The sequence below is a fragment of the Metopolophium dirhodum genome, chromosome 9, assembly GCF_019925205.1.
Source record: "Metopolophium dirhodum isolate CAU chromosome 9, ASM1992520v1, whole genome shotgun sequence".
NCBI classification, from domain to species: domain Eukaryota; kingdom Metazoa; phylum Arthropoda; class Insecta; order Hemiptera; family Aphididae; genus Metopolophium; species Metopolophium dirhodum.
Genome location: NC_083568.1, coordinates 20,179,274 through 20,251,362, shown reverse-complemented (window position 1 = coordinate 20,251,362; position 72,089 = coordinate 20,179,274). Strand labels below are relative to the sequence as shown.

The 72,089-nt window shown below is 29.3% G+C and overlaps 2 long non-coding RNA genes across 2 annotated transcripts; both read right to left on the bottom strand.

Annotated features, from left to right (window-relative positions):
- Positions 1-43,697: 43,697 nt before the first annotated feature.
- On the bottom strand, positions 43,698-50,306 carry LOC132951848 (uncharacterized). Its single transcript, XR_009665422.1, has 3 exons — positions 50,195-50,306; positions 45,482-45,609; positions 43,698-43,814 (listed from the first exon to the last, which is right to left on the bottom strand). It is a non-coding gene; the product is annotated as an uncharacterized LOC132951848 (long non-coding RNA).
- A 2,710-nt stretch (positions 50,307-53,016) lies between these two features.
- Positions 53,017-56,910, bottom strand: LOC132953078 (uncharacterized). Its single transcript, XR_009665548.1, has 3 exons — positions 56,761-56,910; positions 53,327-53,619; positions 53,017-53,230 (listed from the first exon to the last, which is right to left on the bottom strand). It is a non-coding gene; the product is annotated as an uncharacterized LOC132953078 (long non-coding RNA).
- Between the last annotated feature and the right edge of the window lie 15,179 nt (positions 56,911-72,089).

Here is a 72,089-nt window from a genome sequence, read left to right as displayed (position 1 = left end):
CCGTTCTTTATATTGTTGTTGTTGTAGTTGATGATCATAGATGATATTCATAATACGTGTAATTTTTCAAACCGAATTTTTTTCCCATTATTTAATCGTGAATGTATAGGTATATAATATTACGTCATATATTATATTATGTATTATACAAATAAGAATGGTAAAGTTCAAACGCACGTATTTTGTTTGAAACTTTTTGAGATCAATATTTTCATGCAGGATGTATATGGATGGCGTTCAGTAGGTACGTACTTACATTAAGGCTTGTATAGTTGATACTTAGTTGATACCCTACAAACTTAGTCAATGAGGCAACGAGCTGACTACCATGGCCGATTTTTGTTCTTATGTTTAGGGAATTTTTAATAAGAACAATTTCGATTATTATATATTTTATAATAGTACCTAATCAAACGGATACAAATCAAAATTCAATGAAATATGAATTGAAAAATGATCGGAAACGTTTTGATTTTCGTTATCCCGACTCAATCGTTCTTTTATATTTTTCACCCCCGAGCGATCAGTTTATTTGCTTATAGCAGTGCAAATGGCTCGTGGCGTGTTTCATCTTACATAAATATTATAATATATATACATACAATATATATACACACACAATATGTACTGACAGTTATATATTTTATGCGAATAAATAAATAAAACTCATATCCAACGCGAAGCTCTCTGTAAGAGACGCTTAGTGTTTTGGCATTAAAACGGAGGTTTATGGACGCGCAAGAATTTAAAAAAAAAAATTATATGAAAACCTCACCAGTATAAGAATATTGTGTTGTATAGTAGTTGTACCAGCTTTTTATATACTGTCAAAATGAACATACCATAACTGCACGTGTAGGTATGGTATTATTTGCACACTTCACTGTATACGCAACTCCTTATCTCTGTATTTTATTAGTCGTCGTACAATATTATATGTATATTTCGAAATGAAAAGTAAATGAAAAGTACCTGTGTTCAACATATATAATGCGGTCGAATGAGCGCGATAAACTTAACATTTTATCTATGAAGAGAAAAAAAAACACTCGTCGCTTTAAGAACAAACCGAACGCTTCATTAAATGGCGCACGGTACCCGTGGTCCGTTTTTTTTTTTACTTCCCGGAGAGTGTATATTATAATATTATAGTATATTATTGTTAAACTGTGCACACGATGTACAAATTAAAATACTACACGAGTTTTTTTTACCTACACCACGCCAGCTGTACATCATCGTGCACAAACAATTTACATCAAGGTCACAAAAAGTAACATCACACGCGTAATTTAATTAAAATATTTTCGAACCCTCGGGTATTGTTTCTCGCAGTACATCGTATTTTTACCAGATCGATCCTTCGGCGTATCGAATAAAAAAAAACTGTCATAGAAAATTAATCAACAGTATATTACAATTTAATAAGTAAAATACGGATCTTTATACAATAATAACCATCGTACACGTCATTGAGTGCCTGTTATATAGAAATATACAAGAAAGTATGTTTTACAATTCGACGTGCCTAATATTATAATCATTATATTATATTATATTATTAAAAGAGTTTTTTTTGTAGTTTTTTGTCACATAAGGCTACCTTTGTAATATATTATATTTTATTCATAGCGGTCGGCTGACGTAAATATCATATAGTATTACATTACACAGTTAGTTCATAGTTTTTAAAATTTTCTCAAAAACTACTGGAAAATTCCAGATCCATCCTCTCAACAAATTAAGTGCCACCAGTATTCAATTAGCAATCAATAGAGAAATTGTGTGAAAGTTTTTGAGCACTCTTTCAACTAAAAAAATATTTGCCTTTCACATAGAAAAACATATTGTTCCAAAACCAATAAGTAGTTATTTGTTTCCTTGTCAGCTAAAAATCCAAATTACACGAATAATATAATGAATCGACACTATACACATTAAATGGCGTTTATATTTTGTACAAATAAATATTATTCTATTTTATGAGCGAAATTCTCCCAGGGATTGATATTTTTGATCGGATAAATTAATTCTTAACGTTAGCAGATACCTAGTTGTTATTTATTTAATTTGGGTAATAAAGCAAATATAATTATTTAAAATAAAACTCCCTTTCATTAAATGACATTGAAAATTAAGTCAAAACAACTATTTATAAAATTCGAAAAAAATTATAATATATTATTTAAAACACTCATGTTTTTTTGATGGGATAGAAAATAGTATAATATTATATGTATATAAAATGCACAGCTTTACCTAATTGTATTTATTACTTATGATTTATCTTTACTTTACAAACTGCTTTTACTGTTGCAAATTCTACTGTACTTATTTTTTGTAAATAAATACTCCTTAATAACTTAATAGTTAACAGGTTATATTAGGTCATGATTTATATGAATGAATATAAATTATTGATTCAAAAAGAAAAATGGATGATTTTGAGGACAAAATACTACATTTTGAACAGCAAGAATCAACATTCAAAAGCAACTTGACTTATACTCTTAACCACATAATCTGTATAGTTCACGTGCTTCATCGTTCTATTAGTTGTCCCAAAAGCGTAGAAATATATAGGTTCAAAATAAATGTTTGAAATAAAAGAATAAAATGTACTTATAACATAAACGAAAACCACTCGAAAAATTAAATGAAATACGTCCAAACTTAGAAACGCTTTTTTTTTTATAAAACCACTGTTCTTATACTAGGTCATCTCATTCTGAAATATACTGAACTCAATAATTATAATAGCGTCTGAAATGTTTATTAAATTTACTTCGCAAAGAACATGTAATATTTATTTTTACTTCGTAGTTACCTACAATAATAATTTATAGAGCTGTTGGAATATCGAAAGTAATATTATAATAATATATTATAACAAAATAATATATTTATATTTATACAAATAATGAATATTAAAAGTTAGTTAAACATAATATATTTAATGTTAAAATATTATTTTATCGGACAGCAATCGATGAAATTAAATCAAACACGGTTAATCTAATTTATTCGTTGATTATTTTTCAATATATATTTATATATATACGTATTATGTTCCACATCATTTACAACATTATTATTTGTTTTTCTGGTAAATCAATTATTTTAAATCTAGTAGTTGGGTATACTAAGCTATTATTTGATATTCCAATCGACAAACAATATGGTGAAATCTATCAGCAGGGTTTTAAAATAAAAACTAATCAAAAAGGATTAAACACTTCTTCTTATTTACTTTTCATATATTCCAATTCTTTAGCAAAAAACTTTTTGACGTGAAACTTTTTCGATTTACCTCTCACACTATAATAATGTAAATATGTTCTCATTTAAAGCGAGTGAATCATATACATACAAGATATACCTGTATTAGTAAATCTTGTAAGACAAAACTTCAAAACTAAATCAAATTTAAATGTATACTTGTGTTTTAGCTTTCGTAGTTGATAAAACCAAGTTTGAATTATAACTTAATTTATTTAACCAAAATAAACTTTAACAGTGCCATTATTTTTCTAATTTATTGTATATTTTTCATAATATTAGAATTAGAAATAAGAAATTTCTTCTACCAAAATATCTATATTTTAATATACCCAGGTAATCCTGAATCTGAAATATTAAATTATAACACAATGTTTATAGGGTTTAAAATCGTGAATCAAAGTTAAAACGTTTATTTAAAAATACGTTTATTATTATTATTATTACCTATATCACCAAAACTTGTAGCCGTACAACTTACTTAACGGTACAAAAAGTCAGCTATCCATTATAAATTCAAAACGAATTCATAAAAATGGTACGTTTCAACTCAAATACTATACATTTGGGCGGTAACGTCGTAACTACAACCACTATTACTCAAAATAGTTTTTATACTGCTACTTAAATAAGAGATCAATCAATGTAAAAATGTTTATCCTTTGTCAAAATTGATAAGAAATGATGAGGAATGAAAAGGAACCGTGTCCGTATAATAAATACGAAAATAGTCGATAGAAACATCATAATAATTCATATTTTCTTTTTTACAAAATTCTAAGAAACGTAATATTGTCGGCTTCCTACCAAAACTCGATAACGGAAAAATAGTAATTGTTCAATAAACGACTTTGAAGTTTTTAAAAAAGTACACTTTTGGTCTCAACCCCAAAAAATCTTTAATTTTTAAGATATTTACATAGTTTTTTTTTTAATAAAATCTACTTGTATTACTGCATTAAAATATTTTGGATTTTTTTCGAAATATTTAATATAACACTGTTTTTTTTATTGGTAAAGTATTGTATGTAAATATTTTAACCGTTAATGAGTTTTACTGAATATGAAAATGATTTTTACTATTTGTTTTGGCTGGAAGAAATCTATATTGGTTTAATATTAAATATTTTGCTTATTGGATATAGTCAGATTATCATCATTAGATTGTACTTTTGTCAATTATCAAGTTATTTGCAAGTTATTTGTGTGATTTTTTTTATTATTAACATCATTATTGTTGTGTTTATCATGATAAATAAAAATAAAATAAATTTTTAATAGATATGTTTTATCTTAAAACTATTGTCATAATAACATTACTCATAAATTAGAAAAAATACAAAATACAAAATTATATAAAAAGAAAATAACAAATACATTTATGTAAGTGATTTACAACTTTAAAGAAATTGCAACTTATGTATAAAATAATTATAAAAATAATTTGCAAGACCTTTTAATAACTTTAATGTACGACTTTAAACATAATGACATCATTACTCAATAGTGAAAATAATTATTAGTAGTTTATAATATAAAATAATAATAATATTACTCTAACAAAAGTACCTAACAAATTTAAGTGCAAACCAGGAAGTGCAATCTTTTATTTATGGTGCAAACCATTAAATCAAACTGAATTCTGATAGAATTGAAAATAGAATGGTAGGTAATAATAATAAGAATATTATTATCAGTTTATCACAATCATATTGGGAGGTTTAATCATAGACTTAAAAGGTCCGTATAAGGGTTTAACAGTTCTATACCAGTATACCACACTACCACAGTCATTCTGTGATTTTACCTTTTTATTTTTACCGATAGTGAATTTTGGTTCTCAATATTTCATTGATCTTGTCTATGCCAAAACTCACTAAACCATTAATGACTTTTAATTCTTTATATTTATGTCCTTCACCGTTAGTGAAAATAAGAAACTGTAAGTTTTTGACAGGTTAGAGTAGGAATTTCACTTAAGACGCCTCTTTCAAATCGTTTGAAAATAATGTTTAACACTAGATAGCACCATTATCTCAAAATAGTGAAATATGCCGTTACCTAGTTTTAGCAGGAAGCCGACGATATGCAAATTAAATAAATAATAGTAAATCGACAGAAGGAAGTTTTATCAAATACGATGAGACGAGTTTCATATTGAGCGAAAAAAAACACTCTTCGTCGGACCCGACAAAAATTATTATTAATATTTCAATTATATTCCATAACGAATGTAAATAAATACTGCAAAAGGTAGAGAATTTGATTTATTTTTCGAAATATTGTTTATTAAATATTTTGAATTTATATTGCAATCGTTTGCAAATTACCGAATGAAAAAAAAGGTGCGAGCAAAACAATATTTAAATCGTGGGTAAAGACTCGCCATTGTGTCGAAAATAGTATAAAATAAAAAATATATTTATACAAACATTATATATGTACCAGGTACCTCTATATACACTACAGCAGCAGATGGATTGGTTTAGAATATTACTTTAGTTTTATTTCCCAACGTAACTCGGTTTCAAAGACCAGTAATTTTCCGAGTGAAAAAAATAACTATATTATTATACATTTTTCAAAGGTTTTCTCTTTCGATTTTCGCATCAAGAAACACGTCTCGGTTGAATTGGGCTAATTTTTTTTTCCTACGCCCCATCCAAACGCTGTACGCCACGCACACAAAACGTTTTCATATCGATTTTGTCTCGGGGGGGGGGGGGGGGGACTGAATCCCTGATAATTGAAAAACGACGAACAGGAGAAGTCCAGCGATGGCCCGGTGTCGGGGCCAAGTAGACCGTGTAATTGACTGGATGAACAGCGCGGTGCGAGGAAAAGCGTAGTGACTACCCTCCATCTACCCTCCGCAGCCACGATAAAGGAAGATCCGCCCAAAACGGATTTGAATTCTCAGAATATCCCTCACTGCCACCACCGCAACCAAACTCTACCTCCCCAAACCACTATTACTATACGCTGCCGATCGTAGAACGAAAAACCTCGTCCCCCCTTCCACCCTCCATCTACCCTCCGCAGCCACGATAAAGGAAGATCCGCCCAAAACGGATTTGAATTCTCAGAATATCCCTCACTGCCACCACCGCAACCAAACTCTACCTCCCCAAACCACTATTACTATACGCTGCCGATCGTAGAACGAAAAACCTCGTCCCCCCTTCCACCCTCATCGAGCAACCGCTGACCGCTACCCCACCGGCTGTAATATACCAACAACACGAGTGGTGATAATAATTCTTATCTGTCCGGTGGTATTTTTTTCCTCTGCCTTCTCTTGCACCACAATTGTCACCGCCGACCTCCCTAACTCAGCACGAGATGAGCTTTTAGATATATTTTATGGACCACCACCACCACTACTCACGTTGACCGTATGTGTATTATTACGTGTGTGTGTGTGTGTGTGTGTGTGTATACGTATGTGCTCAACGGTAGTTTTTGTCTTTATCGTCGGCAGATGTATATTATACAGTAGGGGTAGTAAAATATATATATGTGTGTGTGTAGGTGTACAATATATATGTGTGTGTAAAAAATAAAGAAAAAAAAGGTCTTACAAAATTAATGACACGACACCACCCCCACTCGGTCCACCTCTAAGAGGCGTCCCCGCGTGTCGGCTTTAGGTTTTTACAAATCCGCCGACTATAATATATAGATATATGTATGCCGAATACGAGTGCGACAGTAAGTTGTAGTCGACGACGGAAATGAAGTAGTGGTGGTGGTGGTGGTGGTGGTGGTGGTGGTGGTGGTGGTGGTGGTGGTTAGAAACTATGGTTCTTTTATTATTATTTTTTTTTTTTTTATCCGTTCGTAGGTTTTTAGAATTCATTGAAACGTCACAATGAAAACTCTTTCCCTGCTCAACTTGCGTTCATACATATTGTACCGGAAGAACTTAATTTGGGTAAATTCAGAACTAACGTGTATGTAGGTAGGCGCAAAGCGAAATCTCAATTATATTATAATTATTATTTAGACTTTTAAAATAAAAAGAACCATTAGACAGGGTATTGTATACGCGTTGTTAAGCTTTTCATCGCAACCGTTCGAGATTATAATATAATAATATCATGAAATCGTATAGGTATGTACTTGAACATAGTATTATAATATTATAATATAATATGCTTCGACTGAAATCAAAACAAATTTTGACGTATTGTATTATAGCACAGACGTGAATAAATTAGAAAAATGTCAACCAATAATTAAATTAATTTGAGCGAGAGACGATCATTAAATAAAATTGAGTTATAATTTGTTATCATCGTATTAATTTAGTATAAATTATGTAAATATGTATATTTTTATATAAACGATCATATTAAATTATGAGCAGTTTATATCTATTTCATATGATTGTATGCAATATTTTATTACTACACCTTTTTTTAAACCTTTCTCCGATTTTCATTGTACAGAACATAAATTATGCATCTACAGTTATTATTACGATTGTTATTTTTTATATTGCAAAATACGTAGATAATTTCTTTTTGATTGGCAAAATAATTTCAAAAAGACTCATATCAAGCTTATAGCAATTGGAGGTACATTCAAATCTATATCGAATAGGTGCCATTGCTTTTCATTTGTATTATACACCATTGTCTTAAGCCGAATGGAAATTCAAAGTCAGATGAATGCACATAACACTCATATTATTCTAATACAATGCATAAACCACGTAGCAGTGCACGTGTCCTATCCGTTCAACAGCGTCAAGTACCTACCACGGCACAACGTATAGGCAATTTAGGCACATAGCTGTGTAGAATTCCATATTTTTTTAAATCACTAGTGGACGTGTGGCAACAACCTATTAGTGTAATCCGAAAACGCGTTGTCACATCACGTTTAAATATAAAATATAATCAATCAATTATAATACAAAATTTCGTTTTAATTTATTTCTTCTGTTCATAATATCGTACTTAGGTTTTCACAATTTATTATTTATTTATTATTAATTATTGCAGTGTTTAAGTACCATAAGGAAAGATAAAGTCGTATAATCTTATTATATCCGATGGTACCTAAAATTATTATTATTTGGCAATGTAAAACATATAAGTCCGTGACGGCCAATATCGTCTTCCCAGAAATTCGTGATTTATCTGACTGACCAACAACAGTTCTGAAAAATGCACCGGCCGTCGGGTAACCGATGTGTTGGAGTCTATACCTAGTATTGGTTTTCCATTGTATAACCGTGTAAGACTTTCGACCAAAGACGTAATTCACATTTTTCGTTCTGCACAAAAAAAAAACACCGAGTAAAACGAGAAACCATTTTTTTGTACTTTTGTTTGATTATATTATATTATATTATTATTGAATATACGCAGTAAGGTATTGTTTTTCCAAACACTATGAATTCTCAGTATTGATACATCATATTATATCATGCCGTTTTTTGTACGCATACCTAGTATATTATAATAATATTATAATTTTAAAATATAACTTCAATATTGTATTACAAGCTCCTAGACGAAGGTTTTTTCAAATGTTGAGTATTAGAACTTGTCGTTGATATTGCATTTATTTTTAGTTTTGGCAGCTGTTTTAATTGAATTTATTTATATTAAATATTACAATGCTGTATGTAACCCTATATGATGACCGTTTAATTGTCGATTCTAACACTGATAAGATTGCAGTATAGGCGTAAGTAATATAATATAACGAACAAATACAATTGTTTAACTTTGAAAATAAATAGCTCTGAGGAAGTTATATATATAGGTAAATAAATGTACTGTTGAATTGTCAGTAATTACTCTGGGGTGTGGTTTATACAGCTGTAAATCGATTCTAAGAACAATTAAACGATCCAATATAGTTGTTTACAATTCCATTTATCTCTTTAAATAGGCTGTTTCCGTTCCCGAGCTATTTATCCGTTCGGGACTCCAATTTGTAATGTTTTTCTTCCCCATTTTCGATTAATTTGTTCTGTATAATATATGTTACTAATAAATCAACAATTGTATTTGTACTTCGCATTCTTCTGTACATTTTTGTTTTTTTTTTTTGTTTTAATTTTCAATTAGACTTTATTACTTTCAGAAGTATTAGCATCGATACCGTTCATGAGAAAGAATATTAAAGAATCAAAAATGATCATAATGATTATTCAGCTGCTGATAATTAATTATATTAATAAAACAATGGTCAAATATTTATCCCTGTAATTTAGAAGGTTCAGTAAATAAAACTTCCAAACTATTATTAATTTTTATTTGCTTAATTTATATAATATTTTTTATGTATGTTTAAGTCTTTCGATTGTATTAAGTAGGATAGTTACAATTTTTACAAGATTTTAATTATAATATGATAGCGAAATTAATATTATAATAAACTGTAGCAGCAGGTGTTATTAAATTATTGATTTTATCATGAAAATCGCTTTAGCACCGAATCAAAGAATAAAATTAATTGTGAAACACATATTTTCATAATTACGTTTTAAAATATGTACATAAATAATAATTATAATAATTGACTTTGACTGCTAGCTGTATATAAAATAATAATTAAAATAAATATTATATGACTTTGAAAACTCTAAATATCGACTCAATAACAGCTTTATTGTTATCGCTATAGTATAAACTACGACATGCGAAACGAACACAAATATTTGTTGCGACGATAAAAATTCATTATAATATTAAACACGAGGTACCTACAAAACGGAATAAAATAATATACAGTATCGTACATAGGAGGCTGTTTCACACATATTATATAATACAGTCCAGTCGTGATAACTCGAATATCGAGGGATTTAAAAATGAATTCTACTTGTATGTTTTTCGAGTAATATACCTAAAACACAGCATAAAAACACTTTGAGGGTCTAGAAAAAAATTTGAGTTATCGAGACTCGACTGTATAATAATGTTATGAATGTCATAATATTCCCATGTATGAGTACCAAAATGAGAAATTACAAAGTGAGAATAACATAAATTCTGACAATACTACGCATATCAGGGATTCGTTCAGACATAATATTAGGTATTTTGTGTAACTCTAAAACATTCAGTCAAACATGTGGGTTGTTGATCTGTATATTATGTGCAGAGGTGCATCGAATCGCAGTCACGCTCAACACTTCTTTTAAATAAACCCTCAAAAAAGCCCTGCTACTAAAATATAATATAATATATTATATAGGTAATATTTGGATCATGTTATTGTTTTAATGTTCATAATAATATAGTTATTGTACGACGTCGTGTGAAATCAACCGGAATATCGTAGGTATCCGCTACCCGCCAGGCGCCGATAACCGATTTCGTACATATTAATATTATATATTATTATTGTTGCATAATATTTTGGTCGGTCGCAAGCCATATTATACCGACCATACAATACGGAACTAAAGGTACAATAGGTAGGTACATAGATTATATTATAATATTGTAATAACAACCGCGCTTGTAATCTACCCACGGAACGACATCGCGTTGTGAACGTTACAACGACATAAATTCCACCGGAACCGTGGTATACGATCCGGATCAGTCATATATTCCATTCGGCGCATTGTGGTCACTATATGGTCGTAACATCGGGACTTGATAATCCGATCGGTTCGAAAACCTCAAATGTCGTAGGGCACGAAATAATATAATATTACAATACACCATCTGTATTCACGCAATCGTACCGCTGTATTATATTTTTTAATATTTAACGTAATTATATTTCGATCAAAATATATAGCTGCAGCGTTTTATACTTCAAATCAGCCTGCAGTATATCGTACATGAATGGTTGTCAAAAGTCAGTACCGCAAATACACACATTTTGTAGGTATCGTACAAATACTAGGTACGAACATACCGTAGGAAATCATTTCAGTAAACAGACGTATTAAGACGTTGTAGTCAAGAAGCGAATGCCCAGGACGTAACTTTTTTAAATGGCTATATTTTTGTAATATTAATTAATAATTATAACAATAATTTACATCCATTTTAACATATTATACAATTATTATTCAACTTTATCGCGATCCAAGCCTTTTTGTAATCATTATTAATTAATTTTCACTGTATTATTCACCTATTGAAAATTAAATATATTTATATTTTATCATTTATCATTTATCTTTATTTCTTATGTTATGTATCTATTTATATTTCAGATCGTAGTTTTTGTAAGCAACCGTTAATTTATTCTTCTTTCTCGGAAATGTTGCCTGTTGTATATCATTATATGGCATACAATTATAGGTATAAATACAATTTTCGTAATCTAAACCCACAGATTATATTTTAATATAAAGCCATCGAAACTGAATCGAAATAATATTATTAGATAGAAAATACCACTTACTCGTATTTAAACACACTGCGATATGCATATTAAATATTAATACCGCATTAAGTAAACGGTATACAGTATGTATAGAATTTTATATAATTATAGATATATCCCGATAACTATAAAATATTATTAATATGATCTCTGATAATTGTATGCAACCCTCGCAAGTCGCAGCCTGTTGGGGGGTCGGAGTACACTTTGGAAATTGTTGTATATTATTGTTTGTATATTTATTGTAGACGTGTTTTCTGCTCTCACGCTTTAAATGGCTTAAGCATGTAGATAAAATGTTTCGTCGAACAAAGTGAATAAATTCACACATAACGTTGAGTTAAGCATTTAATATTGTACCTACTTACAGTATCTGCGAGCCCGCCGTCAATAAATAATAACTGTTTAAGTCTCGCGCCCAACAACACTGATCTGAGTGCAATGCAGATATCGTCTACAGTATCCTTAGATATATATTATGGACCGTGGCCAAGAGTTACATCGCCCGATCAACCCTTTGCTCGTTAAAACATATATAGTTATTATGTTTTAATTCTTAAAAGAAACTTTACATTTGTGTGAGCTTGTATACCAACCAGTATAATAGAATCACCGCCAAACACATCTTAAATAAATGTATTTATTAATAAATGCAACAGTTGCCGTTTTCACGTAGTATGTGTTTTTAATGACTTTTATGAAGATAAACAACACTAGTTTTTAATATTTTTCAATGCATTTCTTGCACTCAGCCATAATGTTTTCGTGTAAGTTCCGTTAGAGAACTAACAGGGAAACAATTTTTTTTTACACTCCAAAACAAGTTAATGAAATTCTTGATAAGTAAATAAATCTTGTATTTTGCTCTCACGATTATGTATTAGTAATTATTATTGTTATATAACATTATAACATTATATGATACAAATTTGGTTTTAGCGCATGTACATTTTTTGGATGATAAATAATTTAAAATTAATTGCTTATGTCTGAAAATTCCAAAAAAGGAATAAATTAAGTTATTACGTTCCAAATATGAATTTACTTCATAAAAATAAAGATATTTTAAAAAATGTTAAAAAATAAACTACTCGACTTAATAAATAGGTGTATTTACCCTCAAAGTTTTTTTTTAAATTATATATTTAAACATTTTCACTATCAGTTTTAAAAATAAAAATTGTTATAGGTACTATATTGCTAGAATAAAATGCGTCTATAAATTGCTTATAAAAAAAATTGTTTTAAATAAATATTCTTTGAACAAATTAAGTTATTAGTTTAATTTGTCAGGCCATTCTGATACACCTTGTATATAGTAGAGCTAAAATGTGTGTATTATATCGTATAAGTGTACAACAATAAGACGAGTGTATATATATATATTACATTATTATGACCTAACCAGCTACATATATAAATACTCCAACCTAAACGTTTTCAATTATATTCGACAAAAGGATGAGCAAGCACTATGAATCATTCCGCTTTATATACTTGTCGGCAATACATAATTCAGGTGCTTAAGTAAATCCTTAAGATACCTGCGTTGTACACGAGCGGCATGTTGGCCGTCAAGTGAAGTTGAATGATTCATAGTAGTATTAGGTACCTATATAATACATGGTACGCTGCTGCATGCATCCCTGCGTTAAGTATAACTTAAAACGATTATTTATAAATATCGTAACTACTACAACTCGATATTTATAATTTCTTAGTCCCTTTGTAATATTTAAGACATATATTGTTTAATCGTTTTTTTACGACATTTCGACAAGGTGACTCGTTTTTGTTACGATTTAATTTGGGTGTGTAGGTACCCATAATGTGCGCCCTTATGATAGTTTGTACAAATTATTAAATAATATAATACATTTTTGTAATAAAAGCTTAGACTATAATTGCTATACTGCAGGCTTATATCCGAACCATAGTTTTGAAAACATTGAAATGTATTTCTTTTTCGATTTCGAATAGCATAAAAGTCATTTTTGAGATACTGCCGGTAATATAATATGCGCTTTATTCCCATTTCAAGTTATTCGCGACCCTCTCGCGATTGTATTACCGTTTATACTACTTTATTCTAAACAACAATAAAAACAATAATATAATATTCTATACCTACATCTAATATTTCAACGTTCATACATTTTATTATACATTTATTACTCTTATAGAATTATTGCTCAACATTTATCCATGTTTTTGTCCCATCGTCTACATAAATAAATATTACTACAAAACATATACGTCCATTGTCCATAATATAAGATATAAAAATATATTTCATCAGTTAATTTTTAATCGAATACTTTTAAATTATGAATGATCTGGACAGCGAAGTTAAAGTTTTAACTTAAAACATTTTTAACGGTTTACAAATATATTTATTTCTCTAGTGTGCGCAATCTGATGAAAACCAACACACCAATTGGGGACTTAGTAAATTAATTTATTATTTATCAGAGTTTTGCGCAGTATAAGTGCATACGTACAATTATCCTAATTGAAATTATAAAAATATATTAAAGATTTACGATTTAGCGAATTGCACTCAGTAGAATTTAGAAGTGTTACAAATTTACAATACAACTTTTTGTGCACACAACACATAACAATAAAATTCACAGACAGGAACCTACACTCATCCGATTAATACGTAAAACTACAAAAGTAGTCATTTCATAATATGACGTGAGTACGCGACCTCGTAAAGATCATGAGACTGTCTTTTTAGAAGTATAACCGGTTTTTTTCCGTATAAAGTTAGAGTCTAAGACCTTTTTTATTATGTTGTGAACAATATTAATAAAAACACAACATTTACTTAGGTACTTCAACGAGTTAAATAAAGTAAAATTATTAAAACAACAATATGCGCAATTAAATAAGTATGAACATACAAATATTTTTAGTTTTTATTATTGCTAATATTATGCAAAACGCTCAATAAATGAGTGCAACGAACATACATTTTTGATTTGATAAACCCACAGCTGTAAATTGTAATACAGTTTAGTCGTTAAATCATGAAATAATGTCCTTACAATAATAAGAATAACGCTGTCGGAGTTAGTTATAATTGACTATGTTTAATGTTGATGCACTATTGATGTTTTATTTTAATCATATACCAAATATGTAGGTAAATTATAAATTTAGCGGACAATATTTCACGTTCGAAAACGGTATCCAGACATTTCCCCCCCGGACATTTTCCCGCCAGCTGTTTTCGGTGTAGTAGGACATTTTTCCCCGATACATTTTTGGATGCGGACATTTTCCCCCCGTTTTGTTTTTTTTTTCTATTATTTACCTTCGAATATAAAATTATTATCTTTAACTAAAAAGTCTCTAATCTTAATTTCAATAAAAAATAATGAATAATATTTAAAACAAGTTAAGTAAAAATATAATTTTGAATAGATTGTCTAAATAATATAATATTGTACAATACAACTGGCCAAAAAATCCGACATAAAAATAAAAAAAGATTGTATAAACAATACTTAATTAGTAACTAAAAATCCGACACAATTATTCGATTGGTATTGTTTTCATTATCAAATAATAAAAACGGCTTTGGTTCGGGCCCTCCCGTAGTAGTCCAAATACCATTTATTTTTAATTCCGATGAAGGATACTTTTTATTTCGAATTCTTCTTAGTGATCTTTTGACCGATTTTTCTTCTGTTAATAAAATCATTGCTTCGTTTGATAAATTGGACGTTTCTACTGCGAAAAGTCTGGAAGGAGTATCAAAATTGTCTTGGGCTTTAGTATTCATATTCAACAGGACTTTTATTACTTCTACTTGTGCTGGAGACGGTGGATGGTTCTCGTGTTCAATATTTTTTAATACATTGACAATCATTTGATCAGTTGTTACACTACCTTTACATTTTTTCTTTTTCTTTTCCACACACTCCCATCTAATTTTGTTATTGGCAAGATTTTTTTGTTTTGTATACATATAGTCTTTAAAAACAATTTTTAAACCTCCTCTGTTTGTTTTAAGAATTTGTATTTTATCCATGATCACAAAACAAAAATGTACAACAATAATTTTTATTTTAAAACGTATATAACCACTATAACCACTAAACCACTACTAAACTGATTTGAACAGTTTTAATATAAAATATTGACTCAATCCTCATAACGATGTAAGATTGTATAGAATGTTATCTTAATAGTCTTAGTAATTGACTGGGGTTTGGACACAATTTTAGATTTCAATGTTAACCATCTAATTCAATATTAGTATACTACTATTTTACTTTTATTTAAAATTATATTTTTACTTAATTTGTTTTAAATATTATTTATTTATTATTTTTTTTATTGAAATTAAGATTAAAGACTTTTTAGTTAACGTACAGTTTTTACAAAAATAAAAATAATAAATATGAACAAAAGCTAAAAAATATATGTTAAAGATAATAATTTTATATTCAAAGGTAAATAATTAAAAATAAGAAAAATAAAAAAACACGGGAGGGAAATGTCCGCATCCAAAAATGTATTGGGGGGGGGGGGGGGGTTTGGAAATGTCCTACTACGCCGAAAACAGCCAGGGGGGAAATGTCCGGGGGGAAAATGTTCGCCATTCTTCGAAAACATAGTTAATTTATGGCATTTTTGGGTGCACAGTTTCTTATACCTACCCATAATATTGTTAAATAACTATTTTATCCAAAGACATACATACTATAACATTAGTCAAAAGGAGACAATGAGACACATTCTACCGTCATGAAAACCACACTGATTGACATTGATCGTGGCTTTGGTTATTTTCAACAGCAAATGCCAAAAAAGCAATTATTTTGTCAATTGGTTGCTTGGCTGCTACAAGCTGTACAAATAACCCTGTACTTAAGCTTCGAGTATTAATCATTGAGATAATGGCGAATAAATGTACAGTATCCTTAAAAGCCGTATCTTTGTAACTCGTAAATAGAACCATTTGGGAATTGACAGTCCATTAGAAACGTCTCTCTATATATACACATTATACATATAAATCATTTTAACTCAATACACGTCGATTTCATTCTATAATGTCATGTCGTGTTGGTTGTATGCACTTTTGTTTAAGCCCGTATTCAATTATCGAAATTAAACTTAAAATAAATCGTCCCCTAGCCGCAGATAGGAATATTATTTTTTTAATTTTCCTTTAAATTAAATTAAATATCATTGCGTGTACATATATTAATAACAGATAATTAATGATAATTGATTCAGAACAAAAAATAGATACGTTATACGCAATATCATACATATAAAAGTACTAAATATTTTACCCAGCAAAGTTTAAAAAAAGTTTAAAAAAATTTTACTTACTGATTATAGTCAAACTCATTTTATAGATAACTGATTTTCGTAGAATCTGGGTGTTATAAATAAAATTACACTAATAACTTACTATAATAGCCATAATAACAGTTTAACAAATCACAGAAATGGGGACGGAGTGGCCGAGTGGACTAAGGCGTCGGTTGTGACGCACACCGACGTTGGTTCAAACCTCGGTTCATGGGCGGCATTTTTCTTCGGGCAAGCCACGGTGTCCGGAGATAAGTGCCACCATCCCCCACCCGGGCATGGCAGATACCCACGGGTGCCCACTAAAAAATCTGCCAAAACTGCACACACGTGTTATACCTACAGTTCCCTCCCCTACAAACAAAAACAAACAGCTAATGTCCATAGTTGCCGGGCTTCACGATCAATAAAAAAAAAAAATCACAGAATTTCTTGTACCTACTACAGATATATAGTTATTATTTATGAACATCAGATAATTATTATTTAGGTAATATAATAGACTAATGTATATTATGTACCTATATACATTATACCTGAATACCTGATACATATTATATTATTACATTTTATTTTTCGTTGTTATAAAAATATATATAGGTACCTACTTAATATAATAGAGGTATGGACGGTCGTTTGCTAAAGTACTGCTTTCAATGATGGATGACTCTAACTTCTAAGTGATTCAAATATAGGTACGTTACATGTTTTAGCATTTGATAACGGTTAGATGATTGTTTGGGCGTAGCCCGTTTTGCCCAAATTTTGTTTCTATATGATGCCCGTTTCACCCATATAGTTGTAGTTTAGATCAATTTAAAATTAAGTTGGCAATGATTATAATATTTTAATATTTGAGTATCATTTAGCGTTATCCAGAAGGCGATACTCTGTTTTCCAAAAAAAATTTTTTTTTACAAAAGAAATAAATTTAACAAATTTAAAATTTAGTCCACAATGTTTATGAAAACGTTTTATTAAAAAATCAAATTTACCTCACAATAAAAATGGATTTTCCCGCTATGAGTTTATTAAAAATATGTGTAGTGATTTTCAAAATAAAGTGTAGGTATTAATAAATATATTTTAAATGATTAAAATCGATTTTATTATGTGTTGATTTTTGTTGTGAGGTAAATTTGATTTTTTGATAAAACGTTTATATAAATATTGTGGACTACATTTTAAATTTGTTAAATTTATTTCACTTGTGAAAAAAAAAAATTTTTTGTAAAACAAAGAGTATTGCCACTTCGTGGTGTATTTTGGTCCCGCCCGATTGTTTCAACAAACTTGAATTTGACCATTTTCGAAAATGATTGACACGCTGATAATCCAGGAAATACGTATTTGAAGAAAAAATTAGTAAGGAAATAATATAGTTTATATTTTTAAAAACCCCACTTAATAAAGAACCGTTTCTAAAATGATCTCTAACATTTCTAGTTCCGACTCTCAAAGCTAGTTATTTCAATACTTAAATTATTTGCTGTATTATTTAAATTTGAGATCTTTTATTTGGTTTTATTACACAGCTACCTCCAAAAGGGTGTTTTTTATTTACATTCGTGCAGTAACATATTATTATAATACCGTTTATTTATCTTTTTATACCACTGGGTATTATATAATATTGTCTTATACAAACACACGCCGTGATATGCCAAGAGAGTTTATACATTTTTAAAATGGTGCGAAAATTCATATTCCATTATCTCATCGCAGCATTTAATAAGTAAAAATTCCCGGAACACCCCCTTTATAGGTATGTATATATTATATAACACATATTATACATATATCATAAAATCACGCAATCAACTCGAATTATGTACGCATATCATAAACATATTATATTGTACTATCTTGGTAATTTTTTTCGCCATGTCCTAATATCTTCCGCATCATTAACTCAACTAGCCATTATTATATAACAACAGCAGCTATATACTTGGAAAAGTAATTTGTGTAAATTACCGTTTTTACTATAAATATCACTGTAAAATGCAGTGTTAAATGCATAACATATAAAAAAAAAACTTCGTCGCAGTACATTGAACTAAACTTAATAATAATCGTTTAATGCAAACTTGAACTTACTTTAAATTTATAAAGTTTTTTTAGTTTTAAACATAATAATATTTACGTATAAGTACTCGTTTGAATATTTTTTTTAAAAGCATCGGAATATAATTTAATGATCTAAATAGGGAGGTACCTATCCAACAGAAATTATTATCCATATTGCTATTATCGTGTAATATACCTATATTATATATGCACGTTATATACATGTATAATATGTATTATAATATGTACATAGGCGTGCGCACGGGGGGGGGGGGGGATGGGCCGCGGCCCCCCTTGCGCCCCCTGGCATTTTCTTTAATAAATACTTAGATATCTATGCTATTCTAGATAGCGAACATTTTTACATTTTACATGAAAAAAGTGAAACCAGTTTGAATCTCATAGTTTATATATATGTGAATAAATGTAATAAAGTTATTAATATATCAGTTATCATCGACCAAATGATTTATTATTATCAAAGAATACTCTACGTCTCTACTATCCACTATATTAGCTAGTAGAATATTTTTTTTTTATCACAGTGTGATCTATCAACTACTTTATTTATATACTATTACGTTATTTCACCGTTGTAACTTGTAGATAATATTACATACCACTTAGGTTAGTTAAAATAGTAATTACAAATAACGAATATTTTAGACCTAAAAAACAGAATATTCTTATTTAGTAGGTATAAACATTAAACTTTTACATATTATACCTAACTAGTAAATAAAATACTATTATAATGAGTGAAAAGAAGATCATATAGTAGAAGAATAATCATTAAGGTCATTAAAGTTCACACTTTTTTTACACCATTATGTCATCAATAAATATTATTTTCTATGGAGGTTACAATAGATATTAACGTAGAGTATCAGTTTTCAACTTTTATTAAACGTGTATTCTAAAATTATAAGATAACTAAAAAAACATGGTGTTGTCCGAATTCACCCCACATGTCCGAAGTGTCACCCCTTTTTACGGTAGTCATTAGTACAAGAATCTTTGATTCAGACATTTATAAGGGGCCCCCTGCGGACAAAGTCTGCGCACGCCTATGAATATGTACTTAGTAGGTACCTACTTAACATAAAATCGAAAAATAGACGTTTTACAAAACAAAATATTTCTAAGCTCTACGTGAACAATATGGTATTCGAAAATAAAACATAATATTATAGTATAATGTGCTGCAAAAATAAATCCTACTTATAGTATTAACAATTTAGTTGATAATGCTAAGTAGCTTATTAATAATCATAGAAAAAAAGGTGGATAAGTGGATGTCGCTCTGCTGTACGGTAGGTTACAAGTGGGTCACTGTAATGGATGGTGTTAAATTTGAATTCAATGATATAATATCATTGTATAAGAAAAACGATTCTGAGCGAAAACGGTCAGTCACCCTATGATATTACCAAGTATATTTGATGATATTATTGTGAATAAAGTAATTTATATATAACCTATTAACGTGGAGCCTTGTTTTAAATTTTCAATCCTTAGCCATAAAAGTTAAACATTTTATAAATTTTTAACCACAAAATAATTAATAAATTATCAATTTGATAAATGTTGTCAAAATTTGAACTTTAAATGCTTATAAAAAAAAATTGTGCAAATGTATTTTTAATATTTTTCAACTGCTATTAAAACGATATATCAGGAGTCTAATATTAAATTTTCACGCTTTTTTACCCAACAAATAAAAATTTATTGATATTTATAGAAAAAAAAACTAAAAAAATTGAAAACTGACAATGTCCGTAAACAGCTCAAATAGAGTCAAAATATTTTCAAAATTGTATGGTGTATAGAAAATGCTAATATAAACATTCAGTGAAATTTTCAAGTATCTACAGTCATTCGTTTTTTAATTACAATAAAATAAAAAAATCGTTACATGAAAAATCGAGTAAATATCAAATGTTGTAAAAATATAAATTTCAGACGCTCATAAAAATTTAATTTAAGTTTCTTCTAGACATTTTTTTTTTGATAAAGGTAGACAAACTTATGAGTAATCTTATATTACATTTTCAAATCTTAGATTTAAAAAGAAAAATTTTTATGAATTCTCATCAAAATAATTTGCTATTTTTCGTGATTTTTCCGTATTTTGTCAAAATTTGAACTTTAAATGCTTATAATTAAAAACTGTGACTAAGGATTTTTAATTTTTTTCATCTGCCTTTGAAACAATAAACTAGGAGCCTTCTATTAAATTTTCAAGCTTTTTTACTCAATAGATAAAATTTTATTGATATTTATAGAAAAAAAAACTAAAAAAATTGAAAACTGACAATGTCCGTAAACAGCTCAAATAGAGTCAAAATATTTTCAAAATTGTATGGTGTATAGAAAATGCTAATATAAACATTCAGTGAAATTTTCAAGTATCTACAGTCATTCGTTTTTTAATTACAATAAAATAAAAAAATCGTTACATGAGAAATCGAGTAAATATCAAATGTTGTAAAAATATAAATTTCAGACGCTCATAAAAATTTAATTTAAGTTTCTTCTAGACATTTTTTTTTTGATAAAGGTAGACAAACTTATGAGTAATCTTATATTACATTTTCAAATCTTAGATTTAAAAAGAAAAATTTTTATGAATTCTCATCAAAATAATTTGCTATTTTTCGTGATTTTTCCGTATTTTGTCAAAATTTGAACTTTAAATGCTTATAATTAAAAACTGTGACTAAGGATTTTTAATTTTTTTCATCTGCCTTTGAAACAATAAACTAGGAGCCTTCTATTAAATTTTCAAGCTTTTTTACTCAATAGATAAAATTTTATTGATATTTATAGAAAAAAAAACTAAAAAAATTGAAAACTGACAATGGCTGTAAACAGCTCAAAAAGAGTCAAAATATTTGGAAAATTTTATGGTGTATAGAAAATGCTAATATGAACAACCAGTGAAAATTTCATGCATCTACGGTCATTTGTTTTAGAGTTACACCAATAACCAAAATCGATTTTGTTAAAAATCGATTTTGCGTAAAAATTCCCGTTTTTCCTTAATTTTTCTTTTGTTTTTCACATCGCTTTTGAAAACTACTGGGAAATTAAAATTTTGACCTCCCCAATGCACCAACGATATTCACTTTCCCATCGAACAAGATACTGAAGTCGAAAATCGAAGCATTATTTCGACTACTTATCGTGTACACAGACACAAAAATAAAAAAAAAAATAAAAAAAAAAATAAAAAAAAAAACACACATCATTGTAAAATCAATACATTCATCGTTTCACTCAGAATCTAAAATTCATAGTTCCAACACAGTTTGCCTATAGCCTCAATAATTACATGTTTTATAATTATTTTTATTATTATTCGACGCAATATACAAAACGGTCGGTACTCTATATTATTTTATTCAGTACATTGAGTGAGCACCGAAAATAGTTTCGTAGTCATTCGTCACTCGGCGAGTAACGATGTAAATGGAAGGTCGGATCGCCATTATTGAACGCGGTTGAATCGTATTAATATTATTATTATTATTATTATACTGGCACAGTGGTGTACGCGTAAAGTATGTGTTGTGAATCGCAAAACACACAATAGCGACAGTGTACAACTGTCCAATCTACATTATGATGTACAAGACAAAGTATATAATATTCTGAATACCTATATATGTATGTATATACAAACATAGTCATAATACATGTAATAGTTATATATATAGATAATATTCATCTACATTGTACTTAATGTTCTGAATCAGTTTATAAAATACGATATAAACAACTTAAAAAAACGATATTAAAAGTCTATAATTATTTTTACCGCACTCAAAATATTGTAGAATATAAAAAAATGTCCAATATTTATTGTAAATCATATAATAAATAATTTATTATTATAATTATTATATCAATAAATGTACACTTGATGATTGATGATGTTTTTATCGCGTTTATAAAAAATAAAAAAATAATTTTACACAAACTACAAATAAAAGATGGACTTATAGGGGTTATAACTAACAAGGAAATAATTTTTCTAGTCAAAACTCAAAAAACAATTCGTAATGTTTTATTCGTACATTTTAAAATTGTAATACAGTAAAAAAGGATAACTCGTTAGGTTAGTAAGTACATTTTAAAAGTAACCAGTTATCTACGACTGTAAAAGTCTTGACAAAAAAAATACCTTCTTACCTAACTTAAAAACTTTTGAACAACTCGCTAATGGCCAAAGCCTTTGACTAACCCGCGTTTTTCAGCCCCTATACAACAATTTTTTTCTTATTTTTTTTTTTTAGATAATGACATCGTATAAGAACTAGAAATTATCTCAAACTTTCTTCTATTATTTCAACAGTAAATAAGTGCGTAGACATTATTAAAAAAAAACCAAAAAAAATGTATATTCACTCCGGAAAAGTGGAGGATTTACGATTCTCGGCCCATACAAAATTTATTTTCAGCGTGAAATTCGCCACTACGAGTGGGTACATAACAACACGATACACAACAATTCAAAGTGGTGCGATGGCGCTGGTGGTGGTGGGGATGAGTGTGGCGGTATGGTGTGATGGCGGTGGTGACCGGCGGTGCTCGCGCGTTGTTATAATAATAATATGTTAGTCTCGGAAACTTTACAACCGTTTTAACCCGTTGCTTCCGAGTCGAAAACTCCGCTGTTAATACACTGTGGCCGACGTACACTCGCACACCCACACGTACGCACTCACATACACCCACACACACCCACACACACACACATCTTGATAGTGCGCGCCCGACGATAATATAGCTGCGTCTCCGTCAGCGCCAACCGACAACCACGCCGTCGGAAGAGCTGATTGTTCGCCGACGTCGTCACGGCAGTCACGTGATTAATTATTATCGTTCTTCTCGGGCGATGACGGTATATATATTATATATATACATATATATGCAGATGACGAAACTGCACATATATATGTATAGTCGTGTATACCGAGCGCGTGAAAGGATTAATTAATTGGTCCGAATTACCGAGGCGAGCGCTTACCTTTATATACATTATACACGTATATATGTATTGATACACACGTGCACCACGTACGATGGCGTCTCACCCACCCCGTCGACCGACCATACGCGCGCGCCTGTTCTTGATATTACGTCGTTTTCATACTCTCCGACAGCCTGCTAGCTGCGCACCGTTCATATATTATTTTATAGCGATATCATATTACTATACATACACACAAGCGATCGTAATATTTCGCCCCTATCGTCATCGCACCGCTTTGCAATATATATATATCATACTAGTCTACGTTGCAGTTGTCTATTTCTCTCCTGTTCTCTCCCTCTCTCTCTCTCTCGTCTCTCCATCTATAATATTATAAAGAATATTATATATCTATTTCCCACTCCCGCCATACACATATATATTATAGGTATAATATACTAATATTATAATGCAAACGCTATACGAGGACATCTATGTACGTAATACGTCATCACCGTCTTGGAATCCTTTAAATCGAAAAAACAAAATTAGTTTTTAGACGACGTGTTGTGCTGCTGTGTGCTGTGCAAGGATTAAAATATCTCGTATGTCATTACGATGAGTATGTGTGTGCGTGTAGTTCGTGCATTGTTGCAAAGACGACCGAACGCGACCGTCCCACAGCCACCTCGTACTTAATTTATACTTTATAGTCACCTTCCTGCTGTGACAGAGCAAATACGTACCGGCACCGTGGTTATAATATATAGTACAGTCGGACTCGAAGTTAAAGGGGGCCAGTCAAAAAGTTCGAGTTGTCCAACGATAATAGAATAATAGGAAATTTCAAGGACCGGGAAAAAGTTCGACGTATCGACGGTTTCGAGTTAAAAAAGTTCTAGTTAACAAAGTTCGACTGCGCATATCGATGTAAAACCACACCGGTAACGTCGAACGGCATAGTTATAAACAATATAAACGAATACAATGCGCAAACAGTTAATTACGTTCATTAACTCGTACCTATAGCCTATAGGTACCTATATAAGCGTATATAGGCTTTCTGAATATTGACGTATCTACGTCATAATATTATATTATGTGGTGCATATACATCGTCCAAGTTGTCCATACACGTCAACTGTCAAGTCGGCACATACCTATTATGTATCACACAGTGAAAACCGTTAAACTATAATCAGTATACATAATCACGTTCGCAGATTGCGAGAGCCGTACAGAGAACTCGTGATCAGCAGGGAGTAGTTTTCCCGGAAAGCCCGTTTAGCGATTCCGGGAAAACGCTATCACGATCCACGCTATAAGCATACGGTCGGGGGAGGCAGCCTCCTACTCCGCAAGATTTTCCGTTTTCACGAGATCATCCATCAAAGTGCTTATAGGTATATAATGTACGGTTTTTTAAAAATATTTCCAGTATACAATCTCAAAATAGTAAATATTACAATATTGTATCGTATTAACTATTAATCAGCAGATATCGTATGGTATTATTATATTATACTTTATTACTGCGTGATGAATGGTCTAAATCTACTATACCAAACATTAAACAATAACTTGGTATACCTGACCCCAATCAAAGAATTGTGGGAATGGAACTGCCTGGACATAAAATATGGTCAGTACCAAATCGCCTTCGTACAGGTCATGGTCGTTGTGCTGACATGATGCATAAATGGAGACTTCGAGATAGCCCAACATGTGACTGTGGTAATCACAAACAAACAGTAAATCACATTATAATAGAATGTCAAGTGAGGAAAATTAATCAGGGCATCGAAGGAATCCATGCGATAACACCGGAGGCAATATAATGGATTAAAGAATTGGACGGAATTGCACTCTTTGTTCCAAAGTGGCTATGGTGCAATAATCATTTTAGTACCATACATTTTTTCGCGATATTGTTCTATTGTCATATTTAATTATATTTATGTTATACATCTTTATAATTTTATTTTTATTTTATTTGCTGTAATGTTGATGTGTTGTCAAACAATACGAATAAAAAAAATATATACCTATATTATTATATTATTATACATAGGGATACATATATTTTTAATGATAACTGATTTCAGCTGTGCAGGTTAGTGGTTACTAGTTTGTTCTGTGACAATACCAACTTCTCATACGGTAGCTAACCGCAATTCAGTCCTAAAATCCTACAAATTTATTGAGCAATAAGAATAATAAACATGAATAACGAATAAAATGGTTCACTTATAGGCAGAATATTTTTCCTAGTGTCTTCATAGCGTTTGAGTTATTTGTTACTATACCTCCATACCGGTAACAAGTTTCACCTGTGAAAGATCCTTCTCAAAACTAAATATTTTTAAAACAAATCTAGTAAGTAGTAACATTGAGTAGCTTACTAGGTGTTTACAGATATTATCGGTGTGTGTGTGTGTGTGTGTGTGTGTGTGTGTCAGCTCAGTAGCTGCTGATATAGAAGAGTAATTTTAGTTGTTGGCACGCCTAATGATGATGAACACCATTTGTCAGAGCCAGGTCTTGATGCATGGCATGTGCATATCCATTACAGAAATATTATTTCAATTAGACAAATTAATTTTATCGACAAACATGATATTATAACCACCGCCAAATATGGCATCATATAAATATACTATTTTGTTGAACGTAAATATATTAGGACAAAACTCAATACCATATAAAATATAATAATATTTACGATCTGGTATTACTTATTTGAATCCTAAACGATTAATTATAGACTATATTCCTATATTATTATTATTATTTTTATTATTATTGGTTTATTACTTATATATTAATTACTGTTGACTTTTAAACGAAATTCTTCTAAAAATCAGCCATCAGGACAATACTTCTCCAATAAATCAAGACAATCAATGGTCTATGTGATCAGAGTGTCTTTTTGCGTGTCCTTGGCGATTAAAAGAAGACGTGTATTGCACATAATATCGTGTAGTATTTTTTACGCACAATAACATATTTATATTAAAAAAGAGTCTTCGTAAAATATAACTATGCACCGACCTATGATTTTACATTCTGTTACTCATCGGTTGAACGATATGCATTATTGTACTAAAATAATACGATGTGGCATGATACAAATACAGATTAAAGAGGTCTCCCAGTGGAGGTACTTCAACTCATATTGATATAACATAAAATCATTACCTTCACAGACAATCATTTGAATACTTGTTCTGAACTATGCACAAATTATACTGCAATCTATACTGCAGATAATAAATGTATATAATATAATATCATCTTTTCCTATATATATATATAAACATATAATATAGAACATTTTTTATAAGTTATTGGGTTTTGAGTAATTAAAATATATATCGTAGCCGACATAATACCAAAAAACAGACGTTTAGATATACCTATTAATAATTTTAAGAGGTACCTAAAGGTAAACGGACAATTAAAGTACCCGCGATAAAACGTATGATAACTGCAATATTGGATGCCATAATTGTATACACGGAGGGTTGGTCCCCGGCCAATTTTTTTCTATTTGATACATTTTATTAAAGATCTTTTTTTCAGCAGCTGCATAATACATTTAACAATTGTAAATCATTAAAATATCATTTAATGTCACTGTAACAAACACAGCGTAGCAGCAGTTGAGGTGCAATTTTGAATATAGTAAAAGATAATTGATACGAATTGTAATAGATTATAAATTATTATAATATTATAACTTTGACTAATTATTTTTATCAAACTGTTGGAATATATATTAGGTTCTATATTTGAAATTTCACTGTTCTTGAAATAATTTAAAGAAATTATGAAAAACTTTTTTCTTCTTTTAAAAGTGTTCGGTAATACATGATTAAAAACAATATATTGATTACACACTTAGAATTAAAGAAAAACATATTATTTTTGTTGATTTATTATTTCATATTTGTATATTCTATATTAGGTAATGCTGGAAAATATTCCTGGCAATATTTTGAGAATATAAACATTTTTTACATGAGTTTTAAAATATTGTTATATGCAGACCGTCAGCAAACAAAAAAAACCATTTAAAATATTTAGTTCAATAAAGATAAGGATTATTCAAGAGGTACCAGATTGTCAATGTTTAAAAAATTTGGCTAGAGGTAAAATCATAAAAAAAAATTGAAGGAGGGTGTTGGCGCCCGAAGGCAAATGCTTTTTAAGAATTCAAAAAAAAATTTTGAAATAATTTAACTGTAGGAATACACATTACAAAGTACATACTAAGATGCCCAGAATCTTAAACAGAAAAACTATTCAAAATATTTATTTCATCAAACAAGGATTATTCAAGAGGTACCAGAATGTCAATGTTTAAAAAATTTGGCTAGAGGTAAAATCATAAAAAAATAATTGAAGGAGGGTGTTGGCGCCCGCAGGCAAATGCATTTAAGGAAACCAAAAAAAAAATTTGAAAATATTTAACCGTTGGAATACACATTACAAAGTACAAACTAAAAAGCCCAGAATCTTATCAGAAACAACTATTTAAAATATTTAGTTCATTAAACAAGGATTATTCAAGAGGTACCAGAATGTCAATATTTAAAATATTTGGCTAGAGGTTAAATCCTAAAAAAAAAATTGAAGGAGGGTGTTGGCGCCCACAGGCAAATATTTTTTAAGAAACCAAAAAAAAATTTGAAAAAATTTAACTGCAGAAATACACATTACAAAGTACAAACTAAAATGCCCAGAATCTTAAACAAAAAAAACCATTTAAAATATTTAGTTCATTAAAGATAAAGATAATTCAAGAGGTACCAGATTGTCAATGTTTAAAATATTTAGCTAGAGGTTAAATCCTAAAAAAAAAATTGAAGGAGGGTGTTGGCGCCCGCAGGCAAATATTTTTTAGGAAACCAAAAAAAAATTCGAAAAAATTTAACTGTAGGAATACACATTACAAAGTACAAACTAAAATGCCCAGAATCTTAACAGAAAAAACTATTCAAAATATTTAGTTCATCAAACAAGGATTATTCAAGAGGTACCAGATTGTCAATGTTTAAAATATTTGGCTAGAGGTTAAATCCTAAAAAAAAAATTGAAGGAGGGTGTTGGCGCCCGCAGGCAATTGCTTTTTAAGAATTCAAAAAAAAATTTTGAAATAATTTAACTGTAGGAATACACATTACAAAGTACATACTAAGATGCCCAGAATCTTAAACAGAAAAACTATTCAAAATATTTATTTCATCAATAAGAATTATTCAAGAGGTACCAGATTGTCAATGTTAAAATATTTGGCTAGAGGTTAAATCCTAAAAAAAAATTGAAGGAGTGTGTTGGCGCCCGCAGGCAATTGCTTTTTAAGAATTCAAAAAAAAATTTTGAAATAATTTAACTGTAGGAATACACATTACAAAGTACATACTAAGATGCCCAGAATCTTAAACAGAAAAACTATTCAAAATATTTATTTCATCAAACAAGGATTATTCAAGAGGTACCAGAATGTCAATGTTTAAAAAATTTGGCTAGAGGTAAAATCATAAAAAAATAATTGAAGGAGGGTGTTGGCGCCCGCAGGCAAATGCATTTAAGGAAACCAAAAAAAAAATTTGAAAATATTTAACTGTTGGAATACGCATTACAAAGTACAAACTAAAAAGCCCAGAATCTTAACAGAAACAACTATTTAAAATATTTAGTTCATTAAACAAGGATTATTCAAGAGGTACCAGAATGTCAATATTTAAAATATTTGGCTAGAGGTTAAATCCTAAAAAAAAAATTGAAGGAGGGTGTTGGCGCCCACAGGCAAATATTTTTTAAGAAACCAAAAAAAAATTTGAAAAAATTTAACTGCAGAAATACACATTACAAAGTACAAACTAAAATGCCCAGAATCTTAAACAAAAAAAACCATTTAAAATATTTAGTTCATTAAAGATAAAGATAATTCAAGAGGTACCAGATTGTCAATGTTTAAAATATTTAGCTAGAGGTTAAATCCTAAAAAAAAAATTGAAGGAGGGTGTTGGCGCCCGCAGGCAAATATTTTTTAGGAAACCAAAAAAAAATTCGAAAAAATTTAACTGTAGGAATACACATTACAAAGTACAAACTAAAATGCCCAGAATCTTAACAGAAAAAACTATTCAAAATATTTAGTTCATCAAACAAGGATTATTCAAGAGGTACCAGATTGTCAATGTTTAAAATATTTGGCTAGAGGTTAAATCCTAAAAAAAAAATTGAAGGAGGGTGTTGGCGCCCGCAGGCAATTGCTTTTTAAGAATTCAAAAAAAAATTTTGAAATAATTTAACTGTAGGAATACACATTACAAAGTACATACTAAGATGCCCAGAATCTTAAACAGAAAAACTATTCAAAATATTTATTTCATCAATAAGAATTATTCAAGAGGTACCAGATTGTCAATGTTAAAATATTTGGCTAGAGGTTAAATCCTAAAAAAAAATTGAAGGAGTGTGTTGGCGCCCGCAGGCAATTGCTTTTTAAGAATTCAAAAAAAAATTTTGAAATAATTTAACTGTAGGAATACACATTACAAAGTACATACTAAGATGCCCAGAATCTTAAACAGAAAAACTATTCAAAATATTTATTTCATCAAACAAGGATTATTCAAGAGGTACCAGAATGTCAATGTTTAAAAAATTTGGCTAGAGGTAAAATCATAAAAAAATAATTGAAGGAGGGTGTTGGCGCCCGCAGGCAAATGCATTTAAGGAAACCAAAAAAAAAATTTGAAAATATTTAACTGTTGGAATACGCATTACAAAGTACAAACTAAAAAGCCCAGAATCTTAACAGAAACAACTATTTAAAATATTTAGTTCATTAAACAAGGATTATTCAAGAGGTACCAGAATGTCAATATTTAAAATATTTGGCTAGAGGTTAAATCCTAAAAAAAAAATTGAAGGAGGGTGTTGGCGCCCACAGGCAAATATTTTTTAAGAAACCAAAAAAAAATTTGAAAAAATTTAACTGCAGAAATACACATTACAAAGTACAAACTAAAATGCCCAGAATCTTAAACAAAAAAAACCATTTAAAATATTTAGTTCATTAAAGATAAAGATAATTCAAGAGGTACCAGATTGTCAATGTTTAAAATATTTAGCTAGAGGTTAAATCCTAAAAAAAAAATTGAAGGAGGGTGTTGGCGCCCGCAGGCAAATATTTTTTAGGAAACCAAAAAAAAATTCGAAAAAATTTAACTGTAGGAATACACATTACAAAGTACAAACTAAAATGCCCAGAATCTTAACAGAAAAAACTATTCAAAATATTTAGTTCATCAAACAAGGATTATTCAAGAGGTACCAGATTGTCAATGTTTAAAATATTTGGCTAGAGGTTAAATCCTAAAAAAAAAATTGAAGGAGGGTGTTGGCGCCCGCAGGCAATTGCTTTTTAAGAATTCAAAAAAAAATTTTGAAATAATTTAACTGTAGGAATACACATTACAAAGTACATACTAAGATGCCCAGAATCTTAAACAGAAAAACTATTCAAAATATTTATTTCATCAAACAAGGATTATTCAAGAGGTACCAGATTGTCAATGTTTAAAAAATTTGGCTAGAGGTAAAATCATAAAAAAATAATTGAAGGAGGGTGTTGGCGCCCGCAGGCAAATGCATTTAAGGAAACCAAAAAAAAAATTTGAAAATATTTAACTGTAGGAATACACATTACAAAGTACATACTGAGATGCCCAGAAACTTAAACAGAAAAACTATTCAAAATATTTATTTCATCAAACAAGGATTATTCAAGAGGTACCAGAATGTCAATGTTTAAAATATTTGGCTAGAGGTTAAATCCTAAAAAAAAAATTGAAGGAGGGTGTTGGCGCCCGCAGGCAAATATTTTTTAAGAAACCAAAAAAAAATTTGAAAAAATTTAACTGCAGGAATACACATTACAAAGTACAAACTAAAATGCCCAGAATCTTAAACAGAAAAACTATTCAAAATATTTAGTTAATTAAAGAATGATTATTCATAGGGCACCAAGTTATCAATTTTCAAGTCAATACAAAATATTCAACTCGAGTTACATTACTAAAAAAAAAAAATTGAAGGAGGGTGTTGGCGCCCGCAGGCAAATGCATTTTAGGAAACCAAAAAAAAAATTTAAGTGTAGGAATACACATTAGAAAGTACATACTGAGATGCCCAGAAACTTAAACAGAAAAACTATTCAAAATATTTATTTCATCAAACAAGGATTATTCAAGAGGTACCAGAATGTCAATGTTTAAAATATTTGGCTAGAGGTTAAATCCTAAAAAAAAAATTGAAGGAGGGTGTTGGCGCCCACAGGCAAATATTTTTTAAGAAACCAAAAAAAAATTTGAAAAAATTTAACTGCAGAAATACACATTAAAAAGTACAAACTAAAATGCCCAGAATCTTAAACAAAAAAAACCATTTAAAATATTTAGTTCATTAAAGATAAAGATAATTCAAGAGGTACCAGATTGTCAATGTTTAAAATATTTAGCTAGAGGTTAAATCCTAAAAAAAAAATTGAAGGAGGGTGTTGGCGCCCGCAGGCAAATATTTTTTAGGAAACCAAAAAAAAATTCGAAAAAATTTAACTGTAGGAATACACATTACAAAGTACAAACTAAAATGCCCAGAATCTTAACAGAAAAAACTATTCAAAATATTTAGTTCATCAAACAAGGATTATTCAAGAGGTACCAGATTGTCAATGTTTAAAATATTTGGCTAGAGGTTAAATCCTAAAAAAAAAATTGAAGGAGGGTGTTGGCGCCCGCAGGCAATTGCTTTTTAAGAATTCAAAAAAAAATTTTGAAATAATTTAACTGTAGGAATACACATTACAAAGTACATACTAAGATGCCCAGAATCTTAAACAGAAAAACTATTCAAAATATTTATTTCATCAATAAGAATTATTCAAGAGGTACTAGATTGTCAATGTTAAAATATTTGGCTAGAGGTTAAATCCTAAAAAAAAATTGAAGGAGTGTGTTGGCGCCCGCAGGCAATTGCTTTTTAAGAATTCAAAAAAAAATTTTGAAATAATTTAACTGTAGGAATACACATTACAAAGTACATACTAAGATGCCCAGAATCTTAAACAGAAAAACTATTCAAAGTATTTATTTCATCAAACAAGGATTATTCAAGAGGTACCAGAATGTCAATGTTTAAAAAATTTGGCTAGAGGTAAAATCATAAAAAAATAATTGAAGGAGGGTGTTGGCGCCCGCAGGCAAATGCATTTAAGGAAACCAAAAAAAAAATTTGAAAATATTTAACTGTTGGAATACGCATTACAAAGTACAAACTAAAAAGCCCAGAATCTTAACAGAAACAACTATTTAAAATATTTAGTTCATTAAACAAGGATTATTCAAGAGGTACCAGAATGTCAATGTTTAAAATATTTGGCTAGAGGTTAAATCCTAAAAAAAAAATTGAAGGAGGGTGTTGGCGCCCACAGGCAAATATTTTTTAAGAAACCAAAAAAAAATTTGAAAAAATTTAACTGCAGAAATACACATTACAAAGTACAAACTAAAATGCCCAGAATCTTAAACAAAAAAAACCATTTAAAATATTTAGTTCATTAAAGATAAAGATAATTCAAGAGGTACCAGATTGTCAATGTTTAAAAAATTTGGCTAGAGGTAAAATCATAAAAAAATAATTGAAGGAGGGTGTTGGCGCCCGCAGGCAAATGCATTTAAGGAAACCAAAAAAAAAATTTGAAAATATTTAACTGTAGGAATACACATTACAAAGTACATACTGAGATGCCCAGAAACTTAAACAGAAAAACTATTCAAAATATTTATTTCATCAAACAAGGATTATTCAAGAGGTACCAGAATGTCAATGTTTAAAATATTTGGCTAGAGGTTAAATCCTAAAAAAAAAATTGAAGGAGGGTGTTGGCGCCCGCAGGCAAATATTTTTTAAGAAACCAAAAAAAAATTTGAAAAAATTTAACTGCAGGAATACACATTACAAAGTACAAACTAAAATGCCCAGAATCTTAAACAGAAAAACTATTCATAATATTTAGTTAATTAAAGAATGATTATTCATAGGGCACCAAGTTATCAATTTTCAAGTCAATACAAAATATTCAACTCGAGTTACATTACTAAAAAAAAAAAATTGAAGGAGGGTGTTGGCGCCCGCAGGCAAATATTTTTTAAGAAACCAAAAAAAAATTTGAAAAAATTTAACTGCAGAAATACACATTACAAAGTACAAACTAAAATGCCCAGAATCTTAAACAAAAAAAACCATTTAAAATATTTAGTTCATTAAAGATAAAGATAATTCAAGAGGTACCAGATTGTCAATGTTTAAAATATTTAGCTAGAGGTTAAATCCTAAAAAAAAAATTGAAGGAGGGTGTTGGCGCCCGCAGGCAAATATTTTTTAGGAAACCAAAAAAAAATTCGAAAAAATTTAACTGTAGGAATACACATTACAAAGTACAAACTAAAATGCCCAGAATCTTAACAGAAAAAACTATTCAAAATATTTAGTTCATCAAACAAGGATTATTCAAGAGGTACCAGATTGTCAATGTTTAAAATATTTGGCTAGAGGTTAAATCCTAAAAAAAAAATTGAAGGAGGGTGTTGGCGCCCGCAGGCAATTGCTTTTTAAGAATTCAAAAAAAAATTTTGAAATAATTTAACTGTAGGAATACACATTACAAAGTACATACTAAGATGCCCAGAATCTTAAACAGAAAAACTATTCAAAATATTTATTTCATCAATAAGAATTATTCAAGAGGTACTAGATTGTCAATGTTAAAATATTTGGCTAGAGGTTAAATCCTAAAAAAAAATTGAAGGAGTGTGTTGGCGCCCGCAGGCAATTGCTTTTTAAGAATTCAAAAAAAAATTTTGAAATAATTTAACTGTAGGAATACACATTACAAAGTACATACTAAGATGCCCAGAATCTTAAACAGAAAAACTATTCAAAATATTTATTTCATCAAACAAGGATTATTCAAGAGGTACCAGAATGTCAATGTTTAAAAAATTTGGCTAGAGGTAAAATCATAAAAAAATAATTGAAGGAGGGTGTTGGCGCCCGCAGGCAAATGCATTTAAGGAAACCAAAAAAAAAATTTGAAAATATTTAACTGTAGGAATACACATTACAAAGTACATACTGAGATGCCCAGAAACTTAAACAGAAAAACTATTCAAAATATTTATTTCATCAAACAAGGATTATTCAAGAGGTACCAGAATGTCAATGTTTAAAATATTTGGCTAGAGGTTAAATCCTAAAAAAAAAATTGAAGGAGGGTGTTGGCGCCCGCAGGCAAATATTTTTTAAGAAACCAAAAAAAAATTTGAAAAAAATTTAACTGCAGGAATACACATTACAAAGTACAAACTAAAATGCCCAGAATCTTAAACAGAAAAACTATTCAAAATATTTAGTTAATTAAAGAATGATTATTCATAGGGCACCAAGTTATCAATTTTCAAGTCAATACAAAATATTCAACTCGAGTTACATTACTAAAAAAAAAAAATTGAAGGAGGGTGTTGGCGCCCGCAGGCAAATGCATTTTAGGAAACCAAAAAAAAAATTTAAGTGTAGGAATACACATTAGAAAGTACATACTGAGATGCCCAGAAACTTAAACAGAAAAACTATTCAAAATATTTATTTCATCAAACAAGGATTATTCAAGAGGTACCAGAATGTCAATGTTTAAAATATTTGGCTAGAGGTTAAATCCTAAAAAAAAAATTGAAGGAGGGTGTTGGCGCCCACAGGCAAATATTTTTTAAGAAACCAAAAAAAAATTTGAAAAAATTTAACTGCAGAAATACACATTACAAAGTACAAACTAAAATGCCCAGAATCTTAAACAGAAAAACTATTCAAAATATTTATTTCATCAAACAAGAATTATTCAAGAGGTACCAGATTGTCAATGTTAAAATATTTGGCTAGAGGTTAAATCCTAAAAAAAAAATTGAAGGAGGGTGTTGGCGCCCGCAGGCAAATGCTTTTTAAGAATTCAAAAAAAAATTTTGAAATAATTTAACTGTAGGAATACACATTACAAAGTACAAACTAAAAAGAGAGGGGAACGTGGGCTACCGCAGGCAAACGCATTTTAAGAAGCAGATAAAAATTTTTAAAAAAATCATTTTGCACCAAGTTGTTAATGTTTTAAAAAAAGATATATATAAAAGAATTAAAAAAAGTTAAATATATAAAAAAATTAATTGAATGGGGAACGTTAGAGCCAGTCTCTTTTCAAATTATATATTATGTACACAGGTACTCAGTGTACTCCCAGGTATAGCCGGTTAATCTTGAAAAATTTTTATACAAAAAAATCTACTAGAGTTCAATGAAGTGAAAAAAAAATTGTTTGAGAAATCTGGGTGAAATAACACTAAACAAAAGAATACGCTGGAAGCTAAATACTGCAATACATATTAACTACAATCCAAAAACTAGGTTTTGTTTACATTATAATAATGCGAACAGTTATTATGATCAGAGGTGTATCACGGTAATATATGTATTAGAAAATGTATAAAAATGAATTTAAATTATAAAGGATGCAAAGAAATTAAATGAGAAAAGGTCCCGCACGGACTCTACTATGTGATTGTAATTTATGAAGGACATAAAAGTTTAATTTTAAATAATATTGTGTTTGGTGGGTCTACAGTCAATATTAAATTACAAACTATAAAGTCTATATGCAAATAATAACATAGTCAGATATCTGTTTTAGTCTTTGTAAATATTTGCGGAAAAAAATTAGATTTAGTACAATGTAAAAAAATGTGGAAAGGAAACCCTGAGAAGTCTTTGACAATAGGATATTAAAACACAAAACCATATATCAAATTAAAACTATTGATTTTATACATTTTCTATTTACAAAAACTCATAAGTATTGAAAACCTTATAAAACCCTAATAAAATAATATTTTGTTATATTTTAAAATACATTTTATAATTTGTTGTGGTAAAAAAATCATTATTTAATGTTGGCTGTATTTAAGTTTTTAATAACTATACTGGTACAACTCTTGCTGACAGTCTTTAAGACCGTGTTAAAAACTATGATAATTAGTTAACATCTAATTTCCTGCCCTATCCTAACCTAACCTACCTAACCAAATTAATAATATTTAAATATTTTCTTTCATTGTTTTGTTTACAATATCGAATACCTTGATAGTTAGTAGTAAAAGATCATCGCAAAGCTCACGACCAGTGATGATAGTCGTCTATCATTACCATAGCTTCAACTAACCATAGGTTTACCTAACTAACCTTCTTATGACTTATTAGGACACTTTGAATAAAAAGATCCTGATTTGCAGGTTGCTGAACTTAAGTGTTTGATTGTCAAGTTGATCGTTAGATTGTTGGACACCTTAAGCCATGCTATGGATGAAGCCCATAGATAATAAAGATATAGATAGTCCACGCCTATGTTAAATACATTTGAGGCCGCGTTCCCGCGGAAGGCAATTGAGACTCCTTTATATTGATAGTCGATACTCGATTTGGTCTCAATTGTTCCCCTCGAAGATCAGACGGCTGATAAGACTATTATGTCCTATCCATTATGTTATATCTTTATTATCTATGATGGAGCCATACCCAGCTCACTCGTGTAAACAATTTGAAGCACATAAAAATGATCAACGCGTCTCTATTAATGATTTATCAGCATCATTGGCGCACATACGGGGGTGCCAGGGGGTGCTTAGCACCCCAAGTCTTAAATTAGCACCCCCATCTTCTATTGTGCAAAAAATATTATTTAAACTGTAATTTTGCGTTTATAAGAATGAGTTTCCAGTTTGTATTGGTATACACTAACGGGACGTAAATATTTTATACATAAATACAGTAATTGGGTAATTGGGTTTGTGAATTGTGATGTTGGTATGAGTGTATGACGGTATATTCCCTATTTTTAATGCATGTTATCTTATCGGCTGTTTTAACACAAGTTTATTTTTAGTATTATTTTATTACTGGAAATTGGAGTACTGAATAGGATTTTGTTTTGTATACCGGTGTTGTGGTTTATTGATATGAATATAATATTATTAATTGGGGGACGAGGCGACCTAACCTAACGTGACGGATTCGGCACAGCCGGTCCGAGTTCGATCCTCGACCACCGGGCGGCATTTTTCTCCGTGCAAGTCACGGTGTCCGGAGAACAAGTCCCGCCATCCCCCACCCGGGCAGATACCTACGGGTGCCCAATCAAAAATTCTGCCAAACCCAACACACACGTGTTCCTTCCCCTACCAACACTAACATTCCACAAACAAACCACTACAGCTAATGGCCATAGTTGCCGAAGCTTAAGATCAATAAAAAAAAAAAAAAAATTTTATTAATTAATATTATTTAGTTTGATAAATGATAATATTATAGACATTTTCAACCGTCTATTCTTAGTAGTAGTGTAGTAGGTACTATGAATCAAAGATAGTCGATTCTACCTATTAAGTTGTTCAATCGTGTTCTCGAGTCAGTGACAAATGACTACAGTTCTGATATTGACTAATTATATTTTATTGTTGTTTCCATTTTTCTACATAAATACCAACAATTTGTAAAGTAGTTTATGTGATTTACATTTAATTTGCGTACGTATATAAAATTACTTCCTTAAATATGTTTAGTATATTTGAGTGTAATAAAACAAACAATAAAAACGAAAATAATGAAAGTAGTGAAAATGTGGACGATCCTGACCTATTAATTAGTAAAAATTGTAGTTAATTGATTTAATATTTTGCTGATATGTATAACTGTTTAGGGGCGTGTGGGGGCAAAGCCCCCCACGTGTCACTTTGTGCTAAAAAATTTTAGTACTCCCAAGTTTAAGACTGAATATGCGCCTATGCTATCAGCATCTAAGCCCAGCCCACCTTCATATTATTCGCTATGCAAAAAGTAAAATTAAGACAAATTTGTAAATCAATGCACAGTCTCTCTATTGTACCTACTAATATTTGTGATTTCATTAATTTTCAGTATTTTGTATTTTTAGATTGGGAAAACATAAGACAATATAATTTACACAAGACTATGGCTAACACAATCATACTTTGATAAAAGTATATGATATAAGTACCTTCTATATTTGAATTAATCGTTTTTTTTCGGGTCATTTATTGGTGGACGGCACTTTAACTACGGTCCTCAACTTACTGAGGCAACCTTGAGGCATTTCCTTTTAGGAAATTAATTAAATCCTCAAACATAACTCTTAATTTATTTTATGATATTTATGGACGACACTTGCACCATGGCCCCTCGATATAGTAATGTGGCGACCCGGCACATCTCTTTTAGATAAATGATTAAATACTTAATCAAGTCTTTCAATTTACTAAACATTTATATTTTGTAGATGATTTGAAGAAAAATATAAAATTGAAGAGAGACTGTGTGAATTAACTACATTTTTGATATGAAATGTTTATTTGAACACCTGTTATAATGTGTTATATTGAACTTAAGTTAATTTTTTAATGTACTATAGTAAACATTTGAACATTTATTACAATATACGTATATTATACATAGATTTCAAGTATGATTTTTTTAAATTTTTTTTTTGAAAGTTACCTACTTACTACAATACAAGACACTTTATTTTTATATTTTGAAGCAATATATGTTTTGGATTATTTAGATCTATATAAACTAAATTTCAGACCCATAGTTTAGTATTTAAAGTTTGTATGATCAAAGTCATGGAACCAAATTTTATCAGACTCTACTAGAATGTTGTAGTTAAATTAAACTATAATAAGTATGTGGAATAACAGTACCTAACCTTCTATGATAATTTGTTATGAATATAATATTTTAAGTAATAGCTCAAATTTAGCATTTTTACGGTACTTAATACATTTTCCTAATATTTTAACAGAAATTATGGAGCTAAAAATATAGAAATACCTATATTATGTCACGGTCCATAGTTCATAGTTTTGTTTCATTTATAATAATAATGCTTTTTAATATACTTTTTCATAAATTAATATTTATTACAGTTGGCCTTTATGATTTGTTTGAACTATTAGTACGTATTTTTTTTTGGGAGATCCCTATTATTACAACACCGTTACCAATATGCGTTTTTTTTTGGTTAGTTAATATAATTGCATGATTTCATGATTTCTTCGTATTTATGCTTATTTTCTTAAAATGTTTTTATATTTTCGGTTCATCCGTTACCTACCTACATACCTACCTACCAAGTGTGTAAATAAAGAATTTTTTTTGTAAACCAATTTGAATCATAATTTATTAATTTAAAAAAATGTTAATAAAAACGTTTTCATTCAGTATTTTTTTGAATTTTAAGTGCATATTTTTAAATATTTCAGTGTATATATTTGTCTGTTTTTAGTGCATACATGCAGGCAAATATTTAACACTTTTTCATTACATTAAATTCACAGTCCTGCTAATTACTTTTACTTCCAATCATAATACCTACCACAGTCAGTGCCGTAAAAACCGGGTGTGTTAAGTGTGTGGAACACACGGGCCCAGGGCCAAAGAAAATTTTTAGGGGCCCACTCAGATCTCTCAAAAATTCATCTCTGAAAAATGAGACAAGAGTACGAAAAAATAACTGACAACGCAAGAAAATTGTGTGAAACATGGAATATACCATTTAAATTTGATAAAAAGCGTCAAGAATTTGCTGTAAGGCATTTTGACGAAGTAGATAGTGATTATCGACTTACAGTAATGGAAGATAATTTTAAGGTAAATGTATTTTACCCAGTAATTGATGCAACATTGATGCAACTTAGAGAAAGGTTTAAAGCAGTCATTCTCAAAGTAGGCGATAGCGCCCCCTAATGGGCTTTGAGTTAGGTTTAGGGGGCGATACAAATAATTATATATATAAATATTATAATTATATTATATTAAAAAAAGTCTCATTTATATATTTATACATATATTAATACAAAATGTAATATAGTAAATCTATATTTATTAAAACAAAATCCTTTTTCAATTTATAAATTTTATATTTTGAATTCATAACTTTTTTAGCATGATTTTAATAAAAATAATTTTAATGTGAATAATTTTAATTATAAATGTTTCGTTTTAATAAAAATACTTTTAAGTATGAAAAAGTATGCGTTTTAATTGCTGTCATCCAAAAAGCTAATTTAAAATGTATGTTAGAACTCAGAAATTAGATATAGCATATTTATATATTATAAATTGTAATATCTATTTTTAAAAGACATAACAAATGCTAAAGTAATTTTTTTTTTTTTTGGGGGGGGGGGGCGCTAGAAAATTTTTAATTCTCAAAGTGGGCGTTGGATGAAATAAGTTTGAGAACCTATGGTTTAAAGGAATGCAAATGGTTTGTGAAGATTTTAGTATACTTATTCCTCAAACATTAGTAGAAATGTCTGAAGAACTTTTAATAAAATCAGCGTATGACTTTACCATTAAATACAAAGATGATATAAGTTCAGATTTTACAAGACAAATTATCTCTTTAAAAGCATATTTATCATCAACTTATCAAGAAAACTCACTTCAAAAAATGACTGTTCAAAATTTAGGAGATATCATTATCAAAGATGACTTAACTTCCATATTTCCAGATGTTTTTACTGGTATAATCATTTTTATGACTATACCAGTAACATCTGCTTCAGCAGAAAGGTCATTCTCAAAATGAAAACTTATTAAAAACTATTTGCGCAACTCTATAGGTCAAGACCGGTTATCTAACATCGCTATTCTGAACATTGAAAGACTTCAAGCAGAAAATATTAATGTAGACAAAATCATTGAAGACTTTGCAAATTTAAAAGCAAGAAAAAAGAATTTTCTTCGATAGCTTATAATTTAGTTTTGAAAATGTTATACTTTTAACATTTTTAATTAATATTATTATTTTATTCAATTACATTTATGATGTTCAAATTTCAAAATATTTTTTATGACTTACCTACCTAAGAGTTATAATTATATTATTTATTTACCCACATTTATATGTAAAATTATTTAATTTTTATGTTGTTTCTAAACTACAAGTTATACTTATTGTTAAAAAAAATGTCTTATTAGGAAAATAAATATGGAGATTTTAAAATAAGTAAATTTTTTAGGAAAAAGGGGCCCAACAGAGTTTTCACACACGGGCCCAATCAAATCTAGTTACGGCACTGACCACAGTTAATGTTAAATGTCAAATTGTCAACAATCAACTGCTTCTTCAACTTGATAACACTAAGAGGATGTTAGATTTTTAGCGCACTATTTATTTCTCTCTCTGACCCAATCATTTTAGTGTTTTCTTAATTGTACATTTGGTATGCTACGGGTGGGTCAAAGATGGAAAACAAATAGTGCGCTGACATCCCAACCGGCAACAAGTTTACACGAGTGAGCTGGGTATGGCTCCATCATATATATGGATGGGACATAATGGTCTTATCAGCGGTCTTCGAGGGGAACAATAAATTGAGGCCAAATAAAGTATACTTATATCGAGTGTCGACTATCGACTATCAATATAAAAGAGCCTCAATTGCGTTCCCCTCCGAGAACGCGGCCTCAAATGTATTTAACATAGGCGTTGACTATCCATATCTTTATTATCTATGAGCTTCATCCATATCATGGATTAAGGTGTCAACAATCAAAGGATAAACTTGATAATCAAACACTTAAGTTCGGCAACTTGCAACTCAGGATCTTTTTATTCAAAGTGTCCTAATGAGTCATAAGAAGGTTAGTTAGGTAAACCTATGGTTAGTTTAAGCCAAAGAGTCAATAGGGCTTTTGCAATTCAAGATCTTTTCCTACGTATTCGGCATTGTTAACATAACTATTCTACCTTTACACTTTTTCTTCCCCCGTCTCTCACAGCTATATACAGGTTCAGCCACTCTCATTCCACACCTCCATATGAATGGTATTCTGTCTATCCATCTCTTCTTCAGTCTTCTCGTCCATCATTTCTCCCCTAAATTAACTTCTATAGCCACTCTCACTATCTCTTATCATACAGTGACCGAACCACCTAAACATATTCTCTCTTGTTTTCACTACAATATGTACACTACCCTACACTACCCTTAATTAATTAATTTCTTATTCTATCCTCTTTTGTACCTTAACACCTTACTTAATATTCTCATAACTGCTACTCTCACTCCACTTACCTACCCTAACCTTTCATTTCTTTTTCATCTTTCCCTTTCATACACCAAACATTCTGAAATCCTGTTGACCCATTTCCTTATCTTCGCCATATCACACACTTCCTAATTCCTATTCACTCAGTCTTTAGTTACCTACAAGTCATCGTACTTGATTACCGGTGAAAATATTTAAATATCATTGAGCGAATTCCCTACTCGAAAGAATTGCTTAAAAAAATATCATACCTCACCAATTTTCTAATTTTGAACACGACTTTATTGATAGCCCGAATAGTGTTATACCAGTATAGTTACAATACAAATATTGAAAATTTTCGGGCAATACATCCCCTGATCAATTAACTATAATAAAAAAACCTACTGAGAAATAAGAAAATACATACCCCGTGACGGAATCAAAATCTGCTACGAAACTTAGTCTTCGAAACACTGAAACGTTCACACATTTCAATCTGCTTATGATATATTATTCCCAGTTTGAAAATGTTCACTGACGAATACCATTTCTGAAATAACACGCATCTTATGCAGTAAAATGTTCTACAATATTCTAATGACCTATGCGTTACAGTCTACAGATATTATATAAACCTACCAATAAATACCTAATATTAATTTTTATTACACAGAGTTTGTATTTTTAAATGTTGTATTCAAGGATTTATTAGTTTTATTTTTATACCTAACAAAAATTACATTTATTTACAAGTCAGTTATCAACTAGAACTCGACTACGAGTAAGACAGCGTTTGGATTGTTCGGACTGGCGTATAATTTATTATTATTATACATTGCGCCTTTGGTAGGCAGTAGTAAACGTATATGCTTCTACGTTACTTAATTAACAGATTTTCCGCGACAATAAATACTTAATTCAAGTCTAAAAAGTAAATATAAGACCAAAATAATATAAAAACAAACTTACGCATAAACATCGACTCTTCCAGTGAAACCTAGCAGTACTGCAGCACACGCTGTCGTCGAAGAAACAGCTATCTTCATCCGTCTACATCTCACTCCATCTCCATCTCTCTCTAATTGAAACTTATCTAGTATACAATACTAGTATCTTTATGATCTGTAATATATAATGGTGTTCGATGAAAAAGATTGAAATAAGATAAAAATACATATTTGTTTGGTTTTGAATATAAAAGCTGTGAGATGATCAATATGAATTTTGTGAGAAATCTAGAGGTACTAGAAAACTGAGACGAGTGTGTTGAATGAAATAAATAAAAAATTGATTAACACAACAATCGCTTAAAAATTAATTTAATTTAAATAATGAGATGAACCTTATTAGATCATTTAAATTTTCCAGAACAAGCCCCCAGTTGTTGGTCGCATGCCAATTTTAACCATATACTAGACCACAAGTTTATAGACATTCTATAATGCATTCTGCTGCCGGTGGCCCTAGACACTATTGGGGAAATTATATTTCTTTAGTCATTAAATTACGATACGAATTATAAGTTACGTAGGTACTTGTCCAATACTCGACTACCAGAATTTAAATTAAAGAATGTGATATACCTAGGTATCATATCGATCGATTCTAAAACAGAAACTTAACCTAGGTACAAATAATATCACAATATCAAATAGTGAAATGTGAAAATTTGAAGAAAATTTCCTATAGGTATATCCCGTAAAACCCCCAAAATAAAACGTACGTTTGAGGTGTTCTCTTAAAACCCAAATATTTAATGCCCGTATCCCGTATGCATAGAAAATGTATGTTTCACATTTAACGAAAACTAAAACTATTGTGACGGAACTGAATTACGAAGAACGTATAAAACAAAAATAATCGTCACCAAGTGATAGGTATAATCTGCTTTGTACTTACGAATCATATTAAATAACATTAATCATTATGTATTTTCTTATTTTGTTAGGTAGGTATAAAAACCTACCTTCCTACTTATAAAAGCATTACCTAATCATTGATTTAAAATTTTAAAAATTATTCTACTATAACAATAAATTAACAGTTGTAGGCAAAGTATTATAATTTAAGGTATTTTTCATAATATCCTAATTTTTGTACACCTAGAACAACTGGATTTTAAAAACTGCTCTACGTCTAGCGGGTATATAAGTTTGTCTGACAATAAATATTTCCATTAGGTCTACCGCGTCAACAGAGTAGTAGGATAAAACTTACGTAATTATTTATTCTTCCGGCGAAACGCGGTCCCTTTGAGTGTATAATATTGTCTAGTGTCAGAGCTGTGCGTCTCCGTCAAGGAAAATGCAGCGCGCGTCTTCATATATCCGATCCAAAAGTTCAGTCTGGAAGTATTGAGATTAATGACATTTATAAAAATAGGCACCGAGCTTAATAACCAGAATGGAACAAAATATGTGAGTACGTATTGGAATCGCTGTTCGTCTCAGACGATTGTCATTTGCTATAGATTATTTATAATTATAACCTCACTGTCCTAATCATAGAAAATATATATATGGTCCTAACCGATGGATGATGAATATTTTTACATTATCTTCAAAAAAACATTTATTTGTTTCTACTAGACGCAAATGCGGTAGATTGAATTCAAATTTATAATATAGATAACGGTTTTTTTTACTTGGTAACCATCTATTTATTACTTGGTTTATAAACAAATTCTAATTGATATAAAATAGTAATTATATAAAAATAGTTTTATTGATCCCAATATTTAAAAATAATGTTTCAAATAAAATAATAAAAAAATTTAAGAAATACCTATTAATTAATATGTATTACCTAAATAACAAAATAACTAAATAAATTCGTGTTTTTTTTTAAACATTTTCACGTCCCCCCCCCCCCCCTTACGAAATTGTGTCACTCCTCCTTAGAGTGGTGCGCCCCTTAGGTTAAGAGCCCTTGAAATAGTGCATGTTAAAAAATCAGCCATATCCTCCCCCCCACCCCTTGACAAAATCATTTGACTCATTTAGCTACTTTATGAATGAAGAGCGATACATTGAACGTACAAAACTGTACCTACCTACATAATAGTTATCAACCTATTAACCCATCAATAATATTGTATTTTTTATTGTGTACACTAATCGTTTGGTATATACAAAATAACGTTAAATTATAAATAGGACGCGGATTTAAATGCATTAAAAATAAGAAAAATGCCTTAAAAATACGATTTAATGCACTTATATTACAAAGCTTAATAAAATGGCCAGAAATATTGAAAGTCCAATTTAAAAACGAATATAAAATAGAATTTAGATAAGTGTATAGGTAGTGTATTCGTTATATTTTGAGTTTCATTATAGCACATCAGTCGATCAGATGTTATTTAATATTTTAAAATAAAAAAATTCGACAGTAATTCCATAGTGGCTAGTGTTGTTTTCTATAACTGAAGACTGAAGTTATGGTATCGAACATAATGGGTACGTAAAAAAATAGAAATATAAGAAAAAAAATTACCTTTATTTAATTGTATTTAATTTTTTTCTAATAAGTTTTTATAAAATTCACTTTATCCCATATAATTAATGTTCTAATTTCATTTTTCAATTCGTTGATAATATATGAAACGAATTCTTTGCTTGGAAAGCAATGTTTTAGAAAATTCAGAAAATGCAGTTTATATTTAAATATTATAAATAGTAATTTCTGATGCATTGGTGCGGAAGAGTGAGGGGGTGGACAATCAACCGAACTGAAATCTAACATCTTAAACACTTAATATAAACAATTTTTCACACACGCGTCATGGTATGAAAATAAAAAAATATTTATAATTCATATTTATACCGATTTTCTACCGAAAAAATAAATTACTTTAATCTCAATATTATTTATTAGTCAACGATATCTTTGCTCAGAATCGTTTTTCGTTTGTTCGTTTTGTATTTTAATAATTTATACGTGGATATATTATTATTACTAATAATTATAGTAGTTGTGTTTGTTTTATTTCATTAATTTATTTAGTACAATACCAATAAATTATATATTAGTTAATAATTTTTAAAACATTGTATTCAAAAAAATAAAATAAAAATGTGATTTTAATTAGAGTCTTGTAATGTACCTACCTATATTTAAAAAATAAATAAATATAATAATAACTATTGAACTTTTAGGGACATAATAGGTAACACATTCGTGTATGTACTATGTAGTATTACACTATTTACATAGGTATATTTATATACCTATACGAGTATATGAGTAGGTATATTATTCATAAGTGCGCACACGTCAGGATAGGCAGTTGACCATTCCGTGAATATACTTTTATGTGTACATGGTTATACATCCCTAATCCCTATGATATAGAATATAGATATTATGTGACACTAAATTAATAGTGACCTATAACTTATAACGTTGTATTTGGAAAAAATTTACCAGTTATTAATTAAAATTGTATCTTATGACTATTATCAGTTATAAGTCATAACATAATATATTTCTATAAATTAAACCAAAATATTTATATATTTATATTAAGTACCCTGTACTTAATATAATATAGGTATGCACCTATTAATTATAATTATTCTACAAACACGGACTGGAAAAACGACGACGGCGTTTATATCTCGCGTATTTTATACATTTCTAGTCCGGAACTAAAATATGCGCCTACAACACTTGGATAGCACATTTTTCGTGACATTAAATATTTGTTTTAAGTCTTAAAAGTAAATTTAAGCCCCAAAAGAATATAAAAACAAACTTACTTTAATTATCGACTCCTTCGGCGGAATCCGTGACGTGTGTGAACTGCGACGCCCATGAGGAAACGCTCCAGAATACAGCCAGAACTTAGAATATTGTGATTTATGAAAAATAAAATTATACGAAACGCAGTAAGTTTTTTGCTCATATCTTCTTTGCTTATTGAAATTTTAGAATTTTTAATCGACTGTGTCTTCTGCAACGACTTTGAGATTTGCCATAGATTAAATAAATAAACGATAGATATTATACTAGGTACATCAATATGATGAATCCACGGATATAATATAATGCAACTTTTTATATCAAAGAGTTCTGTGTTGAGGACCAATTTGTTCATTAAAATTTGATAAGACAATAAACCAAAATAGTTTATAATTTTGAATTTGAATTATAATAATATTATTATTATTTATTATTTAAATTATTATTTTCGTTTATCAATTTAATTATTGATTGAGGTGGTGAATAAATATCAGAAGCACAAGAATATTTTTATAAGAGCATATTGTATTTTATGAATTAATAAATAAAAATGTGATTACTGGATTTTAGAGTAAACATAAAGCCATAAACGTATACAGTAAATTCATCAAATAATACTATAATACCAACTATATTTTTACAATGATGTGTGTTTTTTTTTAAAAATATTTTTAATTATTTTTTCTTGTGATCTGTGTAAACGATAAGTATTCGTAATAAAGATTCAATTTTCATATATAGTATTATATTATAGGCACTCAGTATGTAATCATATGTTTATTTTTAGTTTAATTTAATTGTAGGTATTTAGTAAATAATAATAGGTATACGAAATTGTGTTTTCGAATAGCAATTTATTGTTTGTATAATAACTACACCATAATAGGGAACTAAAATTTTGTAATGATGTACAAATGTATTTTTGGTGTTTTAAGGCTGCTGTAAGATCAATTTATGAGAATCCTTGCATTAAATTGTTAGGATTATTTGATATGAATAATTATTTTATTACATATTGGTAAGTCGATCAGAAACTATATTTACACTGAATGTTAATAGTAAAAAGCTATTAAAATATCTATTATTTGTATTTATTTGTTAATAATAATTAAGACTTAAATATTAGCAGTAATCTTGTTCCTTTCACAAAATGTTTTTAATTATTTTTAATTTAATTTACATTTATCCCAAAGTGATCTCTGAATAATCATTCAATGATGAATTTAATAGTTACATTCTCGGTTACATTAATTGGATTATAAATTAAAAAAAACTACAGTATCCAGCTTCTACTACAATATTATTTTATATTTTATTTTATGTTTTTAATTTTTTAAACGCAGTCCGCACCTTGTGTTGGTGATTTTACACGTAATATAATAAAATTGATACTAGTGATGAGTAGGTAAGTACCTTATTGTTTAATCAAATTATTTACACGATTATTAACTAAAAAAATATCTATGAAGTATAAACATCCGCATTTCCATTAACTATAAATTCATAATTGTATGAGCTATACATGTTACCTTTTTTTTTTGAAAAAACTATTTAATAAAACAAGAATAATTCCTATTTGATGTCACACGGGTTGATCTAGCGATTGACTGCTACGACAACTGTGCAATTTTTTTTAAGCATAATACGTTTTGAAAACGTCCAGAAAAGAGTTTGTTTTAAGATTGTCTGTCTTGATAACAACTAATTTAATTTAGAGTGTATTGTTATATTATATTATAATGAAATTAATAATCATAGTAAAATATATAATTGCAAGACATTTAATATCTATCATTTAATATCTATCATTTAATAATCTATAGCCATCTAGGGTATAAACTACACTAAAAAAGGTGTAAGTATGCTAATAAAATATATGAGGTGTATAATGTATTTATGTATATAAAAATATAAAATATAAAGATTAATAACATTTATTGTTTTAAATACTACGCGCAAACCTAAGGTGATACCCTCCGTATATTTTAACATGCAAAAAGGTGCGTATTAAACTTGGCGTGGTGAAACGAAGACGGTCTCGCGTATTTTATACATTGCGCTATTGGGATTAAACTTATAAATGCTTCTACGTCACCTAGTTAATAGATTGTCCGTGGCAATAAATATTTAATTTAAGTCTAAAAAGTAAATGTAAAATAGTAGGTAAGAATATGAAAACAAACTTACTCGTAAACATCTACTCTTCCGGTGAAACGTAGCTAGAGTGCCTCCATCGCCGAAGAAACAGCCATCTTCATCCATCTTCATTTAATCATCTCACCCCGATGAGCTGAAACTTGGAAATATCGAAATATTTTATGAAAATAACCTGGTCATAACGAAATTGGCGAGTTTGTGTTACAACTTATCCGGTTTAACGAACTGTCCGTTTATATTTGTGGCCTATTATTTTTTTGTTCAGTGCAATCAAAATATAAAATATATTATATTTATAATACAATAGTATTGCTGAAATTATTAGAATTGTTAACCGTCGCCGACGAATATCGACAATTGACGATTGCCATAGATATCATAAAATATATTTTTTACTATGATAAATCCAAAGAACTTATATATTATTATATACGTACACAGTAAACCTATACGGTATATTTATTAATCGTATGTTCTTTTACAGAAATCTTTGTGATATGCAATGCACCTATTCTGGTTTTCTATTTCAATTATAGTTCGCATGCCAAATTTAACTATACAAACTGGTCCGCAAGTTTATAGACATTCTAATACATTCTCCCGCCAGTGCCAATAGACAAAGTGTTTGAGAAGTTGTATTTTTTTGATACCTAATTAATTTACAATATGAATTATTATAAGTTACCTATGTAGGTACTTGTCTACGCCCGTACAACACTTAAAGTTTACCGAGCTTAAGTATTACAAATTAATTTTTTTTTTAATCTAGGTAATTCAAGGTTTTAAAATTGATGATGCAAAAATAATTCTGACACCCACCCATGGTCCGGTGTCGTAACAAGTCGAGGGATGTTTTTGATTTTAATTGTTCGAGCAAGCGCAGTGTGGTACACCGGGTACATATGAAAATACCAAAAATTTCAATTAGTTATAATACATATAACTTAAGAATAAGACTGACCGCCAAGTTCAGACTTCCCTGTCGTTTTCAGTTAAAAACTAATGATTACCGGCAATTATTTTTTGCAATATCGTTCTTAATTCGTTGTTACTTGTAATATATACATATGCCTATTTTAAAAATATTATTCGTGGGTAATTGAAACGTCTAAAATATATTATCATATACAAATAATAATAATTCAACTTAAACGGCTACGGTATTAATAATATTTAATAATATCAATATAAATATAGTATACAATATCCTAGGCTGACAAATCGTCTCCACTTAAAATCGTTTTTCGTATACTATGATATTATATCATTGAATTCAAATTTAACACTATCCATAACAGTCACCCACTTGTAACCTACTGTTCAGCAGAGTCACTTCCAATTTTTTTTTTTAGATTCTGAGGGAAGCGATGAATGTATTGATTTTACAATGATGTGTGTTTTTTTTTTATTTTTTTTTTGTGTCTGTCATCACCTTTTAGGACAGTAAAAGTGCTAGAATTTTCTTTAACAGTAACTTTTCTGATAGGAAAGTGAATCTAGTTGGTACTATGGGGAGTCAAAAGTAAAATTTTCCCAGTAATTTTCAAAAGCGATGTGAAAAACAAAGGAAAAAACGGGAATTTTTTACGCAAAGTCCGTTTTCGAGAAAATCGATTTTGGTTTTTGGTGCAACTCTAAAACAAATGACCGTAGGTACATTAAATTTTGACTGAATTCTTATATTAGCATTTTCTATACACCATAATATTTTCCAAATATTTTGACTTATTTTGAGCTGTTTACGGACATTGTCAGTTTTCAATTTTTTTAGTTTTTTTTTTCTATAAATATCAATAAAATTTTATCTGTTGAGTAAAAAAGCTTGAAAATGTAATAGAAGGCTCCTAAGTTATTTTTTCAAAGGCAGATGAAAAAAATTAAAAATCCTTAGTCACAGTTTTTATTTATAAGCATTTAAAGTTCAAATTTTGACAAAATACTGAAAAATCACGAAAATTAGCAAATTATTTTGAGTTGAGAATTCATAAAAAATTTTCTTTTTAAATCTAAGATTTTAAAATGTAATATAAGATTACTCATAAGTTTGTCTACCTTTATCAAAAATGTCTACAAGAAAGTCAAATTAAATTTTTATGAACGTTTGAAATTCATATTTTTACAACATTTGATATTCACTCGATTTCTCATGTAACGATTTTCTTATTTTGTTGTAATTAAAAAACGTATGACTGTAGATACTTGAAAATTTCACTGAATGTTTATATTAGCATTTTCTATACACCATACAATTTTGAAAATATTTTGACTCTTTTTGAGCTCATAGTAGTTAAAAATTTATAAAATGTTCAACTTTTGTAGCTAAGGATTAACAATTGAAAACAAGGTTCCACGTAAATAGGTTATATATAAATTACTTTATTCACTATAATATCATCAAATATACTTGGTAATATCATAGGCTGACGGACCGTTTTCGCTCAGGATCGTTTTTCTTATACAATGATATTATATCATTGAATTCAAATTTAACACCATCCATTACAGTGACCCATTTGTAACCTACTGTACAGCAGAGCGACATCCACTTACCCACCTTTTTTTAATTGACCTCCCTTTTTATTTAATTCCTGATAAACGAGTTTTGGATAAGTACCTACCTACATTATAGGTACCTGTCCTACCTATATTAATTAAAAACTATTTTTAACACGACGTACCTATTTACTTATTATTTTTGTATTTTAGTTTATCTAATTTTGTATGATTAAAATATGTTTCCTTTGTACCCAAATAATTTTTAAGTACCTACAAATAATATAGAACTCAATTTTATCTTAACAATAAATACTTTTATTAATACAGTGTTGACTTTGTAGATGGGTAGTAATAAATTAACTGTACATTCAGGATTACAAGCATTCAGGTGAATAATTATAAGATTGCAATGATAGATGTAAGATGTAAGATGTAAGATGTATTGTTGATCATCAATACGATGCTGGGTGGACTTGAGGACTTCCCATGTTCAGCGACCGGCGTCGACCCGTTTTGTGGCACAGCGGAAACTTCATACAGCTGATACGTACAGACTATTCGACAAAGACACTGTAATATTATTTGAAAAATATTATTTCTACTTAATCGTAATAACTGGGTATAATGAGTTTAATATTATATTATATTACAATAAATATTAAGTACCTATATTATTAGCTTCTAATAATTGGGACGTCATTTTTGTAGATATTGATCCGGACAAAATGATGCTGGCCCAGCGCTATGCCACGGTTTATGGCGTACCTATCCGATGACATTGTTGGAGACTCTTTCAAACTGGGCAATCTGATAAACGGTGACGTGATCGTTACTTCGCGGCCATCATAAGGTAGACCAGAATACACAAAAATGTAGGTCATCGGGCTGTCGGCTGTATGTATGATAAAGTCCTGGAAATGGGAATTACAATAGCCCCTAAAATGCTGTTACACCTCAACCTTAATAAAAACAAAGAATGATTAAAATGGCAACGGAATTGGCCTACAAATCTGAAAATAAGTTTATGGACAGATAACTTCTCAACGTAATATTATGACCGATCCAATAATAACTTTCCATAGGTACATCAGACCTATGTGCGACGGCTGCTCACCAACGTATCGACATCCACCAGATAACTTTGGTAAGTTTTCAAACTATACCGCCGCTCATTCTTGCGGAATGCTAAAGAAAATTAATTTATTAGATAAATAAACAATTTTTAAATATAGACGTTTTCAACTCACAGTGTTATGCAGATGGATGTCGGCCGGTTTGGGAGCGACGTCTGATACGCCATTGTTCTAATGAATTCAAACATAAATAATATATTATTATAATATTTTTATATGTATATAGGTACGGTTAGGTATATTAAATTAATTAAGTAGGTACTATAGGTTAGTCTATTAGTTATTTTTTCACTATGCTTTTATTGTATTAAAATATACACAATGACTTATAACTTATATTATTGGACCGGACATACAGCAACGTCGAGTTGAGGTACCTGTCCATAAACACATTTTCATCAGCAAAATATAATATAAAATATAAAGTAAAGAAATGCATAAAGAAAAAAACTGTATTTATTCATACACAGTGGTGTATTGGTACGGGTACGCGGGTATACGCCGTATACCCATCAGAAGATTTTCGATTTTCGGCGTATACCCAATGTAAAATCTTATTTTACGGGTATACGCTTCCAAAATAATCAGAAAACCAAATAAGATTTAAAATTTATTTAATATTTCATATAGGAAAAAAACGTTATTCGTATTAATGAATTTATGTATTAATGAATTATTTATCAATTGAAGTAGGTATTGAATATAAGTTATATAACAATATGCGTTGTGTTTAATGTATTTTAAGACTTTAAGTTCAATTTAGTAAACCCAATATTGAATTCAAAAAATCTTTGTGGAAAATTCTATAGATTGTACCTATAATAATAATGTTATTATAATTTTAATTTTTTTGACATTCGAGTTGATTTTGTTTTATTTTCTATTGTTACATTATACAAAAATTAATAAAATAATGTTAAAAACTATGTACTAATTGAACTGCAATAACGTTATATAATATATACGATGATATAATTTAATCGTTTAGGTTACATACATATTTTATTGGTGCGTATACCCATAAATATATTTACCAATACACCACTGTTCATACAATTTTGAAATCAAAAACATTAGAACAAGATAATGCTTTCTTGATAAATTAAAAATATTTGGAGATTTTATTAGTCATACGTTTACATGACAATAGTACAATTCTATTAAACCTATTAGGTACGTAAACAACATTTATTAATATGACAAATATTTAAAATTTCAAGAGGGTGTCTCGTTTCAATGCCCCCCCCCCCATTTTATTTTTTGGATAGCACTGGGATTTTTTGTGCACAAACGTCGGGACCTGGTGCACATTTCTGCACAAATGATGCACAAACGTTTGGCACATTCAAAAATCCAAATATTCAATGTGGGGGGGCTACCGTTTCAATACCGTTTCATTTTGTTTTAGGGATAGAACTTTCAGTTTTTGTGCACAAACGATTGCCGATTGGACTTGGTGCACATTTCTGCACAAACGATGCACAAACGTTTGGAGTGGTCAGAAGTTCAAATTTCGAAAGTGGGGGGGCCATTGAAATGGACCTAAATTATGAAGGGGGCTAATTGTCACATACGGCGTTTATTTTCGAGTAGACCAATTTATTATCCTAAATCCATTTTAAAGTTAACTACGGTTGGATACAATTTCAAGTTTTTATTTATATAGACAATATTCTATCATAGGTATATAAACTAAGTAGTTTAATATGAAATGGTGAATTATTAATAATGGGTATTTACAGTATTATAATAGTGAATAATAACAACGTTTGATATTAATTCACAACTGTAAATTGTTGTTATTCTCGTCTAGTATGGTAAAGGATAGTATATAGTACAAAAAACAATGCAATTGGTTATTGTGTCCAACGTTGTTAAATTAATATTATTACCTATTAATTAAATACATACGTTAAATATGTTAACTCAAACTATGTTATTTCAACTAGATTTCATACATAACATATTTCAATTATATTATAGAACAACAAATAACAATCCATTGCAAACATTTTAAACATAATATTATTATAATTTATAACGATTTAATATAATATAGCGTAGGTCATATTAAACTCATATAATATATATTATATGATTAACTGTAGTAGTCTAAATTGTTATTTACACATCTTTGAACCAAAACTAATTATTCTATGTACTAGATAAAAGAGAATAGTGTATGGAAACAAAACAACGATCGATCGACGTAAACGCAGTATAGTGTACCTACCCAGTTTGATAAATTTAACTGGAAAATTTAATCCCGCGGAATCGAATAAAAATTGTGTCTAAATTACATTAACGAAATTGGAAATTTTTCTGCGAACTCGAAGTGGTTTTAATAAATCATTGATAATATTATTTATATAATTTAGTAGGTATAAAATGCTCAATAATCAATGTAACAGCATAATAATAAAATGTTCGTACCGTAATAATTATATTATAACCTGCGCTGATGAAGGATTAAAATTATTTAAACACTTTGATGTACCTAATGTTGTTATACCATAAAGTCGTCACTACATAAATACAATAATACGTATGGTGCAATAGGTATTAATTGGCCCCTGCAGTCCACAATAATATTATGTTAGGTATATGAATTCTCAAACATGCATTATAAATTGTAAGCGCTACCAGCTATTGTCTTCTATAAATATTATATTTATAAACAAAAATATATGTTTGTCTATCTGTCCATCTGTTTGTTTGCTAGAGACTGAAAAACTACAAGACCGTTTTCAATTTAAGTTATATCAATAGAATCGTTGAGACTTAGTGGGTGTTTGTAACGTATTTTGAACCCCTAGAGATAACTGAAGGGTACCCCATACATTAATTTAGTTTTTGGCTCACGAAAAAAATAAATATTTATTTTAAATATTTATCAGGTTAGCCATTGGTTATATCTTATATTATATTACCTATATTACTATTAAAATTAGTAAAAATATGACATACCTACTAATACATATTATAACACATGTATTCATAAAAAAAAAAATCTTTGACACTGTCAACGCCGGATGGGACAGCTGGAATAAATATAATATTTTTATTTAGAAACTATACATATATTATATACATAAATAACAACAACCATCTAGTGAGATAATATAATACTAGTTTTAAAAGTAAATTGTACCTAGGTACTGTAAAATAAATAATTTTTATCGTCTTGGCCAGATTTTAGAAGGAAAAAAAGATTTTACTATACAAAGATATTGATGCTTGTTGTTGTTACCGCCGCCTTGGTGTCATTATAACGATTGGTAATGTTATAACAATAACGTATAGACAGGATTTGTCTGTGACCACTAGATACGTAGGTATACTATGGTACCAAAGGTCGCACGAATCCGACGAAACGGTATAATAGCCACGGCAGACGGTCCACGTCAGACGGCGATAAAACCCAATCATTTTTCCATTGTACGCCGGCAGAGTAATACCTTAAACAGTCTCCCCTCCCACCATCCCCGAAGCAGCTCCTATTGTGGTGTTCACCGGGCGTCGATGCGGTAACCGCAGTTAAGTCCCGTCGTATACCTACGGCACGCACATCGCGTTATATCGTTATTTCGAAACCCGTACACACACCCTCCGGCAGCTTGCTGAACCGCAATTTTTCAAAATTATTTCAGAACCGTTATTTATCTTATACACACGGATAATGTATAATATCCCCGGGGGAGCGCGATTTCCTTCGTGAGAAAATAATATTTTCTCCGACGTTGGAAATTACAAGAAATACGTCCACGTTGTTGTCACATATAATATTATATTATAGACGCGTATATGTATGTATATGCAATACATGCCGTGCCCACGCGTATTACACACGAAGTGTGACGAGCCACAGCAGAGGTTCTTTCATTTCGTTACGTGTGATATACGTATAATCTAAACTGTCCATTGGCGCAAATTGGGGGGGGGGCTTGGGGAGACTTAGTCCCCCAAAATGTCGATCAAGTCCCCCCAGTTCAAAATCTAGCAATTAGTACTAATTTTATATTCTGTAGTACCAAGCAATATGGCTATGGAAAAAGGGGCTTGAGTCCCCCCAAAAAATTTAGTCAATTTGCGCCTATGAAACTGCCATTTTACGTTCGCCGTTATTACACGTCATTGACATTAGGTATACTCGCATATAATTTAAACGGTGATACCATGTCAATCGGGAATAATAATAATATGCTTTGTCATTCGATTTGATGAGACGGGGATTGTATGATTTTTATTACTATTGTGATCATTACAATTATTATAGACACTCAGATGTGCACTGCTTGCGGGGTCCGTGTCGATATCTAAAATATATTTTCACACAATTCCGTATGAATCCTAACTACGCCGTGCCGTACAAAGAAAATGCTGTCCTATCGGAATCGCACTCCCGTCGTCACTCAATTAGGACCCCCAACTCTTGTTCCGCTTCAATCAAAGTTATCATCGCCTCGTTATAATATGACTCAAAGAGATGTTACCAATAATAACTGTCTCGGCCATTTGGGACATTGATTACAAGAATCTTTGTTTAATTATTACGGTTATGGGTAAGGAATCGTTTTACAATGTTATAACTTAGAGAAACAATGTAAAAATAAAGAGTGAAAAAAACACAATAAACACATAGATATATAAATACAATTCTAAATTTGTATATGTACTTGGTTCAGTCTCTTTAAGGAATTTGAGTAGATACATTGGGCGGTATCGGAACTTACATTTTCTGATAAATGGTTTGTTAGCTTATACTTCTGACGTCGTAGTTCATACTTCCTGCATTCGGTCAAAATGTGTTTAATCGTCAAATGATAGTTGAAAGTCAAATTAAAATTATTATTATTATATTTTTTTTTGTTATTATTTATTTATACGTAGTTAATAATTAACAGAAATTATTTAATATATACCACGACGCGTATTACGCGCAAATACGATGTAATGTTCTGTAGTAACCAAAGTTACTACGTAACATTAAAGTCAATCTAAAATATATTTTATCTAATATAATATGTTATATTAATTATAAATGAATAACAGATAATAATTAAATACGTAATAATAATAAAACATAAATAGTTAAATTATTATTCATTTATTAAATCATGATCGGCAAGTGACAAAAACTGAAGGTTATTAAACCGCAACAACAAACCGACGCGATTTCTAGAAATCGCATAGATTAGACGAACGCAATATTACCATAGTATTGACGGATGTACAAGACATAACGTATATATAACGTTAAATTACAAATAATAAACTAAAAATATTAATATATGTAATATCGAAAATACTCAGAATAGATTAAGGAAATTCGCGAGTGCGGTCAAGGGAGATAGGCCACATCCGGAGTCGATAGCCACATTCGGGAACAACAGGATACCAAGTCGATAGACAGGGGAGCGGGGATAGAACTATAAGAGGGACCCCGAAATGGCCTGTAATCAGACGTGTACTCTCATTCCACCAGCAAGCATCTTCACGTTAGATTGTGTAACAATTGGTCAATTGGTCTTGGAAGATTTCATTGAAGAAACTTAATAAAAATATTCACCATACAATATTCAACTGTCTTATATTTTATCATCAACATCTGAGATATTCTAAACAACACGGTCTAGCTACCTGCAACCAGTAATCGAATAATCAACCAGATTACTACAGTTCTATTAATATTTAAAATGTCTAAATTGTTTTTACTTTTTCTTATTTAATACCTATACTACTAATTCAAAAGAGATCTGAGTTGAAAAAAATACTAAAACCACAACAATAAAAAATATACGAAATATGAACACCGTTCGCCCGGTAAACATTTTAAGCGGATGTTTTATTAGAGCTATATTGTTGATATTATTTCATTGTATTTTAATAAAGTTTATCCAGAAAACAATATTCTTTGACAAACTATTTTAGCGATGAATAAAATATGTTGTGTGTATTAACTACATATAAGCAGATTAAACTAAAATATTGTGCTTACTGACAATGTTTGGATTCTAAAGATAAAACAAAATTTAAATAATATCTGGTAGAGATTTTAAGTCTTGACTTCTAAATTCTCCTTTTTTCATAAAACTACTCCAATAGAATAGTTACTTTTCAGTTTAAGCTCTTTAAGTGCCGTTTCTCTACATATTATAATAATTATTTAATTGTAATTATTAAAAATAAAGTCTGTTAAATTTTTATAATAATTATAATTTTATATAAAAATTAGTCTGAATTTTAAATTATATTACAGTTTTAACAGAGTCCATAAATATCTACTTTAAGACATTAGGTATACCTCATATATTATTTTTGTTAAAATATAAGAATAAATACCTATTATTTCAATTTATTTGAATAAATGCCCGTAAGGGCTTAAGTACAGCAGAGTAATACAATCTTATCTTTAAATTATAGCAATACAATAGATAATATTTAAAACAAAAAAATACATATAACGGTTAAATTAAATAATAGTAATAGTTAATATAATGAACATTAGCTGACGGAAAACCAAAGTTTTGATGGATATAAATCTTTAGTATTAAATAAATCAAAGCTTACATATTTTATAGCTAATTCATAAGAAAATGTATTATACATGTTCATTATTCAGATAATATAAGGTATAATCAATTAATAAAAAGACTTAATTAGTTTTGCTATAAACTTACATTTTAATTTTTTAATTTAGGTCTTAATTAATCAAAAATAGAAAAAATAAATATAAATTTTATATGGCAATTAAAAAATCTCGAAAACAATAGTACCTATTTTGCATAATACATTAAAGCATTTATAGGTAGGTACTTTGCAGTATTTTATTTTATATGACCAAATAGAATAAATTATAATAATGTGATATAATTGATAACAAGTTCTGACTTTTTACTTACAGATTTTCGTAGTTTTTCAGTGATCATAATTCATAATATAAGCACCACTTCAAAGTTCCAATTATTATATCAATTTTTTTATCTACGAAAGTACTATAAAACTTTTATATCAATTTACACAAAAATCATCATGTTATTTTAAAACCAATGTATATAGTCTTCGCTTCGCTTCAAATTTACAGTGTGAAAATTTTACTCTCAAGTGCTAATAAAAACAATGCCATTATTTTTAATGTCATCACGAACAAATAAAATATAAAATAGTTTTTATATTATTTTAACTGCTTAGAATGAAACACTAACAACAAATAATTACGTTTTCTCTTTCTTACTGAAAATTGTGTTTTTAAAATAATTATAATTGAACATTTTAGAGAGTCCCGGAATATCTTTACTGCAGGGTTCAAACCCAGACGTCGACAGACCATATCAACACAAACAAAAATAATTTTCGGACATAAAGCCATACAACAATGGTGCGAAAAATAAGGTTATAAAAAATTTGAAAAACTCCCCCATTATTGAACGAGACTCGAACATGTGCACAGTGTGAAAAGAATAATAAATCAAATTATGAAAATAGTTCTAAGAGAAAAACGTCATAAAAACACCACGCTTGGTATTCTTGAAATAAAATTAATCAATTCCGTCGTGAACCGATTCGAGTTTTATCGAAATAAATAAACGTCACTGGAGAAGTTTTTGAGTTTTTGATTCCACACAAACCGTAGGGTTTATCAAACAAGCCGAATTCTGTTAGGTCGACGTCGTGTCAGAGACGTTTAACTCGAAATGTGGAAGCTATTTTTTATCGTTACTTTGGTGGCAGTATTCACGTTTTGAAAACGACTCTTGGCTTAACTAGAGTTTTTTTAGTCATTTTTGAGAAAAATAAAATTAAAAACCTAAAAAATGTATTATAAATAAACAATAATTTTTCCAAATGAGGGTTTTTAGTAACAAGAAGTTCGTAGGCTCGCGTTTAGTCTGATCGGTTGCATAGTTATCAGTGGGCTTCCAAAACATAAAATTTTCCGTTCGATCATAAATTACTATTAAGTTGTATGATTACGTCGTGTGGTTTCAAATTCGATCATAATTTGTCGTTTAGTCGTAAGTATCTAGAAGTCAAAAACATCACTTGGTAATTATATTGTAACGTATTATATTTTTTATAATCTGAGACATGCGTATAATATATATAATACACGCGTATATGCAGTCGTGCACGGACCGGAAAAAATCCGTTTAAAATCGTACAAATATTATCTTCAAAACGTAATTACGGCGGGCATCCTTATTCGTCGAGGTTGTCAATTATATTTATTTTATCATTATATTATTATTATTATTATTTTTTTTTTTTTTATTATTATTATTTCCCAGTCCTTTCCTGTCTTTATTTAGTTGTTTTACAGCTCTCATTCTTAGGAGCTTAAGTTTTTCCCATCAGACTCGATCATTCCACCTTTGACTTGGCCGTCCTCGTGGTCTTATTTTGTTTGGTATCCACACCGTGATCTCACGTATTAATTGGCCCTCCATTCTCTAGATATATATCCGATCCACCTTATCTACCATATTTTGCTTTTGATTTAATCCTGTTATATATTATCTGGTTCATTGAACATTGCTTTCAGTTCTGTATTTGTTCTTCGTTGATATGACGTTTTCTCTTCTTCGTTTCTTTTGGGGCCATAGATTTTACGTAAAATGTGCTTTTCGCATACCAAAAATATTTGTTTGTCCGACTTTGTTGATAATTAGTTTATTAACGACTATTGTGTATACGAGATTACACATGATGGGATGCGCATGACCCATCCACAAAATGTTTGAAATAATTGATTTTACAATAATATTGAAGTTATTGTGTATTGTCTATTATTATTGCTAATACATACATTTCATTATACTGCATTCAATTGATTTTGAAATTATATTATTATAGTCAACGTTTCATTGTCTTCTAAATTATTACATTTTTACTATCAATCGTGCACGATTACCTAGTGACAATAGTATTACGTTAAAACGTAATTTTAGATCGAATAAATGTTTGTAGGTACCTATACATAATATTATGTAGCGATGACTGGCTTTGAACTCCAAATCATGGGCATGCAGACATGCTAATTCATCGTATATTTTAGTATTACATATTTCTACCCGTTATAATCATTAAAAAAGGGTTAACATACAATTTACTGATACATTCAGTTTCTATTAAAGCCATAAAATAATAATGCATATAAAATAACATACTAAATAGTAAATATTAACAATACTGTTCGCGTCACTCGAAGTTCAAGCACACGGTACAGTCGAATATTAATAATACGAAATACCTACGAATTATCGACGAAGCGGTCGCGCTTCGGGTGGTTAGTACCGGGTGGCGTGCTCACAGTGGTGATGGGATGAAAAGTTATCAAAATCCTCCCTTTAGCTTTTTTCTGCATATAAAACTTAATACGATAAAGCAATAATAGTATAATATTTACAGTTATATAACGTGGTCTGAGAATAGACAACATTTAATTAATATCCGGATATCCATCCCCCATCAAAAAAGCTGAAAACGCCACTGTGTAGCGGTCCCCCCGCGTGCTAACAAATTTTGTGCGGCCCACACTAAAACAGAATTTTAAATTCTAAAATCTAAAATCCAACATTCTACACTTTTACGAAAAAATAATATTTTTTAAAATTTAATAACTTATAATTATTATCATTCAAAATGTAACAGGAACCAGGAATCTTTACACCCGGGTCCCGGGAGAAAAAAATACTCCTTCGATCTATGTGCAATTTTTAATTTATCCATGCCATGCGGGCTTTAAGTAATTTTCAGGAATAATATTCGGCCCTTTCCAAAATCTTACTGCTGCTCGTGGAACAAGCTCTCGCCAAATCAGCATTTCCTCGCAATAATAAACTTTATATATAGGTTTCTTTACAGAAGAACATAACCGTATGATCTGTCAGAAAAAGTGACGATAAAATCATAATAAATATTAAATACAAACAAGTTTAACTGAAATGTATGAGATTTTAGTCAAACGTTATTATTCTTTTAAAATAGTACTAGGCGTAAACATCATTGATGATTGAACAACTTTTGTATTTACTATTTAGGTTTTTATTCTTCCACGTGTCCGGAGAATTATTCGCCACTTGCATCATAATTTTGCAATATTAGATAGGTCATAGGTATGTTAGGTAGCTATCAGACGGTATTTTATAGCTTATCAAATTATCAATATCTATAAAGTTTCAAATCATAATTATATATATGTTAATTTATAAAACGTTCTTGTATTACTGTTTAATTTATTTTTCAGAAAACCGTGAACTATAATTTTGTTCTAACTACCTACCTACGGATAATATAACGCGCTTTAAGCTGTTAGTATAAACATAAAAAAAAAGAAGTTATATATATTATTAAATTTAAATTGAATCATATGACAAATCGGAGGGTTAGCTACGTGATAATATAATGGCAGATAAAACTTGGATATAGTGAGATATTATTTTATTTGACAGGTGAAAATATTATTAGCGATAGTCTTTGGGCAGTGAAAACTTCTAAACGTATAGTTTAACAGTATTAGAGACAAAAGGACCATTATACCCATCGATGGCGGTTTGTGCGAGAGGTTGAACTACCTATATATAATTTGAACACAAATTATATAAAAGAAGAAAAATTTGTCAAAGAATTTTCGGCACATTATCTCAATTGAATCGTAAACTTTTTTTCTCTAGACAACCAAAATTCCGTGCTGTGGGATATCAAAAAAAGTACAAACGTTGAAGCGTGGAGTAGGCAAGTAATCTAATCGAAACGGTAAATTTTACAAAAATTCTATAAAAGAAGAACGTATTTTTATCAAATCATTTCTCATATATAATATATCTCAATCGAATCGTAAACTTTTTTTTACACCAACGAAATTCCGTATACGCAAAGTAAATTTTTAAAGAAAAAGACGTACCTGTATAAACGCGCTATAACGGTTCGTACACTCACTCGTAAAGCCTCGTACAGCTCGCGTGCACTGTATATCGGAAATTATATTTTCTTTTGAAGAATTTCACACGGACAGGACGGACATAATAATATAATTAAGTTCGAGCGGACTGTTGGAAACTTCAAACGGTAATTCGTATGTATGGCCACGCCCGATATTGCTTATCGCGTATCTCGATATTGTCGTCTGCAGATGGTAATACGGAAATACGACGAAAACCTTTTAAAATGTAAATGCTGTTCGGGGATAACTATTTACTAAACGTTCAGATATCCGAGTCCGCCGGACACCATTCGGAAACACGCGCAACGACACGTACCGTATCCGAAAACGTATTATTATACCATTCCAATTCATCGGCTATACAATACTATAGCAAATCGTCTCTGAATTTTGACGTACGGATCGAAAAAAAATGTAATGTTTACTCAAGCGCCGTGTGAGTATTCGCATATTTTGTCCAAGGCAAACAACTGTACTGCAGTTGTTGTATGAAATAAACATAATATATTTTATTACTCACCCCGTTGGCATAATATATTATTATAATATAATATTGTAAACATAATATGTATAGACAGAATATAATACTATAAAACATATTATTATCTTATTGATATTATCGCGACTGCAGTTGCAGTACTTATTCTAACTTTCAAATCGAGCATTTTTGAATTTTCGATAATGTCTACTAAAATTAAACCTACTTGTACTACCCACCTGAATACCTGATAAACTTGAGCGTTAAAACTGCATAGGTGTAGACTATAGGTGCACGTATAACTTATCTAATACAATTAACTAATACATAAATATCCATAAGATTTTTTTTTTTAAATAATGTTTACTCAAGAGTGCCGTGAGAGTATTCACACATTTTGTCCGAGGCAAACTATACATTAAGTAAGTTATTTTATAAAATGAACATAATATCAATTAATATGTATTACTCGCCCAGTTGGAATATATTATATATTATAATATAATATTGAAACATGGTATAGTAGGTGCATAGATATTAGGCAGTATATACTTGTACTGCCGTATATAATATATCATACTATTATCTTATTGATATAATGATATTATATAGTGACTGCAACAGTTGTATTTCAACTTTCATATCGAATATTTTTGAATTGTTGAATGTTGATAATGTCTACTAAAATTATAACTACACATGTATTACCTACTCCTGATAATACTTAATTGTAATAACGATTAACATATTTTCTTTTAATTTTCTTTTTGTGTATTAAATGCACATATTGTAATAACTTTGTAGTTATAAAATAAAATTTCATAGGTATACATTTTTGATAAGAAAAAAAATGGTTTATTTGGTCAAGCAAATTATTAAACTGTATAGGTGGTACGTGGATATAAAAAGGTCGAGTGCCGCTTATATAGAGTAAATAATAATAATACAATAAGTAGTTATTGTTTATAAGATACATATCGATGAACTTGAGGTCACTTAGATGGTACTATGGGCGCAATTTACTATACTCTTTTTATTATTACTATGTTCATCGCGGGGGCTCAATCGCTCAAACCCGTTCCCTAGCAATTATACCTATAACTTTACAAGTGAATAGTGGTCGGGCTTTGTTAGTATTTGGTAACATATTTATGATATATAATATACGCAATACTGGCAGAAATTATTTATGTGCAAATATTTTACAGTTTGATAGAAGCAAAAAACACATTTTAACACAATTTTACCAAGTTACAGTATGTCAGTAGATTAAATTATCATAATAAACTATGTCTATTCAAAATCAAACCGCTTTAATTAGGGGGTACGTAGACACAAAACACCTCTGGAAGTTGTGGTTCTATATTATATGCACCCATTAGATTATTTAGTATAAATTATAGTATAGTGTATATAACTATTAACTATAATTGATTAACTGAACTAAAATTAATTGTTTATTGTTAACTCATTATGGTTCAACAATGACGATGACAAAAATATTTATTAAATAATATAAATTATATTATATTTCATCGAAAAATAAAAATAAATTAATAAATTATATTATACTTTATCGAAAGATAAAAATTAATTAATTCGTAATTTTGCAACTTTTAATAATTTTAATAATTAGTTTTTTTGATGTTAACCCACCATAAAATAAAATGGAAATTATCCTCTATTTGCTTAAAAATAACTCAATATTATGCAAAAATATGCACTATCTTATAAAAGTACAAAATATGCAAAAATGTACTTTAAAAAGTTTTGGGATTAAAACCTATAGTGATAGCGAAACATGTTTGTATCGAATCAGATTTTAAATATGTACTTTCCTAACAAATATGCAAATTCATAAAGTTCAAAAACCTGTTTATAACTTATAACTGGTGTTTATGTATGTAATATTTCAGTTGAACAACTATAAGTGTTTATATATTATAGCCTATATAAGTATATATTATTATGTTGTCAAGAAATAGTCAATACGTATTCTGAGCCATTTATAGTGCAATATAATGTGTAAAATCTTAAAAATTAACAAATAAATAGTAAGTATACGCGCGTTTTAATACAATAGTTTTAGAAATAAAAATAAAATTGGGCTTTTTTGTTATTGAAATATCAATTTGAAGCCTTAAAGGTGTCTTAGTTTTGGAAATTTATCATTATTTTTTTTATTAAACGTCTTAAACAACCCAATTACATATTGACATGTTGTACAAACAATTTTTGACAGTGATATAGGTACAGATGATAGTTGATTACACACTTCATAAAATATGGAAAACAAAACAATAAGTTAAGAATTAAACTTTATAAAAATGATTAATTGTAGTACAATGCAAAGATTAAACTTAATGTAAATGTGTAGAATATAATTAACGTAATTAATTGTTATCTATAGTACAAAGAATATAATTTAAATTTTGCTTAAAGCTAGTAGAGAATGAGTGAGAAGAAAATATATATATAATATATTTCATATTTATTAGTTAGTTGCGTAATACGATGAATCGGACAATTCATCGTGTAGGTAATTAGTTCGTTGGTTTTGAATATAAAATGTAACATGAGATCTGGTGAAACGTTGTGGGACCATATAGGACAAACGACTGAGGAACTCAGGGCAATCAATATTATTATGAACAACATTATACAAAAAGCACAAATCAAATTTTATTCCACGCAATTCAAGAGAATTGAGAAAAATGGGATGAGGATATGATGATAAGAAGTGTGGGGAACACGGGGTAAATTACAATGATAACAAAGAAAACCTAAAAATTTATTTTGAACAGCTTTCAATGACATTTTATGTTTGAGAAGGAATGGAGACCATATAGTAGAACAATAATGGAGAGTAAAACTGACGAGAGAAATATAGATAAGACGTAATGCATTTACGTTATTAAAATGTCCACGTGAAAATTTGATAAAACCTAGCTGTTTTGAAGATTTGTTTTTTTATATAGTTCACTTGCATATCAAAAGTCAATTAACTGTCAAGAAAAACGCCAAGGTGTTTAAAGTTGAGAACTCGCTCTAAAGTCTAAAGGTTCATTATTGATGTAATAGATGCAGTTTCAGTTTTCCGGTTTTTGATGTCAAAAATATTACATGAAACTTTTAAATCTTAACCAGGCCTATAGTTTTAGGTTAAAGCAGCATAAATATCATACTTAGTATAATACAATACATTTAAGGAAGCGATATAATTTCAATTATAAATACCTAACTAGGAATGTTGATGGGAAATTACTAATTTTTGCAATTTTTTACTAAGGGGCTCGGTGCTGATTTTCAAATATTCTGAAATTTTATAAAACTTAAAAATTATATTTTATATTTTAGTTTTTACCTTAATTATAATACTTTTCTACTAATCCACTGCCTGATTACCTATTTAGGGGGGGGGGGGGGATATATTACATCGAAAAAAATGATTTCACAGGAATAATTCTCAGGTCTTGTAGAATTTTCGGATTTTGATAACTATTTTTTTATTTGAAAGAAAAAGATTTCCTACAGGCCACATTGAACTGCGATTTTTTTGATTTTTTTTCGAATAATGGTATAATAATATAATTTGTAAAAAAAAAGCTTAAAATTGTATTATTTTCAAAGACATAATATTATAAAGTTTGAGATTAAAATATTTAAATAAGAAGTTCAATGTGGCCTGTAAAATATTACTCTCTATAAGTTTAAAAAAACATTAAATTTGGTTGATTCAACGGAACAGGTCATTATTCCCGTAGAGTGTATATTTGTGGACAAAATTACATTGGCACTGGGGGCTCCTTAGCACAATTTAATGATTAGAACTTTAAGTTTGTGTCTTGTAATAAATTATAATTTGAATAAACCACTGCTATGTAAAAATTATCTATTTATTTATATTTTTAATATTTATGTAATTCACCGACCATTACCAATTGTATGTTAGTAGTAGGTCAATTGTCGTTCAACAGCAAAAGTTGAATCTGAAAAGTAAAAAAATAAAAATTCAAAATATGAAATACCGACTCGATATAAGATTTAAAACATAACATCACTTTATTTTTATTTTTGGCAAACCAAATAAGGCGTTTTTAGAAAAATAATAGATGTGAAACCTTGCTATTCCCCTCCCACATATGACACGATTTTTCACTCTCATAAAATACAAACATGGTGTGAAACATTATATGAAGGTCGATATATTATGAAAATACGAAAACGAACAGTTGAGTCCATTGCGTATTTGCGTGTAGCTTAAAGCTTAAATATTTTTTAAATATGTTATAGTTATTAGTAATCATTCGTTATTATATTTTAAACTTTCAGCTATGGAAAATCTACAGCATTAGGTACTAGGTACACACTAAACAATATAGTACAATATTATTGCGGCTAAAACAAAATTCGTCTTTATTTACAGGCCGGGATCGATAGTTTTCGGCTCTTTTCCCTGCTCAGCCAACACACGATACGAATATTAAATGTATAACGTTTATGATGTATACCACCTATTAGGTATACGATGTATATATATAGATAGATAAATTGTTGATTGGGAATTGTGCACGGAACACCGCTCAAATGCGCGTAGAAGCGAGGCATATGCCTTTAAAATACAAATTGTGTGCTGTTCGGAATTGAACGTGAAAAATAATTCGACCGCGTCGAAAAAGTATATATAAGACCGCGAGGTACGATATAGTTTATTTGTAGTTAATGGGGCCAAGCGAAAAATTATTCTGTAAATTCTATATACCTATACGATATGTCAAATAACAAAAAACCACCAATATTTAAGTAGGCAAATAAGATAAAAATAAAAACACAGAGGAAACTATACAAGCTGAAACTCAAAATAAAGGCATTTGAATTCGTAGTAACTCCAAACTAGGAATCTGTTTCTGTATTTTGTCAGACCTTTTTTTTAAACATTAAAAATTGCTACTATTTACGTTTACCAACTACTAATTTAGCATTAATTTATTAATATTGTAAATTGGAACTCGTATGTGCGTTACACACGACTACGCAGTACGCACGTCGCACACACTCAAAATCTAACTATTTTTTATTCATACAACAATTTGAGAAGAATAAATATTATTTGCGCATTTATTTTACGTGTTTAAGTAAAAGGACTATTTGTAGGTATATAGTTTTTATGAAATAAATCATCGTTTATAAATAATTATAAGAAATAAAAGTTCACATTTTTATACAAAGTTGGTAGTAATTACCAAAACCAATAATGTCCACCTAATAGAATATCATAATTGATATATTTATTTAATACCTAACAAATAATTCAAGCGTTTTAAAAGCGTTTTAAAAGCTTTTTAATTGTTCGAGTATTTATAGGTACCCATTATTATTTCATTCTTTGTCGTATTTCTACTTTGAATAACTATTTCCACCAAAGCCCCTAAAATAGCTGAAGTGGACAATAATTGCTGAAAAGTATAAATTGCAACCGAAATATCTCAAACATTCCTAACATAACCTAAGAAATAAGTTAGGTTGTAATTTTTAGAGACTATTAAAATTAAGAAAAAGATTTACAGTGGTTGCTATTAAACGTTTTAAAGTAATTTTATTAAATGGTGAAATAAATTTTGCTTTATCGTTTGTGCAACTCCCAAGTACAAACTTATAAAACGCGTAAAATAAATTTTAAGATAATTTTGTCAAACAATAACTTTTGCTAAATTTCATAGTTTTAAATTGTAAACTATACGGCCAAGTCTTAATACTGCAAGAGGAGAAAAACTATTGACTTCCATTATTATTTTCATTTTACACAAAGAAAAAATAATTACAATAAGATATGAGATAATAATAAGATTTTATTTTAGATTCTATTTATGAATTTATCACAAGTAAAAATAATTATAAAAAACACAAAAAAAAATAATATTATCATCTGTACCAACTATCAACTCTAGCTATGACCTATATTTTGTGGTGTCTATTGTATATTATAATTTGCATGTGCAGTTGTGCATAGAAACATGACTATTCACTATAAATATCCACACTGACAAACCGTCACCACTCAGAATCGTTTTTCGTATACAATGATATTATATCATTGAATTCGAATTTAATAGCATTCATTATACAGTGACCCACTTGTAACCTACTGTACAGCAGAGCGACATCCACTTGCCCAACTTTTTTTTATTTGTTTGTAGTGCTTTGTAGTTTGTACAGGTAAGTAAAAACGGTATCTATAGCTATGTTACAATAATGAACTTTTGGCATTTTACAAACATTATTCAGTATTATACGCTTTTCCTATTTTATATGTGAAGATATTCTCTTACTAATACCAAATAATTTATAATATCCTATTTGATTTTTGTTTGACTCTGACACTCGGTGAATGTTTTTATATAAAATAAAAATCAATCGTTTTAAAATCAATCAATAACAAAATATAACGTACTTTCGAAATCAAAATTTGAACGCTTATTGTATCGTTTTTAAAAATAGATTAGGTACTGTAGGTCTGTTGTACGCGTTGTTCAAAATTCAATTTAAATAGGAGGAAATTACTGCTCTAATATTTAAATAACATACTATTAGCGGTATTAGGTAGGTATTATCATTAAAATCGGTTTAAGATTAAGGTTTTTAAACGTTTGTTTTGATGTTTTCAAAAAAAAAAAAAACTGAAACAATGACGGGAATAAAAGTATATTCAGCAAAAGTATATGGAAACTGATATGGTATAACAACAAGAGTCAAGACACAGAATAATTTCGGAATTCTGTGAATATCGTAATATTATAATACCTGTACTGAACCTTCTAACAACCCGAATATCCGTCTGAAAAGAATTTCAAGACAAATATGGGCAGAAGATAATAC